Source organism: Phodopus roborovskii, unplaced genomic scaffold, assembly GCF_943737965.1.
Source record: "Phodopus roborovskii unplaced genomic scaffold, PHOROB, whole genome shotgun sequence".
Lineage (NCBI taxonomy): Eukaryota > Metazoa > Chordata > Mammalia > Rodentia > Cricetidae > Phodopus > Phodopus roborovskii.
Window position 1 is genome coordinate 5,108,858 of NW_026126618.1, and position 71,143 is coordinate 5,180,000.

Genomic DNA, 71,143 nt, shown 5'->3' on the forward strand with positions numbered 1-71,143 from the left:
TTAATTGACTCTTTGTATAAGGAAGGGATTTTGAAACATTGCTGTCAATGTCTACCAGAGTATTATAATTAATTTAACCTTATATTCTTTATCCCCAAATTTACTGGTATTTTAGTACAAACATAAAACAATATTTAAGATCTCATTTTAGAAATGCCATTCTCCAGGTGACTGCATTTAATAAAATTCATGGATTCATACTTTAAAATGAAAAGTTAAAGTAAAAGTTGATGACCACATACTTTACAGGTGAACGAATTTTCTGTATGATAACAGAACACCTTCCACAGTAGAAGGCTGGGGCTTCGGGCCCACAAAAATGGGGAGATCTGGATGAGGAAGAACTGAGAAAACCCTGGACAATGTAGTAAAACCCTGGACACAGTAGTAAAAGGACCCTGAAAGACTGGGAGGGTAGAGATGGGGTGGCGTGAAGAGGGGCTGAACAGGCTGGAGTCACAATTTTGCATCCATTCAGACCTAACCCAGTACTCAGTTGTAGTCGCTAGTAGGCATGTATTGGGAATTTGCCTCCAAAACCCAAGCTTCCGTCACAGACCACAAAACACACACAGAAAAAGTTCTTTAGCAGCAAAGAGCTTAGCATGGACAAGTTCCCAGATTCACTCAATCCCCTACATCAAAAATGAAGAATCACCTCTACCAAATGTCACACTCGCTCTTCCTTAGAATTAAAAAAGGACAATCCTACAGCCATTTTCTTTCCTTACACATTTGCCAGAAACCTGGGGTCCTTTGGGTCTCTTGTCATTTAAACTCAACTGTACCAAGCTGCTACACCTCAATCAAACGGGGTGTTTTGTTTTGTGGCAGGACTGGGGATTGAACCCTAGGCCAGCACCCTCTCACAGAGCCGCATGCCCAACCCCCACTGCAGTGTTTCTTAATCTGTTTCCTCTATTCAATCCTTTTATCTCCTCATAAGGTTGAAATGAAGGCTAAGGATAGTTTCCAATCCTGTCGTAATGCTTGGCACTCAGGTATTCAAAAGGTGGTCCGTGAATCTTAAAATTAGAGGATAGGAACGCCCCAAAAAGCTGAAAGTTCTTGTACATCCTAAAACTTAGAAAACACATTATTAATTCTTCTTTACTCTAATACAAATTATAAAGACAATTCTGATTTATGAAAGAGTGGATTTTTAAAAAAAAAAAATTCTTAAAACTAATGCAAAGCATAGAAAGCAAGCTCCGGAGGCTTGTGAAGTGTGCTTGTCCTGGATCCATTCCTACTCTGAGACAAGATGGTTTTGTATTGTACCTCAGGAGCGACTAATCATACTAATTAGGAGTCAGCGTCCTTAAAATGATTTCTTAAGAAATTGCTTACCTAGGGGAAAAGGGTAAATTGTCATTTCTTCCAAGTTTGGGTTGGTAGGAGCAAAGGAAACTCCACACACACCACTCAAAGCTCCATCGTACATCAGGCAGCTTCCCCTTTTGTTCTCATGAGGAATTTTAAGGGTCTTTTGGGCTGAAACTATATTCTGAGCTGCCAAGGGGTAAACAAACGGGGCAAAGCCTCCATCTTCACCCCTAAAGAGGTTGCAATGCAAATGGAGGGAACCAGTCTCAGAACTCAGAACAAAAGCAAGGGCTGCATAATAATGGGCTGCTGGGTTGGGGGATGGGAAGCCAGGGACCCCCTTTCCTAGGAAAGTGATTTCCAGGAGGTTAGAGTTTAGGCCAGCCTTGTGAGAGCTTTATTGTAATGGTGTAGAAGAGTTGAGACCGGAGGGAAGCATCTAAAACCTGGAGAACGTAAAAGGACTGACCTCTTAGTCTAAAAGCCAGTTTGGGAACTGAGTTTAAGGATATAATAGGTAAGTGTCGGGAATCAGCTTCGAAAGGTGGGAGGTGGTACCCTGGTATAATGAAAAGCTTAGGTTTGATGAGAGATTGGTTAGAAACAAAAGAGACATTAGAAGATAATTCTGATAACAATGCGATTACTTAGAGAGGTCCTGAGCTCAGAAAACAAGTGAAAGCCTGCCGCAGGCTATGATTGGTGGGGAGAGCAGGAACCGGTGATAGCTGAGGGAATTTGTAACAGTAAACAAAGTGTTACAAACACTCTCTGTAATTAACTCTAGCATCGAGTTCTGCTGTGTCTGCTGTCCAGTTGGCACCATCCAAACTTGCACTCAAGATGTTTGATTGAGAGCATCCTACTCTACCTAATTGTGCTTGCTGTTGCTTTGTTTCCTTCCTACTTCACACCCTTCTCCATTCATTCACATGGGTTTGGCTCTTAACAGGCTATGTGCCATTAAAAAAAATAAAAAAGACATTTTAATCTCAGGAAACACCCCGTTTCTGAACTCTTCTGTATGAGAGTCCTTTTGACCATGTGCTCTTGTTTTCTGACTGGAATTTTCTATTGCTGCTGATCCGAATCCTATTTCACTTTAAAGACAGTTTTTGCTGTGCTCTCCAGTTCTCCAAGCCACTTGAGATGGTTCTAGCCTGGCGAAGAGATGATTCGCGTAAGGACATTTTGCCACCATTCCTGGTGAGCGGAGCTCCATCCTGGTGCCCAAATATGTATGGAGGGGGCGTTTAAGTGAGGATGCTGTGAAACTGCCTAACGTTAACCAACCCTTACAAATTGTCCTCTGACCACGTGCATACCGGGGCATTCAGTGCCTACACACATACACACATAAAATAAACATTAAATTTGTGTGTGAAGGGAAATGCTGTCGGCAAAGAACTGAATTGGAATCTCTGTGTACTAAAAGGATGTTAAATTATGCACACTCGTTCCTTTCGACTTTGCATCACTATATTCCCTGTATTGGTAATTTTCATGCATATATTCAGTGTTTTCAATAGGAATCTTTTGCACTCTAATGCTTGTCATTTTGTTACCAACCTAAGAACTCCCAAGAGGTTACTATACTAGATGTTAATTTGCCATGTCCCTTTGGTTAGATATTTTATCCATTCAAATATTGTTGTGTTCATTTCGTTTTCGTCCCTCACTACTGAAAGAAAATCCCTAGTGTGTACTTGTTGGTTTAAAAATGCTAACAAAAGTAGTGCCAGGCGTAGCATTCCAGTGATACTAACTTCGCATGTTTGTCCAGCTCTCTTTGGAAAGCGTGCCTGTACTTTTAGTATCCCACGGGGTTGCTGAGGCAGAAGTGGCTTTCAGAGCTCTTTTTAAAAAAAAGAGCTTTGTTATTATTTTAAGTGTATGTATATTCTGCTTGAATGTATGTCTGCACCACGTGTGTGCCTGCTTCCGAGGGCGAGCAGAAGACGGCGTCAGATTCCCAGGACCTGGGATAACAGTTGTGAGCGGCCTTGTGGGTGTTGAGAATAAAACCGGGAACCTCTGGAAGAGCAGCCTGCGCTCTTAACCAGTCGCCTCTCCAGCTGATTGACAGATCTGTGTGTGCCTGTAGGCCTGGCTTTCTAATGCCGACCCCCCCGCCCCTCCCCCCGTTTGCATGGACTCGGGTCACTGCCTGACGACTGGAAATCGGGTTGAGCCGCGGGAAACCGGGGGGGGGGGGTTCTGTGAGCACGCACCTGTGGGGCTTTTTTTTTTCCCGCATCTCACACGCGTGCGGTTCCCAGCGGGTTCGCTCCTACCGGCCTCCTCGAAGGCTGCGGCAAGTGGGAAGCCCTCCCGGAGAGGAAGACCTGCTGTCCACGCAGCGCCACGCGCCTCGCGTGGGACGCGGGGGCGGCCAGCGCCCGCTCACTGCAGCCGGGCGGGGCTGGTGCGGGGATGCCGGGGGCGTGGCCTCCCGGGGGCGTGGCGAGTGGGCGTGGCCTCGCGCCTGGGCTGACGTAGCCGGGACCCTGGCTGCCACCCAGACGCCGCCGGGCTGGGGGCCCCGGGGCGCGCCGTGTGCGCTAAGATGGCTGCTCGGGCTCGAGCCGGTGAGTGGCCAGGGGCGCGCGCGGCGGCGGCGGCGGTTGGCTGAGCGAGGCTCCCCTGGAGGAGCGGACGCCCGACGGGAGCCCGGGGGCGGGAGGCACCTGAGACTTTCCCCGCCCACAGGCGGCCGGGGGACCCTGCGGGAGGAGAGGGCGCCGTGGACGGACGGACGGACGGGCGGGCGGACGGACGGACGGAGCGAGCCGAGGGGCGCGCGGTGGCGAGGGCGGAGAACTTGGAACCGGCGCCTCTGCCGAGTCCCGGTGCGTCTTGCGGTCGTGCAGCCGGAGCCCGCCGGCCACCTCCCGGGTACCGGAGATGCTGCTGCAGGTGGAGATGCCAGAGGGGGCGCGGGGCGGACGCGGGCCGGCGCTGCGATGCGATGCGATGCGATGCAAGCGCCCGGCGCATCTGACCACATCCAGTCGGCAGCTGTGATGGTCGGGAGGTGACAGTCACCTTCCCTGCGTGGGTCAGGTCTCAGTGCCGCCGCCAGCACCTGCTGCCACCCACCCGACGCTGACTTGTGTCTGAGTGTGGAATACTAGCTTTCCAAAACCATTTCCGCCGTCTTTGAGGAGAAGGAACCGTATATGTCACTGTGAGGCGGGGACACGGCTACTCAAAGTTAGAGGACAGGACTTGCCGCTCTGCCACCTTAAGAAAAATGTGGGAAGTAGTCATTGTTTCAAGTGGAACATTAAGCAGATGTAAATTCTACTCGTAGCTGGATAATTTCCTGTGAGATAACATTAGTGACTTGGAAGGGTCACTTCCTCAGGCCTCCCCCCACCCTTTTAAACATTAATTTGTAACACTTTGGAAATAGCTGAGCTGTGAAATTAGCATGGAGATAAGATCTTCAGTCCTTGCTCTTGATTTCCTTTTTACTTGTTGAGACCAGACAGGTCTCTGGGTGGGACCAGAATAGGGATGGATAACGCCTTGAGCCCACAATTTCAGTATGAGGTGTCTTCAAAGCTAGTATTTGGTGTGAACAACAGCAAAAAAGAATTGACTGTATTTGTAATCATATGCATAGCCAAACAGGAGTTAAGCGCATCTTTGAAGATTTCACAATCTCAATGAGATTCAATAGCTAAATGCCCTAAAGAGATGAAACAGTATTTGGGAGGGGGTATGTAATTATTTTGTCTTTAATTTAGTATCTGGGATAATTTGAAAGAGATTTTTAAACATTTGACCCACTCGGGTTCTCTCTTCGAGTTCCAGATTTCCTCAATTGTTTTGATTGTATGTTTGCTATTTTGAGACAGGGTCTCACTGGCTGGCCTGGAACTCACACAGATTAGTCGGCACTCCGAGCCTTATATAGCGTTTATTACTATCCCCAATTGTGATATTGAACAAATAGTTCAGTGGGTACAGTATAAAAAGCTTGAATGTTTGGCTGCTTTAATTGTGCAACAGTCCTGGTCTCTCTCTCTCTCTCTCTCTCTCTCTCTGTGTGTGTGTGTGTGTGTGTGTGTGTATGAGAGAGAGAGAGAGAGAAGAGAGACCTGCTTCTCTATGTAGCCCTGGCTCTCCTGGAACTCAGATCCACCAGCCTCTGCCTGGGATTAAAGGAGAGTGCCATCATTACCCAGCTCTTGACCACATTTTCAGATTTTTGGCAATCATGGGGAAGAAAAGCTTTTTTCTCCTAAGGATATATTTGTTAGATCATATCATGAACATACTAAAAAGTAGAGAGTATAGGTGTTTTATACAGAACGTATTTTAACTCAATTTATTAGCCCCATCGTTGAATGCAGTGGTTTCTTCCTTCCTTCCTTTCTGCTTTTTATGTTTTCACTATTGTTATTGAAGTTTGCCTCAGGAAGTTAATGTATAAATGTATTGGTGTGACACTGAAAATATTGACCCCAAATTAATTAATTATAAGTAGGAATAGGAGTAAGGAATTCAACTAGCCCAGAGGCACAATTTGCTTTGTGCTAGCTTTATAGCACAAAAACCCTCCAGCTAGGATATAAGGACCAGGGAAAGGCTAATTCTTTATTGCTTAATGAGGAGGATCGGGGTAATTATAGATTCTAGGTGTCTAAAGGAAGAAAGAATAACCACAGCCTTTTGGAGGGAAGGGAAAGAACTACATCACGATTGGCAAAGCACATAATAGGAATAATGGGGACAGGGGGAGTTAGAGAGCCTATTGTGTTCGTTTCACTCAATGATTTGTCCCTTCAACAATATTGAACCCCCTACCGCCCACCAAACACTATGCTTTGACCCTGGGCATTTTACGAACATCCCTTCAGTGGGACAGGCTTCTGCATGGCTGTGTGGAGGAGGTAGAAAACTGAATATTATTTGTTTTCACCGTCACGCAAATGCGTGTTAACTATTGCTGTGTATAATTCCAAAGCTTACCTCCCAGGGAAATGGTCTTTTCCTCCTAGTTTTCATGCTGGAAACTGCTAAGTCTTCCCACTTGTAACTGCCTTGAATGGATGTGTTTAAGCTGTTAGCAGTAAAAAGAAACTCCCACCTGCACCATGGCCCGGCAGACCTGGATCCGAGTTCAGTGTGGTTGCCCGGGGCCCAGTGGAGGGATGGATTGCTAAATGGGGAAGTGGGAGGGAAAATAGGCGGTTGGCCTTCACATGCTGTGCCAAGTGTTCCCCGAGCTACACCATCCATGCACGTGAACACACAACAATAATGTAACAACTGAAAAGACAACTTATTGCAAAAATTGCCTTTGTCAAAAGAGAGGTTCAATATGTTGCCCGCTTTAACATATGTCCCTGAAGGAAGTCTCCAGATTTTTCTTTTACCCCTGTTGACTGAGGGTCTCCTAGGCCAGCCTGCTCTCAGACATGAAGTCCTGCCTCGACCTTAAGTGCTGGGAAGACGTAGGCATGTGTCACAAAGCCTGACTTTCAGGATTGCTGTACCAGTTTAATTTTGTTTAATGGACAGTGGTACATGCAGGCTTTGTTGTGGTAACCTGATTTGAACACAGTGCCTCCTACACACTAGGCAGGTGCTTTATGTCTGTGGTATGTCCCTATCCCTGTGTTTGCTTAGTTGAAGTAAACAGTGTATGTTTATATAAAAGTTGTGTGCCTGCTTCCTGTAAAATACTAGTTCACATTCCAGTTATAAAGATCTTTAAAGAATGGAAGTCAACATGGCCGTTTAGATATAAAAACATTTTAACGAGAGATACATGGGAAATATCTAGATGTATAAGAGTAGAGAAGTGAACATAGTGTCGAAATTTAAACAGCATGCCATAAAGGTCTTTAAAGTTTAGATTGTGGTCTTTTAAGACTTTAATTTTTTAATAATTATTAAAAATTGTTTCTGTAACATGTAATTAATTATTTAAAATGTAAATACTATGTACTTATTTGACAATATGAGCTAAGGAGGAATTAATGCAGTGTAACTTATTGACATTTTAAATTTCAGTAGAGTAATTCTTTCTAGAAATATACTCTAGCTTTAATACGCTCTAGCTGTAATATACACTCTAGCTGTAATATACACTCTAGCTGTAATATACTCTAGCAATAATACACTCTAGCTGTAATATACACTCTAGCTATTACTGTCATTCCTCTGCTTTATTGACTTGTAATTTAGTTGCCTGTTTTGTGTTTCTGGATTTTCTTCATGGTGCTTGCCTGATTTTCATTTTAATATTTTTCAAAAGGAATCTGAAAACAGAGACAATCATTGCATTAATTAGGAGATTTAGATTGTATTATTCACAGCATTGCCCTTTGGTCCCCGACCCTGTAGAAACTCCCAGCGTCTGTAATCATATTCCACCTCCTGCTTTCTTTCCAAGTGTCACAGAACAAAAAAATAGAAAGGTCATTATGTTGATGATAACTGGAATTATTAAAACTGTCTTTAGAGCTATTTTATGTGTATGAGTGTATTGCCTGCATGTATGCATTTGTAACATGGGCATCCCTGGTGCCCATGGCAATCAGAATGGGTCTTATTCTCTGTAACTGGAGTAGTTACTGGTGGTGGTGAACCACCATGTGGGTGTAGAATAGAACCTGGGTCCTCTGAAAACAAGTAACCAGTGTGCTTAATCACAGAGCCATCTCTCCAGCTCCCAGAAAACTGGAGATGGCATTTTTATTTTATGTGTATATTGTGTGTACACATGCATGCGTGCAGGTTGTGTGTGTGTGTGTGTGTGTGTGTGTGTGTTTTGCCTGGTGCCTACAGAGACCAAAAGAGGGCACTGAATCCCCTGGCACTGGGGTTGAGGGTGGTTTTGAGCTGTGGGTGCTGGGAACCAAATGTGGGTCTTGTGCAAGATCAGTAAGTGCTCTTAAGTGCAGAGCCCTCCAGCCTCAGTGAAATGTTAGTTTTGTTGTTGTTCTGTGGGCAGTTGGTTTGGTTTGGCTTTTGTTGTTGTTTTTGTTTTCTTTGATACAGGGTTTCTCTATGTGGCGCTGGCTGTCCTGGAACTTGCTCTATAGACCTGGAACTAAGAGATTCATCTGCCTCTGCCTCCCAAGTGTTGGGATTAAAGGAGCATGCCCCCACTGCCTGGCAGAATATTAGGGTTTTTTAAAATATATTTTTAATTACATGTATGTGTGCGTGTGCATGTCAGTGCAAGTGCTCTTGGAAGCCAGACACATTGGATTCTCGGGAGCTGGCACTACAGACAGTTGTGAGCTGCCCGATGTGGATGCTGGGAATTAAATTAAAGCCCAGGTTCTCTGGAATAGCAGCCTACTTTTGCCTACTTTTGCCTCCAGCCTTCTCAGAGTCTTGGGTCTTTTTTTTCCCCCTACATTTCTGTACAAGCTGAGACAGAAGGGATCTATCTAGCTTCATCCTTGTATGCACAGATGTCCAGTTTTCCCAGCACATCTGTTAAAGAGCTGTCTTCAGGGAGTGTTTTTGACATCTTAGTCACTTTGTACTGGAACTGTAGGAAAGGCGCCTCCTGCCATCAAAGGCTTCAGCTTGTAAGGATGTACGTACGTTCATTTGAGATAGACTGAACTAAAAATACCCTCGTTAGCGTTCTCGCCTCACACCACAGCCTTGTAGGGAACCAACCACTAAGGTGCACAGAGCAAGTGTAGCTGCAGTAAAAGGCACGTGGCATGCAGTGTGTCCCATGTGGCAGCAGAGCTCGGCAGTACATCCGCATGGTATGGGCTTTGCAGACCTTTCTTGCCATGTCTTTTCTGCCATGATGAACCGAGTCAAGCTCCTCTTTCTCCAAAGTGCTCTTATGGGGCATTTGTCACAGCCATGAGTAACTGATACAAATATCCTTCTTATTCTTAGGTCAGTGACATTCTTGAGGACGTGGGTCGTTACTTAAAGGGTCACTGTATCATAGCGAGAAGTTTCAGTTCAGCTTCGTATGAAATCTGTTTTGGATGTCTGAAAGCATGTACCATGGTACTGGGCACAAATTGGGCTCAGGTTAATGAGACAAGTAGAGCTGGCCATGCTGATCCCGTCTGTAATCCCAGCACTTGGGGGCCACAGATTAAGATCACATTTAAGGCAGACAGGCATGGGTGTGGTTGCCACACTCGGAATCTCTGCACTGAGTGAGAAGCTCACCACAAACCACAGAGCAGCCTGAATGACAGTAAGTTCCAGAGTCAGATGAGACTGAGCAGGTTGGTATGGCCACAGATGTGACCCAAAACAAACAAGTCCAATGATCATATCAGGAAAAGATCAAGAAACAGATGAGAGTTGGCCGTGAGGAGAGTGGCTACTTTGCCCAGAAGCACTTGGTTTTTGAGAGTACAGGGGAACTAGATGTAATGGCTTCCTATTTGCAATCAAGGGACCTGGCATGGTGGCACACACTTTTAAGCCAGCACTCAGGAGGTAGGAACAAGAAGATCTTCTGTGAGTTCATGTCCTATGTAGTGAGTTCTAGGACAGCGTGAGTTCTAGGACAGCCAGAGCTATATAATGAGACCCTTTCTCAGAAACTAAACAGAAATGCAATCAAAGTTACCTGATTCCTCTGAGAATTTGCTAGACTAAAGCAATATTGCTAATTGCTCTTGGGGTTTTATTAAGCCCTTGGGTTTTAATTTTACATATGTGTGTGTGTTCTCGAAGGTATGTGTGAAAGTCAAAGGAGAACTTTCTCCTACCGTGGGTTCCAGAGACCAAACTCAGGTCATCTTGCTGGAACTTTAACAGCTGAGCCATCTCACCATTCCACGTTAGAGAATGTTTGAGGTCTGGCCCCTCCGATGGCTGCCAGAGGAAGAATGTGTGTACAGGTAAACCGAGATTCACACTGGCCCCTGGCACAGTGGTGCAGCCAGAGGGAAAGGGTCACTTTTGACTGGCGAGTCTTCCTGGAATGGTGATGAATTCTGGGAGTTCATTGGAAATGGCTCTTTTGGCTGGCATACACATGACAGAATGCAGCGAAACAAAGAGAATAGTTTGGATTCCAGAGGATTTTGAATATGACTGACATATATTACCTTTCTTCCTGTGTTCATGAAACTGCTTTATGAAAATAGTCACAACTGGCATTTCTAAATTACATTTTTTTATGTGTATGGGTATTTTGCCTGCATGTAATTAAATAGACTGTATGCATGTCTGGTGTCCTCAGAGGCCAGAAGAGGGCGTCAGAGAACTGGGGTTGCAGGTTGTGAGCTAGCATGTAGATGCCAGGAATTGAACCCTGGTCCTCTGGAAGAGCAGCCTAGCCTATCTAACCCGTTGAGCCATTTCTCCTGCCTCATGACTAGTGCTTTTAAAGAAACGAACTTGCACAGAAATTTTCAGGCTACACCATTCTCACAAGGTTTGGTTTATAAAATTTTGTTTCAAGTATATTTGTTGGGTGCAAACCCTGTGTATTGAGTCACAAGAAAATAAAGTTAAGGCAGCCAGCAAATTAAAAATTCATTGTCTTTAAACACTGAAAAGTAACCAAAAGCTCTTATAACATTTGTAAGTACATATGTGGTTTTAAGCAGCCATTTAATAGCCACTTATGTCATGTGTGGCATATTTTAAAATGCATAGGATGATAGCACAGATGATTTAAATCCCCACAAGCGTATTTCACTGAGAGCATCGTAAGTACTTAATGCTATTATATACACACAAGTAATATGCTATCAGAATCTGGGAGTGATGCCAGAGGTTTTGCTCTGCCATAGCTCTTTCCAATGCATATGCCCAAACCATATATTTGATGCTCTGGAGCCAAGCAGTTAATGCCTCCTCTCAGGGCAGCTGATTCTCAAATGAAAAGAAGGGGCTTTGAACCCTGGAGAGGAAGGTGAGACATGTGGAGAAAATGGTTCCGGCCGCCTCTCTTCAGGCTTTTAGATCTTTGTGTGATGCGGCCGGCCTTCAGGCTCCTGACCAGTGTCTCCCGACCAGCTGTGGCTCCAGGCGGGAGAGCAGGCTGGATCCTCCTTGGCCCCTGCTTCCCTCCCTGCCCTTCCCTTGCCTGCCCACCACTCACTCATTCACTTCTCTCATAGCTGACGGAGTAGGTCCCCTGCGCTACAGTTTTCGAGATCTGTAGTCCATCATCTATTTTACACATCTTTAGAGTTAAAAAAAAAAATGAGACCCCCTTCTTAAATGCATGTACCCCTGGGAGAGGTTAGATCTTACAGCTTTTTGCTTGCTTGCTTGTATGTAGCGCTGGCTGGCCTTGAACTCAAAATGTAAACCAGTCTGTCTTCAGATTCAGAGGTCTGCCTATTTCTGCTAGGATTAAGCATGTGCCACCATACCCAGCTGCATTATTGATCGCATCTTGACATCTGTTAAATCTTGACTTGGTTAAGAAGGAAACTCTGAAAAACGCAGCCAACTTTGAAGGGAATTGTAATTTATAGCATTTTATTATTTTTTCTTTGAATCCAGAGCTTCGAATCCAGGCAAGTACTCTGCTGCTGAGCTATAAGCCATTTTTTCCTTCTAATTCTTATTTTAAGCTTCTGTTAGCAGTTGAGATGTACTGACAGCTGTGTTATTAATTGCCAGGAAATATGGTCTGTAAGGTCATTGATAGTACTGCCGGGATTATTTTCCCATAAGACAAGTCAGGTGTGTAAATTTGCCAGGCAGGACGTGGTGGACACCCCAGGGAGAAGGGCAGGGAGGAAAGCAGGAGCCAAAGTGGTGGCTGCCCTCGGAGAGCAATCTGCTCTCCTGCCTGGAGCCATGGCGGACACAGAACTAGGTCTAGAGTCCCAAATGAGTCGTCTGGCCACGTAAGTTTAGACTCCAAAGAATGCTTTTGTTTGTTTGTTCATTTGAGGCAGAGTTTCTCTGTGTACCCTTGGCTGTCCTGGAATTTGTTCTGTAGTTCAGGCTGGCCTTGAACTCACAGAACTCCACCTGCCCCTACCTCCCAAATGCTGGGAGTAAAGGTGTTCACCACCACTGCCTTTAATTAAATGTAAAGTGAGCATTTGAGACTTGTGCATTGGGTCTCGTATCAGATTCTTTACAAAGAAAGTTGGAAGGCACCAGAAATCAAGTTTGCTTTTGTGGTTTCCCTGGGTCCCTAGAGGTGACAGCCGCAGGTACCATTGCAACGTGCAGTGTCTTCGTGCTGGATACTTAAGGCAGTCTTGTGTCCCGTAGCTAGGAACTCACCTCATCCTGAAGTCTGTGCTCAGCTCTGGTTAAGTCAGTGAAAGAGTGCTTTGAGGTCAACTATGTTTAAGATCGCCGTTCTGTTGTGTTTCCTCTGTATGTTAGGAGGTCAGACCAAAGGACTTCATACTAGGGAAGCATCCTCCTACTGAGCTGTGTCTGTAGCCGTGTGTGTTGCAAGCCTCTGAATCCTACCAGTTTTACTTAGATTTTGTTTAAACCCCTCATACTGCTAGCCCCTATATTTATTTATTTATTTATTTAAATGTGCTTTTGGAAACTGCCGTCATGGTGTTGGATAAAAACATTCTAATCCAGTGAAAAGTGGCCACTAATTTTTCACCACTAGATGGTGACAGAAAATCAAAGACGAAAGGTTTTTAAGTGGACCCATTGGCGAAAATAAAGTGAAATGTGTTGGAGAGGGAAGCGAGAGAGAGGAGACTCAACGCGATGGGTAAGGGAAGAGGCGGGCGGGTCAGGCAGCGCCGAAACAAGCCTGGAGGAAATTTACCGCTGTTGCTGGGAAAACATAAAAAAGGCTCTTTGCTCAGGTCTTGCCCGGTTCTGCTTAGTTTTCAGGTGCTGCAGGTGTTATGAGGAGAGACTTGTTTGGATGATGCGCCCCTCCCATAGACTGAAGAAATAGTAACAATGGATGAGTGCAGACACATCGAGCAGTTGCAGCTTGGCCCGGATCATTCCATCTTCAACCCTCAGAAATGGTACTGTACGGACTGCAACACGACGGAGTCGATTTGGGCGTGTCTCAGCTGTTCGCACGTGGCCTGCGGAAGGTATATCGCGGAGCACGCCCTGAAGCACTTTGAAGAAAGCAGCCATCCCGTTGCGTTCGAGGTGAATGACATGTATGTGTTTTGTTACCTTTGTAATGATTATGTTCTCAATGACACAGCAGCTGGACACCTGAAGTCACTACGAAGTACATTAAGTGCAATCAAAAGTAAAACTTACCCGCGTGCGGCTCCGAGCGGCAGGGTTTCACAGCCGGTGGACACGCGTGACACTTCTTCCTCCTTCCACGACGGCGCCCAGTCCCCGGCTGCGAAAGAAGATCAAACGTGCACTGCCCTTTGGCACAGGAGAAGGACGCTCATGGGTAAAATCTTTCGAACTTGGTTCGAACAGTCAGCCATTGGGAGAAAGAGGCAAGACCAAATTCCGGACAAAGCGGTAGCAAAGAGAGAGCTGAAGAAAAGACAGCAAGACGTAGGGCCGCAGGTGAGAGCCGACTTGGAAAGCACACCCCCACGAAAGAGTTTGCGCCTGCAAGGCCTCACGGAGGCTGCCACCACAGAAACGGTCCCGGTGCAGCCGCCACCGCCAACTCAGCCATTGCCAGCCAAAGATAAAGCGCTGTCACCGACCTCGGAAGATGAGAAGCCGAAAAAAGTAAGTGACTCCTTAATGAAACGAAGGCCGGTAGTGACCCCTGGTGTAACAGGACTGAGAAATTTAGGGAATACTTGCTATATGAATTCTGTTCTGCAGGTGTTGAGTCATTTACTTATTTTCCGACAGTGCTTTTTAAAGCTTGACCTGAACCAATGGCTGGCGGTGGCTGCTAGCGATAAGTCCCGACCCTGTAAACACTCACCTGTCACAGATGCGGCAGCTCATCAGATGAATGAAGGCCAAGAGAAAGAGAAGGAGAAGGAGAAAGAGAAGGAGAAGGGCTTCGTGTGCTCCAGACACCCAAGTTTATCGTCAGGCCTCAGCGGCGGGTCCTCCAAGAGCCGAAACATGGAGCTCATCCAGCCCAGGGAGCCGAGTTCACCGTACAGTTCTCTTTGCCACGAGCTACACACTTTGTTCCAAGTCATGTGGTCTGGAGAGTGGGCCCTGGTGTCGCCATTCGCTATGCTCCACTCGGTGTGGAGACTCATCCCTGCTTTCCGGGGCTATGCCCAGCAGGACGCTCAGGAGTTTCTTTGTGAGCTTCTGGATAAAATACAACGCGAACTCGAGACAACGGGAACCAGGTTCCCAGCTCTCATCCCCACTTCCCAAAGGAAACTGATCGAGCAAGTTCTGAATGTAGTAAATAACATTTTTCACGGACAACTTCTTAGTCAGGTAGGATTTCTTACCATATTCTATCACCATAGGAAATTCTTAAAGTGCAGCCTACAACCGGATATTCTGTATGTACCCAGAGTGTTAAAAGTGTTTTCGGGGGCCTGGAGAGATGGCTGAGGTTAAGAGCACTGGCTGCTCTTAACCTCACAGGTCACAGGTCCTGAGTTTTATTGCCAGCAACCACATGGTGGCTCACAGCTATCTATAATGGGTGCCCTCTGCTGGTGAGTAGGCGGACATGCAGACAGAAGACTACACCATAAGTAAATCTTAAGTTTTTTTTCAAGTCAAAATCGATTACTTTTATGAATGTGTGAAGACGTCACCCATTCACATACAGTTTTCTGTCAATCAGTGGAAGTAGATGTATTTGTGGAATTAAAAGACTTGAGCCTGGTGGTGGTGCACACCTTTATTCCCAGCACTTAGGAGGAAGAGAGAGAGAGCTGGGCGTTGGTGGCGCACACCTTTAATTGCAGCATTCCTGAGGCAGAGGCAGGCAGATCTCTTGAGTTTGAGGCCAGCCTGGTCTACAGAGCAAGTTTCAGGGCAGAAAGCCAGGGCTAACACAGAGAAACCTGTCTCGAAATAAAACAAAAGCAAACAAAAGAAAGTAAGCCTTTTTGAGGGGAGAGATGAAGAAATGCACCTTCTCGGTTATGGTGTAGCCGTCTCTGAGCAGTGAGGAGAGTGTGTGTTAGTCCTGGAGGACACAGTTGATATCCAGAGAATGGATGTGGTATATGAACAATTCCTTAAATCCCAAAGTTGGTAGCTCTGGCAACTCCTATTAGAAGCTTCAAGGGTCAACACCTGTCTGCCAGTAGGGAAATTTTAAGGCAGACGAACATGACTTTATTTAGATTAATAATCTAATAATCCTTTATATCCATTTCTTAGGTCAGTTTTCCTTGTGAAAAGATGAGTTGTGAAACCAGAGTCCATCTGCTCAGTGGTTCTCTGAGTGGTAAACTGTCCCCAGACATGAGCCCAGTTTTTCCCATAACATAGTTTTCCTTTTTGTTTGTTCCAGCTGAGATGCAAGGGGCTAGAGAGATGGTTCAGTGGTTACTGCTCTTGCAGAGGGCTGGTGGCTCACAACTGCCTGTAACTCCAGCCTCAGGACATCTGCTGACATCTTTGGTGTCCACAGGCATCTGCACTCATGTACACATACTCTATCTACCACACAACATACACATACTTAACAAATAAGTTCCTTCTTTTCATCTAGAAGATTTATGTATTTTAAGTGTATGGGTGTTTTGACTGCATGTACACACACTAGAAAAAGGCATCAGATCCCACAGGAGTACAGTTAGAGACAGTTGTGAGCCTCCTGGAAGAGCTTGTAACACTGAGCCTTCTCTTCGGCCTCTTAAAAAGTAAGTCTTAAAAAACATTTGATTGTTCTTTTCAAAACATTTTTGTATCTGCTTACTTAAACACAATAACTTATTTAGCCATCCCTCTGTTGTATATTTGGGACCTTTCCCAGTTTTTCATTATATTATGGTAAATTAGTATTTTTCCTGTTTTCCATGCAACATGGTCCTGGAATTGCTTTATCCAAAGGAAGTAGTTTAGGGGTTGCGCAGGTGCCTCAGTGGTTAAGAGCTAGTAACACTCTTGCAGAGGACCCAAGTTCACTTTCCAGCACCGACATCAAGCAACTCACAACTACCAGGAGGGTCCAGTGCCTTTGGCCTCAAAGTTAAGACCATGACTCATGTGCACACATCCACAACACAAAGACACAGAATTTTAAAGTGATGATACTTTCACTTTCAGTAAGTTATTTTCTCATTTAGATTTCCGATATAGTGTGAGAATAGCTATGTTCTTTTTTCTTTTAAAATAAGGGAATCTTGTACATAATTTGTCTTATAAACATTGTGCTTCTCTCTTGGGCCTCACACCCTACTGCCAAGCCTCTACACCTCATGTCTTCATCTCCTTTAACATGAAGGGAGCTTGCAAGAGCTTCTCAAAACCGGCATCCATACCGAGTTCCTAGACTTACCTCTTGTGGGGTTCTTTTTGTTGATTTGGTACATCGAAATTCTGTATTAGAGTTGTCTTATGTTGTTGTCTGTACACAGCACACCAGAAGACGGACTGGATCCCTTTGTAGATGGTTGTGAGGCACTAAGTGGGTGAATTTGGGACCTCTGGAAGAGCTGCCAGCTCTTCCAGCCCCTATTTTGTCGTCTGTGCCAGAAAATGTGGTTTATATGAGTTATTCTGCTGTCTTTCATGTCGTGTACATTCAGCTCATAATGTCTTCACATATTCATGTGCTGGGTTGGTAGCATTAAGTATCCCAATCACTAAATTGGCTCTAGTTGTTAAACTCTGGGGTGGGGCAGGGGAGTGGGGAGATTGAGCTATTTTTCCAACTGTTTCTTGCTTCCTATGTTTTGATTGGGTTTTGCTTTCTTGTGTGCTGGGGACCTAATCTAGGCCAGCCTAGGTTTGAAAGAGAGTTCCAGGCTAGACTGGCCTAGTGAGTCACTGTCCCTCTTACACAAACAAATCAATGAAAGATGAGGAAAGAAAAGGTGATAAACCTCATCTAGTAACATGTACATTAAATGCATGTAACTATATATTATATATACACACATAAACATGCACACACATAAAAATATATATAATGCTTATAAAATGGGTCTTTTATATTTTCCTTCTAAATCCTAGATTTGACTAATGTTGGAGATTTTTTTGTTTTTCAAGAGTTTCTCTGTAGTCTTGACTGTTCTGGAACTTGTTCTGTAGATCAGGCTGGACTTGAACTCAGATTCACCTGCCTCTGCCTTCTGAGTGCTAGGATCAAAGTTGTGCACCACCACTGCCAGGCTTTGGTTTTTTGATGCAGGGTGTCACCATGCAGCATTGGCCTGGATTTTACAATGTAGACCTGGGTGACCTCAGGCTTTGGAGAGCCACTATTGGGATTAAGGGTATGCATCCCACATCCTGCCATGATCACTGATGGGTCAGTAATTGAAGCCCATCTTTTGTAATGAGTTTAAGGATAGTCTATAATGACAACTCTGTGTGTGCGCGTCTGTGTGTGTGTGTCTGTGTGTGTGTGTGTGGTGTTTGGACATCAGAGGACAACTTAGAACTACTCTCCCTACTCTCCCCTCCACCCTTTGGGTCCTGAGAATCCAACTCAGCTCATCAGGCTTGGCAGCAAGCACTTCATTTCACCAGACCTAATAAATATCCTCTCGAAGAAAAAGAGTTGTAATGAGCTGTGCTGACAGATTGTAAATCTTGTCATTCATCGCACTGACGGTTCACTGGTAATGGCCTCTAGTGAAAGCTAACGCTTGGCAGAAAGACTATAAACCTGAGCAATGTGTTTCGTTGCAGGTTACGTGTCTTGCGTGTGACAACAAATCCAACACAATAGAACCATTCTGGGACTTGTCACTGGAATTTCCAGAGAGGTACCAATGCAGTGGGAAAGATGCCGCCTCCCAGCCATGTCTAGTTACTGATATGTTGGGCAAATTTACAGAAACAGAAGCATTAGAAGGGAAAATCTACGTGTGTGACCATTGTAACTGTGAGTACAGACAGTCTCTGTGCTTTTTAGGACTGGTGATGGAGACTGAGGAAGCTGGAAGTCCTTAAGCAGTAGCTATGAAAAGGAATTTTTTAGTTCCACAAAGGAAACCAGGCATTTCTACTTCACAATGATCCTTACTGATGACATTAACATTCTTCTTGCAGTGCTGGAGAGGCTGCTTAATGGTTAACTGACATTCTTAGAGGGCCAGGGTTCAATTCCCAGCACCCACATGGCAACTCAAAACCTAACTGCAGTCTCAAGGAACCTGACAACCTTTTGCCTCCTCTGTGGTGTTTGGACATGTAGGCATGTTTACCTTGTATGTCCCATACACATAGAATATCAATTATTTTATTTCCATTATTTACTTTTTATTTTGAGACAGGGTTTCCCTGTATAGCCCTGGCTATCCTGAAACTCATTCTGTAGGCCAGGCTGGACTCAAACTCAGAGATCTGCCTGCTTCTGCCTCCCAAGTGCTGGGATTAAAGGTGTGGTACCAGTGCCTGGCCCAGCAGGCTCAGCTCGAGAGCCTTCATGCTGGGGATCTGGGTATCAGGCAGGCACCTTAACACTGTCTTTCCAGGGCTGAAGGGCCATCAGCCCAATTATTTTCTAAAACCATCTAAAGTCAGTTTGTTCTGAGTGCTGTTGTACTGTGTACTCTGTGATTACATACATCACCTAAGATTTGTAAGATTTGACAGAGAAATAGGCCTAAGATTTGGTAAAGTGTCCCAGTTATCCTCATCACCAAATTTTGGGTTAGGCAGTATTATAAATGTAGAATATGGTCTTGTGTGTGTACTGAAGCTAACAGATGCAGGTCTGGAAGAGCTGCTGTAATAGATGAAGGTGAATATTTATAAACAGGTTGACAAGTGTAAGGCCGGGCACCCTGCAGCCACATTACAGTCCCAAAGTAGGGCCAGGACATTTAGCTGCAGCTAGATACTAGTGGAACCTGCCTGGGGCTGACATGAGAGGGACTGTTGCCCTTGCCACAGTCAGAGCTGTCGTACGAGCCCAAGGACAGCCGCTGGGCCAGCAAGCAGAAGCTCTGGGAGAGGGTGTCCAGCAGAGTCCAGGACACAGTCCCCGAGTGGACACTAGAGAAGCAGAAGAGACAAGAGTCCCGAGTCCTGTTTGTTAAGAGCATGGCACTGAGTGAGGAGCCCTTTGTACACGCCACCAGGATGAGGGGACGTGAAGAGGGTGAGGGAGTGCTCCGGGCAGTACACACCCACATGCCCGGGGACTTCGTACTTAAAATGAAATGAGTTTGGAAAACAAATACTACTGTATGCATAGGGGAAATTTTAGACTCTCTCCTCTTAGCTGGCATAGGTAAATCTACTTTTAAATATGTAGCAGTATACTGTTTTATTTTCATGTGCATGAGTGGTTTTGCCTGTATGTGTGTAAGTACACCACATGTGTGGAGCCCACCAAGGGGAGAAGCGGGTGGAGCATTCCGTTATTGTGGTTGCAGGCAGTTGTGAGCCTCCGTGTGGTCCTGGAACTCAATCTGGATTCTCTGCAAAAACAAACACTTGCTCTTAACTGCTGGGCCATCTCTAGTCCTTACAGGATTAGTATTAAGTCCTGGGTTTACCTGACTTGACTACTTATCAGTTTCTTTTTTAAATCATGCATTCTCTAGCACAGTGTGATGCTTGTAATATAGTAATTAGTTATAAAAGCATTTACTCAAGTTTATTTTGTAGTTTTGAAACTGAGGTTTACTTTTTTCTTTCTTTTTTTGCTATTGTAGCAAAGCGTAGAAAGTTTTCGTCAAAACCAGTTGTACTCACAGAAGCCCAGAAACAGCTTATGATATGTCACCTACCTCAGGTTCTCAGACTACACCTCAAACGATTCAGGTCAGTAATGTTAGTTCCAGTTGTCTACTAGTTATGAGTAATCTGGTCATCCCTTCTGTTTAGGATGCTTCAGAATTTAACATATACATATGACAGATTAAATTTAAATACTATGTACTTGGCTAGTAGATGACATCCTTCAAAAAACTGTAGTTACGATCTTTAGCTTGGAACAGTAGACCTCATATTTAATAACTGAGTTGTGTTTTTGAGGCAGGGTCTTTCTATGTAGCCCTGGCTGTCCTGGAATTCACAGAGATCCGCCTACCTCTACCTCCCAAGAGCTGGGATTAAAGGCACGCCATACTATTGTCCAGCTTTGTTACTGTTTTTCTGAGCCAGGGCCAGGGCAGCCTGGAATGCACCCTAGGCTGGCCTCAAATTGAGCATCCCTCTGCCTTAGCTTCCTGAACACCCAGATTATAGGAGTATATCACATATCCTAGCAGTGACTGTGATCTGCTATGTATTTTTAAATATATTTATTGTTTAATATTCAGGTGTACTTTTTAAAAATGTAAGCAACCCAGTTGCTTAGAATATATTGATCAAAGACACAGCAGTTTGGGGAGGCTAGTGAGAAGGGTCAAAACACCTGCCACCAAGTTTGATGACCTGCATTCAATCCGCTGGATCCCACCCATGGTGGAGAGAACTGAGTGCCATAAGTTGTCCTCTGACCTTATGTAGCATGAACATTTCCCAGAATGTACACCAAAATAAAAATAGTAAGTGTGATAGCATATACTTTTAATCTCAGCACTAGGGAGGCAGGAGGAACTCTGTGAAGTTCAAGGACAGCCTGAGTTCAAGGACAGCCTGGTCTACAGAGTGAGTTCCAGGACAGCTAGCCAGGGAGTATACAGTGAGACCCTGCCTCAAAAAATAAACAAAATCTCAAGAGTTCAATCAAAGTCCTTTTGTCACTTGTTTGTGTACATGCATATTCGTACACAATGCCAGAAAACACATGGAAAGGTCAGAGACAGCTTCTGAGAGTGGCTACCTCCTACTTAGGCCATGGGGATTGAACTCAGTTTGTCAGGATTGGTGGCAGCCACTCTTAACCATTAGGCCATCTTGCTTTGCTAGCTTCTATAAAGTTTACTTAACTTCCCCCCCCTCAAAACAGGGTCTTTCTGTATAGCCCAAGCTGTCCTGAACTCACTCTGCAAACCAGGCTGTCCTCGAACTCAAGAGGTCCACCTGCCTCTGCTCTCTCCAGTATTGAGATTAAAGGTGTATGCCACCATGCCTGACAAGAATACTTTCTTAGCCAGGCAATGGTGGTGCCCACCTTTAGTCCCAGCACTCAGGAGAAAGAAGCAGGTGCATCTGAGTTCGAGGTCGGCCTGGTCTACAGCACTCCCAGAGGATACAGGTTCAATTCCCAGCACTCACTTGACTGTTCAAACTCCAGTTCCAGGGTACCCGACACCCTCACACAGGCATACCTGGAAACAAAACACTAACGGCCATGAAATAAAGATAAATAAATAAAAAAGGATATATGTCTTTTTTATAAGGCAAGGTCTCAATGTGTAGCCCTAGCTGACCTGGCCTGGCACTTGCTGCATAGACCAGCCTAGCCTCAAGCTTAGAGATTACCCCTGTCTCAGCTCTTCATTAAAGGCATGTGCCACCATACTCGCTGTATTAGAAAACCCAGAAAATGTATTTGTTGGGGAAGTCATACACTTTATAAAAGACACTGTAAAAACGCCAGTCCCATACCTGTATTAAAAGGCAATGAAAATAAGCCAAATAGCAAGGTAACTTACATTACTTTGTATTGAAACTTCTTATAGCATCTTGTTTTTGGAGAGGGTGGGGCACAAGCTGCAGTGTGCACATGTGGAGATCCAAGGACAACTTGTGTGAGGTTGTTCTCTCACTATGTGGGGACTGAACCTGAGCCATCATATTTGGAACTAGGCACTTACACCTACACCAAGCCATCTTGTCAGCTCGTGAATTATTTTCTCCACAGGCAGTACAAGTACAAAGCTAATTAGGATGCACTGGAATGAATTATCAAGTAGCCACATATAGAGAGAAAGACACACTATTAGCAGGAAAAAGTATCCAACAACAACAAAATACATCAGTAAAAAAAATTTAGTTATTAGTTGGGTTCCCACAGCTCAAGCAAGGTAAGGAACCTTACCTAATCCCTCTGCTAGTGGATCTCATGCAAACATTTGAGTTTAGCCATTACCACAAAGGCATCCATAAGGTAAGGACGAGGGTGGAAGAGGCATCTGGGAAGGAGCAAGGGTGCATCTGTCTTAGTCAGGGTTAACACTGCTGTGACAAAACACTGACCAAAGGCAACATGGGGAGGAAAGGCCTTACATTTTCACACTGCTGCCCATCACTGAAGGAAATCAAGGCAGGAACTTTGAGCCAGAACCTGGAGGCAGGAGCTGGTGCAGAGGATGCTGCTGCTTACTGGCTTGCTCATGTCTTGCTCGGCCTGCCCAGGGGTGGCCCCACCCACAACAGGCTGGGCCTCCCACATTAATCACTAAGCCGCTCTACAGGCTTGCCTGTATCTTGATCTCATGGAGGTAACTTCTCCGTTGAGGTGCCCCACACTCAGCTGACTAGCTTGTCATTGAAGTACACTAGCCAGCACACATACCTTTCCCAGACATACCCACTCCAGGAATGTTTGTGTCTTGAGCTATGTGGAAGCTCCCCGGCCAGGCCTTTAGGGTAATTTTGCAGAAGCTTCCTTATATAGACATTATTTATACTTATGAGGCCAGCAGTAGTAATCAACACCTTTCAGCTCTCCTCCCTTTTCTTGGACTGAAAGTCTAAACATCCTCAGCAGTCTCTATGGTTACCAAAAAGCATACAAAAGACTCATCACCACTTCAGAGATCCCAAGGGAGATCTATATGAGGAAACTGGAGTGACACCACTATATTACACAGCACACACATAGGAATATGACTTTCTGGTCCAACAGACAGCATAATGTACATGGCTCACCTTTACTCTGCACAATTTTATACTACACTAAGTAATTACACATTTCTTTCTCTCTAAAACTAGACTATATTACCCTCACCTCTCTTCCTGCTGTCTGAAATTAATGTTTTAGTACATTCAATGCTGCATTTTATCTCTCAGTACCCGAAACTGGGTTAGTCTCTTTCTCTCAACAGCCCTGGCTGTCCTGGAACTTGCTCTATAGACCAGGCTGGCCTTGAACTCAGAGATCGCCTGCCTCTGCCTCCTGAGTGCTGGGATTAAAGATGGGTGCCGCCATTCATTGCCTGACATCAGATTAGTCTCTTAAAAAGAACTAATCCATATTGTGATTTTCCCTTTTGTACCAAGCGATAGTTTGTCAGTGATAAAATGTGGCATGCTGTGCTTAGATCCAGTAGTGGGACACTGAGAAAGCAGCATTACAGAATCTTATTTGTCACTTGACATCCCCTGACTTAGTGTAGAGAGTTCTTAGGAATGAAAAGGTATGTTTTTCTTATACCTACCCATCAAAGAAAGCTTAGACTGACTAACTATACCTCCCACTTGAGGTGTCTCTTTCATACCATGGACATAATTTAATGCTCAGGGCTATAATTTTTTGAATTTTATTTCTATATTAAGGACAATTACTTTAAGCCTGTAATCCCCCATAGGAGGTAGAGGAGTTCAAGGTTACCCCTGACTACGAGTCATATGGCAACAAAATTGATGGCAGGGCTGGGAATACAGCAGCGATAAAATGCTTGCCTAGCAAGTATTTCATGGTCTCCAGGACCCACTCGTAAAGCTGACTAGACCTAGCATGTGGCAAATGTTCTCCCTGTGATTTTCACTGTTGTTATTCCCAGATGGTCAGGACGTAATAACCGAGAGAAGATTGGTGTTCATGTTGTCTTTGAGGAAACCTTGAACATGGAGCCCTATTGCTGCAGGGAGACCCTGAAAGCTCTCAGACCAGAGTGCTTTATCTACAATTTATCTGCTGTAGTAATCCACCATGGGAAAGGATTTGGCTCAGGACACTACACTGCCTACTGTTACAATTCTGAAGGAGGTACAGCCAAGAAATAGAAGTGGGAACTTGTACTACGGTTCCTAGCAGTCTCTAAGCTGTCCACTGCGTCCCCTGACTACTTGCCTTCCTTCTAGACAAAGGGTTTCTGCAGTTGGCGCTGCAGGATTATTGGGGGCAGGGCACAGAAAACGGTCTACTCTCACTAACTCTGGCTATTCTGGAATTTGTTATGGATACCAAACTGGCCTTGAACTCGAGATGTGCCTGGGTCTGCATTCCCTGAGTAATGGGATTAAAGACACGTGCCATACACAAGGACTCTTTGTTTTGAGACAGGGTTTCTCATCTGTAGACCAGGCTGTCTTCAAACTCAAGAGGTAACCCTGCCTCTACCTGGCAGAGGTGACTGGAGCACTGAAAAGTGACCCCGTGTGCATACACACACTCTAGCAGTGCAGACAACAGAAGGCCTATCTGTTCTACAAGTGAATCTGTTCTATTAGCAGTATACTGTGCTTACAGTAAGTGGCTGAAGCATTAGTTACCTAGTATTTCCATCGGGAATGAAGGATGTCAAATACATTCGTCAGATTCTTTAACTCCAAACTAATAAAACAGGTTATTCCGTAAAAGAATTCTAGAGTAACACTTTCCCATTGCAAAGAAAATGAACTAGTCATCTTTCCTCATCTCCATTTCCAATTAAACAGGCTTTTTATTTTTGCAGTAGAAATTTCTGAAATCCTTTTATGAACATCCAATTTCTTTGCTTCACTCTAGGGTTCTGGGTACACTGCAATGATTCCAAGCTAAGCATGTGCACTATGGATGAAGTACGCAAGGCCCAAGCTTATATCTTATTTTATACTCAGCGAGTTACTGAGAATGGACATTCTAAACTCCTGCCTCCCGAGCTCTTGTCCAATAGCCAACATCCCAGTGAAGAAACGGATGCCTCTTCCAATGAAGTCCTTAGCTGATCCACAGTGGGCTCTCGTTATTTGTATATATACTTTTTAAATGGGCTGACTTACGATGTGAGCTTCATTGTTTTTATTTTTCAATTATGATCAGTGCATGCTACGTTTAGACATTTTGTATTTAACTACAAAGGTTTTGTTTTCTTTCTTTTCTTTTTTTTACAAACTATAAATATATATCAACTGTAGGCCAACTAAACATTTTTTTCAATTATTTGAGTTTTATACTTTTAGTGTTTACCTCAGGCTATTACCTCTTATATTTTGATGTCTTAGTTGCCTCAAATCATGAATTTGTGCAATCTACTAAAGAAATTCAGGTGGCATCATTTTTATATATATTGTTATTTATCTTTTGTAGCTATTTTCTACAGATTCTAAATACATGGGAAGGATTTGCTTTTCACAGACAGTCTTACTTCAGTAAGAAAGCCACTGGTATACAGACTCCAGTTGTGTCCCCTTGATGGTTAACATAGATGGGTACTGATGCTTATACTCCTGAGGGTACATGCAGAAGCACAAGGCTCAGAGAGATTTAATGCAGTTACTGGTCTTTCAATATACAATGAATTTGTGCAATCTACTAAAGAAATTCAGGTGGCATCATTTTTATATATATTGTTATTTATCTTTTGTAGCTATTTTCTACAGATTCTAAATACATGGGAAGGATTTGCTTTTCACAGACAGTCTTACTTCAGTAAGAAAGCCACTGGTATACAGACTCCAGTTGTGTCCCCTTGATGGTTAACATAGATGGGTACTGATGCTTATACTCCTGAGGGTACATGCAGAAGCACAAGGCTCAGAGAGATTTAATGCAGTTACTGGTCTTTCAATATACAATTTATGGCTTCTGTAATTGTTCTTTATTGAGCACAAACTCATAATGAAAAAGGCAGGTTTACAAACAGTGTATTTAAATGAACTTTGGAACTATGGACAATGAGAAAAGGCAGTCACAAAAATTTGAATTTAGCTAACTGATACACAAATGTAGTTTCTCTTGAGTTGATTTTAGGTTTAATTACACTAGATCTATTAAATACTTGAGGTTCTTAGTTTCAAAGGAATAAAAAGTCTTAAGGACAGGGAGAAACACATAGGGCAGAAGTTGTTCAAGACCAGCAACTAGGTTCTTTTTTTCTCCCTAAGTAACCTAAGCCTGAATCTTTTATTCTTGCTAGGATTATGTGACTTCTGGGATCCTTTTAGGTTACCTCTTTAAAAACACTATCTAAACTTGAATTTGATTGACAGAACGAGACTTCTTTTGCTGTGTTTTAAAGAAAGCCCTAGTGCTACTAGGGCTTCACTTATTCAGAATGGGGGAGGAGGGCTCCACCAAGCTACAGATGAGTATGTAAGATCGCAAGCTCCCTGTTAGCCACCGAGAGCCTGTCCCTTTCCTGCTAAAGTCGGTTTATTTACAGCTTACCAATAAAGAGGTATCTTTAGCAGATTTCGGAAAGCAGTATCACCTGGGGCAGCTGATAACAAACTGTAACAAAAATGTATAGACAGACAAATCATTTGTTTCAAAAATACAGCTGGAGCATTAAAAGGCTAGGTCTATAAATGTTCACTTACCAACACCTATGCAAACTGTCAACTAAACTGTTAAATATACCTCATTAAAGATGTATGTGGTAAAGGTACCAAGTCTAGCCTATAATTTTGAGGATTTTTTTTTTCTTCTCTCTTTTTTTGTTTGTTTTGTCTTTGAGACAGGGTTTCTCTGCGTAGCTTTAGAGCCTGTCCTGGAACTTGCTCTGTAGAGTAGGTTGGCCTGAACTTATAGAGATCCACCTGCCTCTGCCTGAATGCTGTCAACGCAACACACTGCAGCACATGACTTTTAGGGTTACAAAATACGAAGCTATGCTGTCTGTCATGGTCACCTACAAAGTAAAACACCAGAACAAAAGTGACGTAGGCTTTAGTATGTGTTAGGGGTGGCACAAGGCTGTAGTACTATCCCACTAGATTTTGTGGAGAATCGAAAATTGCTCTTCAAAAAACAAACAAACAAACAAACAAAAAAACGGAAAAAAGCATCTAAAAAATGATAAACAAAAGCTTAGGTTTCTTATTAATACCTCTTCTAACAAAAACCAACAGTTTGGGTTGAAAATAACTTTCTAAAGCACTACTGTTAACATCAAACTAAGACTTGTTGCCAGTAAGAGATAATACATCACTAAATGTAACCATGATTTTGAGGGATGAACAGCTTGGGAAGCAAGCTATAGGTATTTTCTGCTTGCTGGCTTCCCATTATAATAGCAGTTCTCAACCAAAACCAGACTATTTACATTACGAGTCATAACAGAACCAAGATTACAGTTATGAAGTAGCAACAAAAATAATGTTACGGTTGGGGTCACCACAACATGAGGAACCGTATTAAGGGTTGCAGCTGAGAACCAGCGCTCTATAATGTAAGGTGGTACTCCTTCCCACCATTTTGGAGAAGCTGATGCTTCCAACAGCTTTCTGAGGTAAGCTCGAACCATACAAAGGAGACTGATGAAAAAGGCCTCGGAAAACCCTAAAGCGTCAGTTTTGAAAATCCTGAGCTTAAGCTATCAAGCTGCCCAAATGATAGGAACATGAATCAAGTCCCACGGGAACCTATGGGGAACATCTTACACAGTATGTGTAGAAGACAGATAATGCATTCAATAGTAGCAATATAAACAACAGCACTGTAAACACACAACTCACAGTTAAAAACTAAACTGTTCACCCACAAAGAAAAGGGAAGATTCACTTACAGTTGGAATGTAGAAAGAGCAGCTATTCAGGGCAGAATACCATCCAGATCCACAACTCTAGTTTCTCTTCAGAGACCATGTCAAGCAAAATTAAAACTATATTGCATCCCAGAGGCAATACAGCATCACTGTACTAAGGCATACACAAATTAAGGCTTAATCTGGACAAGTAACAATTTTGAAACTCTGATGGAATGTTTCTAGCAGACCATATATAAGACTCTAAGCAGTTAAATAACTGCCCATTCCAAACAAGCTAAATATTGTATTCTTACATTCCAAATAACACCCTTGACTTAATAAAAAAGAAACTCATTTCAGGGGAGGGGAGCTTAAGACAGGGTTCATCTGTGTAGCTCTGGCTGTCCCGGAACTTGCTCTGTAGACCAGGCCTGTGCCTCCCTAGTGCTAGGATTAAAGGTGTGTGCCACCACTGCACAGCTAAAATAATTTGTGACATTAAGATCCTTAACTTGTTAATGGATATGAATGTTGAGTATCTGACCCAATTTCGAGTTAATTTTTCTAACTAGAACAAGATCCAAAATTTTTTTTTGCTTGTGGCTTTAATGTTTTTGTTTTCTAGTATGTGACTATGTATCCTATAAACATGGCCACTGGGTTAAGGGACTTTAATTACTTCAAGGTCTTTCAAGTTGGCACAATGTTTTCCCATGACAAGAAAAAGACTAATGTTAAATATGCTTCTACTAAAAAAGTAGAACATTCCTGAAGGGGTGTACTCACTTCTGCCCACTTCACCTCACCTGAAGAAAGTCTAGTCCAGGTAAGTCTAGAGTCCAAATAAAGAACACTATCTACGCTTTAGCTACTCTCTGTTTAGAATTACAACCACAGACATTAAGATGTAGCTCTCCAATCTGAAAATGTCTTTATTTAGAAAATGGACTCCAGGAAGGTTAAAAAGCAACACCAGAGGGCGAAGGTGCAGAACTGGATGTAGTCATTCAGAGCATTCAAGGAAGAACATGGCAATATAAATATCCAAAAGCATCTTTCTTAGGTCTTCAGAACAAAAAGTGTAAGGAATTCCTAACTAGTGAGCAGTGCGGCAGTTCCTAGGTAGGAGAGACAGCTAACATTAAAGTCCTGAAAGCCTTTCCCTTAGTTAATTACATGGAGACAGTTTGCCTTTGATCAAACTCCTTGAAACATGGATAAAGGTATTACATAGGTCCATTGTTAAAACAGACAACATGTTGCAAATTACTTGTGGTATAATGTATTCCAACAAAGCTTAGAAAATAAAGACGTGGAGTTGGCTTTGGACTAGTTTAATAGTCATCTCCTCTGCTGACGACTTCTTTACAAGTTGGACGCAACAGTATAGTATGTTCGAACTGTGCCGTGTACGATCCTTTAATGTCACACAGTGGTGGGTATGGATCTACTATGCCCAAGTCACACAGATTCTTCAGAGCCATTAAGTATTTACTTTCTCCCAAGCGATCCAGCCATCTGCGGCAGAAGGCAAGGGTGCCAAAGTTTTCATTGATGACATTTAGCAAATGTTTTGTTCTTGGAAGCCTAAGAGGAAAAAAGTTAAGATTAATAGCTGGCAAAGGGGTAACTAACAGATTTCCCCCATTACAAAAGTCAAATCTTAGCTGTGTCTGCACCTGGAACCTGAGTTCAAAAACATCATTTATTCTTTTACTCATAATAACTGAAATATGTAATGGACAGCTGAGTATGAACCTGCTAAAGATCACATGAAGTGTGCTAGATGAGTATTATGGATGGATATTCCTTTTATTCAGCAAGCACGACAGTCACCATGAATCCAACCAATAATGACTGTCACGCATTAACTGGAAGAATGCTCATAAGTTGTAAAATCAAGTCTCTCACCTTATTGGCACATGTCCCACATCGAAGTTTTTCATGTAGTGTGAACATTCCATGTCGTCATGAACGACACCCTTTCCTGTGCTGCCAAAGGTTTCAATGGCATACACCTCCCCTTCCTTCAAAAAAAAACACAAGGATCAAAGGGAGAAAACAGCTCAGAACTAATCAGCCTTTGACCACTGGGTAACCCTTATCACAATTTAGGGTCACAGCCGTATCCCAGTGTTCCCTAAAACTGCAGCACTTAGGACAGTCTGATAACATACTCCGTGAACATCGAGTAGGCAGTACAGCCCCAGTCTTCATGAGCACAGCAGCTGCTCCCAGGTCAGTATGAATAGTAAGCTTACGTTTGTTTGTTCAGTATTTAGACAGGAGTCTTTAGAAGCAAGTGCAATGGCTTTTCACAGAACTCTCAGTGTTGGGGGGGGGGGGGACCCGACAGGGACAGTGTGTCTTCCTAGCATATCCAATGTCCTTGTTACCTAGGGTGACTCACATACCTCCATTCTTGTAGCCTCCCCTCCTTTCACAATGGGCACTGTTTTTCCAGCATGGATTCTATAAGGCCCAATTGAATGTCCATTTAGATTACGGATGGGTTTCACTGTCATAATAAAGAAATAATTGTTGTTTAGGATCTCAAGGATAAACAGATTCCTAGCTTTTTGGCACAGAGTTTAAAGTTTAAGCATTTACACCAAAAAACATACTGAGCCAAAGTGGTGGCACACACTTGTAAATCCCAACACTTGGGAGGCAGATCTCTAAGTTCAAAGCCTACACCTAGTTGAGTTCTACACCAGCCAGGGCTACACAATGAGTCCCTGTTCTCAAAAAACAAACGATTGAACAAAAAAAAACATGCAAGGCTCTCACAAAGATAAAGTAAAAAATTGGGTTTTTAAAAATTATCAAAGAAAGAGCTCAAAATCAATCAGCTGTTAGAGTACATACTGCTCTTGAAGAGGACCAAAGTTAATTCCCAGGACCCATGTCAGGTGGCTCACAACCACCTCAAATTCCAGCTCCAGAAGATCCAATGCCTTCTAGCCTCCATGGGCACCTACACTCATCTGCACAAACCCAGTCACACATGCACATCATTGAGAAATTACCAAAGAGAATCCTGAGGGGAGAATGGAAGAAAAAATTATAGGTGATAAACACCATATTTAGAATAAGAATCTTAAGGAAATGTATGTGTGTGTGTATCTGTGTGTGTATGTCTATGTATGTGTATCTGTGTATGTATCTCTTTGTGTGAGTTTGGCTACAGTAAAAGATCATGTGAAGGTAAGGACACTGTCAAAATGAATCATAAAAATATGGAATGATTAAAGATTACAGTATACACTTCCATGTGTACACAGGCTCAAATCTAAAGTATAACCTCTACTTAGGCATGGACAATTAGTAAAGACATCAGGACCTACGACCGTGACTCACTACAAGACCACTGCTGCAACTGTAAAGGTGCAAAGGCTACTAGCTCTTGCCATGTCCTCTCAAGTTCCTATTTGAAACTTAACCCGAGTACAGTGGTGTCGAGAGGTGCAACATACTGGTAATTACAGGTGCTATTTCGGAGCACTAAGCACATGACAAGAGCATTGAGGCCTTCTCTCAATGGATGCGGTTACACTGTCTTCACCTGACAAGTTAATTTTCACACTTTGTCGTATCCACATTAATTATGTTCCACAATTTCAGGAAACTAGCTCCATGGTTTCTGAAGTATTGATAATGAGCTACCTTTCTTCAAGAGCAGAATGATGTAGTAGTGGTGAGGAGAAACTTTGTGTGCATTGTCATGAGGGTAAAGGAAGAAGTAGAGAGTAAAGTCAAGGCTGAAGAAAAATACTGCAGTGTGAAGGACCAGAAAAGAGAAACATTGACCCTGCCCAGATTGCTCGAACATCTGTCACCATTGAGAATTAGACGGTTGCCCTTTCTGCAACCAAAGCACTAGCTACATCTCTGTAGTGGAAAGTTTATGACAAGTTCTACCTACAACCCATGGAGGGACGTTCAGGAAACTCATTTCCAAACACCCCAGAAGTTACAGAAGAGGAGTGTCCAGGTTGCCCTGAGCAAGGTCAAGACCAAACACGGACCTGGGATAAATCCTATGATTATGATCAACTGATCTTCCCAAGGCCTGTGACTAGAATAACTTCCCACCCCAGGAATAACACCAGCCACAGGTAAGAGAAAAGCTGGAGAGCCAGTGGCAGCTCTGCACACTCAGAAGCCTGCAGGAACATCAAGTTGACAGAAAGGGGAATAAAATCCAAAGATCAAAGTGGTGTTGATGATCTGCACACCTCCCCAGAGTTCACCTCTGTCCAATGCCTGAGTGTGGAAGATGGTGCAGGGGCTCTTCAGCTGTGGCCATCTTTCTACAGACATGGGGTAACTACTGCAGGCATCTGGAGACAGACCCAGAAGTTAACAAGAGCCAGGAAGAGACTGGCTGAAGCCTTGGAGGCACACAGCCTTGCCAGGCAGGCAGAGCAGAGGGGGACGGAACAAAGCTGGGTACTCTGAAAGCTCAAAGAAAAAACTGGAAACCATGGCTATGGTGGATTCTACAGGTTCTCCACGAAGGAACTTTGTTTTACTTTTCTGTTTTAAGACAAGGGTTTCTCTATGTAGCCCTGGCTGTCATGGAACTCACTCTGTAGACCAGGTTGACCTCAAACTCAGAGAGATCCGCCTGCCTCTGCCTCCTGGGTGCTGGGACTAAAGGCGTGCACCATCACCATTGCGAGTTACTTGTATGTCTTTGAATAACAACCCTACACTGATGATGATGTTATACCCAAATCATTCATTTTTAAGCTCTTTTGAAAAGGCAAAAATATGACCCTTAACGTTTTAAATAATAGCTTCTTGTTTTGATAGGAATGTTCTCAAATGGGATTTTATGTGAAAATATCCTTTAAGTCAACTGTGAGCCACAGGAGGATTCTGGGAATAGGTCCAACAGCAACCCAAAGAGCAAAGGAAATCCCCTACTTTACAGCATTTAGATGAGAAGGGTCTCTGTACTGAGCAATTAGCTCAGCAGAGCCACTATGGAGTTTATAAAGGCAAGAATGGCCAGCTAGAAGCTAGTCCTCTGTCCGTCCCTACTATGGACTGCTACTTGCTAGGCTTTTAGCTTTTTAGTGAGGGTACCAGAGAGCATATAAGGGTGGATCACTGGTTGCCTTAGCCCTGGAAAGGGACAGAAGCTGCAGCTAGTGTAGCTAATCTCTGTAACAAGCTGACCCTGTAACAAGTACTTTCATAATACTAGGTTTAATTGGAGAAGAAAGAAGCTCTTTCCTTAAAACTTCAATTTCAGGTTACAGCTTTTTAAGATTTGGTGACTTCTGGCATAAAGGCATACATGCAGATAGAGCAGTCATACATAAATCTCTTTTTAAAAAAATAAGATTATATATTTATTTATTATGTATACAGTGTTCTGCCTGCATGTTTGCCTGGAGGCCACAAGATGGTATCAGATCTCATTATTGACAGTTGTGAGTCACCATGTGGGTGCTGGGAATTGAACTCAGGTCCTCTGGAAGAACAGCTGGTGCTCTTAACCTCTGAGCCATCTCTCCAGCCCCTAAAGGTTCACTATTTACTTGGAGAAGTAAATAAAGAACATAAAGATACTAAATCTCTCCATTTTATTGTTTTTATTTAATATCTTTATTTTCAGAATTTTACAGATGCCTATTTTTTTCTTTCAAATTTACTCTCCAGTCTTCCCCTTAATCCCTCTGAGACCCTTTCCCCACAATTTCATGCCTTTAGAACAGCATTAAAGAGAGAAAGGAGGGCTGTGGCTACATGGTCAAACAGACTGGGAACTGAGGACAGACCTGAGGGATGGATGTGGAGCACGAGAACACACAGGTTCTGGCTCTGCCACAACCCTAAAGTAGCGGCTGAAGGATTAACTAGAAAGAATTAACTAACTGGCCTCCAAGTTGTGACTGTGACTCAAAATAAACAAGTAGGAGAATCACCAATGAACAAACTGGACTCTGTTTCTCTCTCATCCTTAATGCCCCCAAAAGCCCAGGGCAAATTTGGATGCCATCGGGCCCACTTTCCTGCCATCGTGGCCACTCACTGCTCACAGTCCCCCGAGAGCTTCCACAGTGCTACTCGTACACACTCAACACCTGAGCCAGGACCCAGGTTCAGGGGCCATACCTTGGTAAGTCTTCCCATCTATTTCTACTTCATAGGATTCCATAACTTCTTGAATGGCTTCTCCAACATCACAAAGACGAACATCAATCCCAGCACACTAAAAATAACGTATATTTTATTTTTTAAGTGCAAACTTTGTAATGGTTTTATATTTTCCAATAAAGGACACTCAGAAAAACTAATTTGTATATTATAAATAATTGTATAAGACTTTGTGAAGGATGTTAAAATAATAACACACATGATTAGTCCCAATATTTTGCCTGTAAGATTAGCCATGTAGCATATTTGGAAAAATGTAAGAATATAATGAATTATAATGGGGTGGTGACAGCTGGAGAGATGAGTCATAAGTTAAGAGTACTTGTTCCTATTACAGAAGAAACCTTGTTTGGTAACCAGAACCCACACGATAGCACAACTATAACTCCACTTTCAGAGGATCTGACGCCCTCTCCTGTCCTCCCAGGGCACTGCACACGTGGTGCACTTAAATACTGCAGGCAGAATTCTCATGCACATAAAAATGTTGCAAACATTTATACTTGAGATCTCTGCTTAGACAAAACTGCACTAGCAGAATGTGATAATGTAGTAGCAGGAACCTTGGAATCATCTTAAAACCTCAAGGGAACTCATCAGGTGGTAAAGTTGCCCAATCAAACCTATCCTTGAGCACCGTGGAGGCCACAAGAGGGATACATGGTAGTAATGCCCTTAGTTCCATACTCAGAAGATGGAAGTTCTTAAGACAGACAGACTGAGCCCAAGTTAGAGGCAGCCAAGGCAGCATTGTCTGTCTCATGCATGCGCACGCATGTGCATGTGTGCTCGAGCACACACATTTTATTCCTGGAATGCAAGTGCACTGTAACAAATCAATATAAACACACATTATGAGGGAAAGACACACATCATTTCAACTGGATTTACATTTAGAATATACTTCTCAACATAAAGACTCAACAAAGTAAGAATAGAAAACCTACCCTCAAAATAACAAAAGCTATAGCAGAAACCTACAGAAAATATGGCTGCTGAATGCATTTTACTCTAAGATCAGAAACAAGGTAAAAGACTACCTTTGCTGGTTTAACATATGGCCAAATGAGTACATTTAACAATTAAACAAGAAAAAGAAACAGTTGCATCCAAAATGAAAAGAAAAAACAAAACAAACAAAAGCCCAACTATCTCAAGTCATCTCTAAAGATTACATAACAGCAGCTAGAAAGAGGCCCAGCAGTTAAGAGCACAAAGCTAAGGACAGCTAAGAGTCTTCCACAGCACTCAGGTTTGGCTCCTAGCACCCACATGGTGGCTTACAACCATCAGTTACTCCAGTTCCAGGGGTTCCAGCTGCTTCTGGCCTCTCTGAGGGCACTGTACACACATGGTTCATAGTCATACATGCAGGCAAAATACCCACACATCCACTTCTTCCAAAATCCCAAAACCTAATGTGAGACCCAAAACTGTAAACCTCTCACAGCTAACAATCAAAAGCTTCATGCTACTGGGTCCGACAGTGATTGTATATCAAAGACACAGGTAACAAAAGAAAAAAGCAAAGCTCTACTTCATATAACCAGAGCATTCCATGTAGCAAACATATAGTATCAACACAACAAAACAGCAACTTTAGATAGATAGGAAATATTGGTAAATCATGTGTTGGACACAGGACTAAGATTCAAAATACACAGAGAACTTCTGAAACAGCATTAAACACAGGGCTTCTGTATATATGTAAGCAAATATATACATAGGTACAAGAGAGAATAAAAACCCCTAAATACTAGAGGATAAGAAAAACTGAATACAAATATGAACACGTTACATCCCCTTGAAAGAGGACATAAAAAGCAATTGTTTTTCTAGTTCTAAACAGATTTTTCATTTTTGGTAGTGGAAAGTGTAGGAAAATATATAATAGCTTAAATATAAACTCCAATGGGAAGCTTCACAGCACTCTTTCTGAACAGCTACTCTAATGTTCAAGTCTGCTTAATTTCAGTGTGATGATTTTTTTATTTACAACTTAAAAAAAAGAAAAAGAAAATAAATAAAGAAAAATCAAGCTAGGCATTGGTGGTGCACTCCTTTAATCCCAATACTCGGAAGGCAGGGGCAGGTGGATCTCTGTGAGTTCGAGGCCAGCCAGGACTGTTACACAGAGAAACCCTGTCTCGAAAAACAAAACAAAAGAGACAGCTAGGCGGACATTATGTGAAGGTAAGCCGAGTGCTTCAGGGCCTACCTCGAAAGGATGGATGTGTGGAGCACGGAGGCTTTGGAGGGCAGAGGAAATAATGATACTACTGTACTGTATGGCAGACACTTGTCATTCTCTATTTGCCAAACACACAGAATGTAAAAACTGGGTGACCCTAAAGCCAGCTGTGGACTTGAGGAGATTACGAAGGGATGCTCATGAGGTAACTCAGTGAGTGGAGACCCTGGCAGTGGAAAAGTGATGTGTCCCATGTTTACATGGGAACTTCCTATCTTCTGCTCAGTTTTACTGTGAAAATAACTCTTCTAAAAGTAAAACACATTAACAAAAAAGAAACAAGAAAAAAAAAAAAAACATCCAATTTTAAAGGCAAAAATAAACTCAAATTGTTTAGTGACCATAACTATTTCAGGGTTCCTAGTACAGGCGCTAAGACCAATGAGTTACATAAATCACCTCAACTACTACACAGACCTTAAAGCAATCTATGAAGAATACTCAAAATTAGGTTGTTAAATAGCACTATTAGTCCACATACCTTTATTCCAGTATTAGTAGCATCTTTTACAGCTTTTAATAATATATCATATTTGGGATTAAAAGTGACAGTAAAAGCACAATCAATTATTCTACCTGAAAGAGAAAAAATTCATCTTTAAACTTACTGAACAGTTAACAGACATATGTGCTTTACAGCACTTACTCTGACCCTGTGAGTTATAAGGAGAAATGATGGCTCAGAAGAAAGCGGCATTTCAAGTCCCTAGAGATTATTTAGAATCAGAAAGGCAAAAAGCAGCAACTATTCAGTGACCAGAATAAAATCTGTAATTATGAGTTACCATACAGTGTTCAATTCAGTGCTCTCCCACACAAACCAATAAATAGAATAAAAACACCAAGGAAATATAACAGCAGAATAGACAGAGAACAATCTATAACCACCAAGCACTAAATAAACAGTGTCACTCATCCAATTTAGCAAAACCTTAAATTCTTAAGTAAATACTCAATCTAAACTCACTTCCTTGACTGTTAAGTGATGTGCTAAAGGTATGTCAGTATTATGAAGTTTTGGGAAATTTAGAAAAACTAACTCATACAATGACCAAACAAAGCTCTACAAATACCATTTTGCTCTCCTTTGAAATGAAACCCCATGTATTCCAGCCTGGCCTCAACTCACTATATAGCATAGGATATCCCTGAGCTTCTGGTGTATATATAGCATAGGATATCCCTGAGCTTCTGGTGTACTTCCTAAGTGCTGGAATTATAGGCATGCACGACCATGTCCATTTTTTTAAGACAGGGTTTCACTGTGTAGCTCTGGCTGTCCAGGAACTTGCTATGTAGATCAGACAGGTCTTGACCTTACATGGATTCACTTGCCTCACCCTGAGATTAAAGGTGTACAGCACCAAACCTGGCTTTTGAAAAAATTGGAGACAGGGTCTCAGTATATGGTCTTGGCCATCCTAGAACTCTATGTAGATCAGACAGGCTTTGAGCTCACAGATATCCACCAGCCTCTGCCTCCTAAGTGCTAGGATTAAAGGCACTATGCCACTGCCTAGCATGCAGATTTTTCTCTCTCCCTAAATGTGACAATGGGGACTAAATGTCACACTATTTAGCTATATACCCAGCCCTAGCAAAATATTTTATATTTGAGTAAAATAATGACCTCAATGGGAAAAAAATGTACAATATATGAAAGCAAAATAAACATCAATTATCCAACAGTTTTCAGTTTAACCTAAAGCAACATAAAACTCTGCCTATTCCCAGCACAGTTCTCCTCTACCACACCCTTATACTCATTCTGTCTTGCCACACACTCCACAGGGATGAAGTCAAGCCACCCTGGACTGAGGTCTTAGTCTACGATCCAAAATAAACCATTCTCTTTAAATTGGTAAAAACAAGCAAATAAATAAACAATAAAGATAAAATTCTGCCTCAACACAGCTTCCAGAACAAAATGTGGAGATTCAGTAGTGACAGGTCCGTCTAGCATGCACAAAGGCACCCTTGCTAGCCCAGGAGGCACAGCTGAGGGAAGATGCGTTATCTCGACTCACCATTTATGTGCGTTCCGAAGTCTATCTTGCAGATGTCATCATACTGTAAGACTGTTGTGTCACCAGCATTGGGAGTGTAATGTGCAGCACAGTTGTTGAGAGAACATCCAGTGGGAAACGCCAGGCCTGCACTTAACCCATTCTCTTTGATTAGCTTTCGAGAACAGTCTTCCAACTTCTCACTAAGAAAAAGGGAGCATGATTTTTAGACTAACACTTTACAGTCAGTCAACCCTGTCAATCCTCAAAGTTTACTAAAACCCCCGGTTCCTTTCTGAATGTATACAGCCCTCTCCAATGTGATACAATCAGCCCACTGGGAAAGACAAGGAAATCAACTCCATCACAAAGGCAAGAGGCCAGTCTACTCACAACTCCAGTTACCAGGAATCAAGGTCCCACCTACACCAAACTTAAGGGATGCATATCACAAGTACACACACATACACACACAATTTTAACTTTTAAATATATGGTTGCACATGCCTGATGTGCAAATGTGTACATGCTTTACAGATATACAAGAACTCAGGAGACATTTATACAATCTCTTCCTGAGATTAAAATTTAGTAGCAAAGGACTGATAATAGACAAACATTATTAACTAGGGAGCTAGTGAGTGCTAAAATAAGCTCCTTCCCTCGACACCTTTAAAAGACAGGGTCTCACAAAACAGCTACAGCTGACTTGGAATTCACCACACAGACCAGGCTGCCCTCAAAACTCAAGAAATCCACCTGCCTCAGCCTCCCATTTGTAGGATTAAAGGTGTGGCCCACCATGGCCAGTCCTCTTACCAGATCTCTATCATTGTCATCCCAGGCTTGATCCAGCTCATAACGTATTTTCTAACTTGTCGATGTGCTTCTGCAGCTTCTCGGAAGTCATTCCAAATCTCTTCACTAGCCTGATCTAATGCTTTCTTTTCTTCACTTGTAATTCTCCAAGCAGCTGTTCGCCTTTGAAACAGGCATATAGCACAATATGAGTCATTTGAAAAAAACCTTCACAAAAACACTAAAAGCTGAAGGAGGCAAAAGAAAAAATACAACAAGCAATATAAAGCGTTATCAGTTTCTATATATTTAACAAAATTTTTGAAACACTAAAAGCCACATGCTTGCAATTCAGCCAATTCATGTGAAAGCCCCTCTAAAAGAGTCTTACAGGGAAACAAAACCCTCAAGCTAAGATTTCATTCATACTCAGAGGGACTAATTTCCTACTACCAAAAAATGACAGGAAATTTTTTGGTGGTTTATCCTTGCACATACATAAACGAGCCTTCAAAGTACAACAACTAACAGGTAAGCAGAACTTTCCCCATCAGTACCCGGGGAAATGGTTCCAGAAACCCTTCTAATTCCTACCATTCTGTGGACACAAGATTGCTCCAGCCCCTGGTATCAAATGGTATTATACTCATGTATATTCCCTGCTATAAATCTTCTCCACACCGTTTAAAACTGCTAGCTCAAAGTAATGCTGTCTCAGTGAGAAATTATATTGTTTTAAGGTCTAACAGTCACAAAAAAAAAAAAAAAAAAAGTCTGCACAAGCTAGGTGTGGGGCTCACACCTATAATCCCAGCCCTCTGCAGGCTGAGGCAGGAAGATTACCACAAACCTGAGACCAGCCAGGGCTACGAGATGAGTTCCAGGCTAGCTGTTGGGATACACAATAAGATACCTATCACAAAACAAAACAAAAAACCCTAAACATACATACAAACCCAAGTCTGCATCTGCTAGATGAGATGCATCTTTGTGGGAGGGTTAATCTTGAAACTCCACCTTTGTGTAGGCTTTCATAGCCTTTGCTGCCTCCAATCAATGGTTCTCCCCTCTTCTGAGGAACTTTGTGACCATTTTCACGCATTCTTTTTGGTCATTGAAACTGGGTCTCTCAGCCATGTAGTCCTGGCTACTCTACAATATGCTATGCAGACCAGCCAGGTCCACACAGCAAGTGCCAAGACTACAAAAAGAAAACATGCCCCCCCTCCCATAAACACATAAATAAACAGTATTTTGCCTGCACGTATGTCTCTTTACCAGTGTGCCTGGAGGTCAAAAGATTCTCTGGAACTGGAGTTACAGACAGTTGTAAGCTGCCATATGGGTGCTGTGAATTAAACCCGAATCCCATGGAAGGGCAGCCAGGGAGTGAGTGCTCTTAAACATTGAGCCATCTCTCCTCTATAGTTTTAAGCAATTTTTGACTTAACCCGTATCTGTCTCTAAACCAGTGATTCAGCAGACGAGTCTGCAGATAAATCCATCTAGTGCCTGTTTTGTAAATAAAACTGTACTACAACACAGCTATACATATTTGTTCATATACAATCTATGGCTTCATTTGTCACTGAATGTGTGCATGTGTGAAACCAGAGGTCAACGTGAGGCATCTTCCTCTATGGTGTTCTACGTTTGGTGCTGAGACAGGGTCTCTCACTAGACCTGGAGATTATGAGCACATACCATGTTTAGCATTCACTGGCACTCAGGATCCACATTCCCATCCTCATGCCTGTATGGTTTTCCCCACAGGCCTTGCACACACTAAGGAAAGAGCTCTTATGAGCAGCACAGTCACTCCGCTACAGCATTCTTCATAGCACAACAGTTAACGCTCCAGGCTTAATGCACAATTGTTCTCAGATACAGGTTTCTGTATCAATGCCCCCAAATGCTTTGACTCTGTAACATGGTCAGGCTTATCACTTCCTACTGATGCTCGTACTGCTGTAAACCAACATCTAGCACCTCAAACTTCCTACAAACATCCAAAGAAAAGGCCTACATGACACAGGGATACTGCACTTGAGCACAACAGAAATTTCTTAATTTGTTTTCTGTTTGAAAGTGTATGCCATCTACCCCCTAGTATGACCAAATAAACAAAATAGTACATTAATTAAGTCATGTTTTGAAGTGGACAGAAGTACTTTAAAAACCTTACAGGAAATGATTATAGAGTATCTAACTTCATCATTGGTAATTCCTCAAATTCCAATATTCTTATCTCTTCCTCCCAGACAGACATTTAGCACCATGCCCGGGTCAACCCCAGGGATTTGTGCATTTGAAGCAGACAGTCGACCAACTCAGCTACATCCACTCTCAACCCCATTATTTAACGTTTTCCCATTTTAACAGTGGATAAGTAAAAAATCGAAAAACCAAAGGTGGAAACAAACAAACACAAAAAATCCAGGAGCAGTGGTGCACACTTTTAATCCCAGCACTTAGGAGGCAGAGGCAAGAGGATCCCTCTGAGTTTAAGACCAGCTAAACAGTGAATTCCAGGATGCCAGAACTATATAGTAAGACTCCAAGCCTCAAAACAAATAAATAACAAATAAAAGACCAAAGATGTCTAAATAATAATTTGAAGTAGTCATAGCATTTTGTTATTGTTTGAAACAAGAGGGTCTAATTATGTATCTCTGGCTGGCCTCAATTTACATCTACCTGCTTCTGCCTCCCTAGTGGTGGAATTAAAGGTGTGTACACAACCTCTGGCATTATTTGAGTCCAATACTCAAAAAAAAAAAAAAAAAAAAAAAAAAAAAAAAAACTAATTTAATTTGCATTTTAAAGCATATGTTATTTTATGTATGCATGCCTTTAACTTCAAAGTAATTGAAATATAAAAGCCAAGTAAAAAATCCCTTTCTCTGAAAATTGGTAAAGAATACATTTTAAATCTTCAACTAGGAATAAACCACTATTGATTCCTCCTTGGTAAGAGAACACTCATCTGAAAAAATATAATAAATGTAGAGGGGGGATGATGGATGATATAATTAAACTAAGTGTTTTATAGTTTCTAATGAAATAATTGATAGAACAAGAATAAGTAAAAAGTGGCTGAAGTAAAGGATAGCTATGCCAATAGTTCAAAGGGTCACAGATCACTTGGGAACTACAGAAACAAAAGATCACATTAAAAAAGAAAAGAATGATCTGCCTGGCATTATGTCACACATTTAGTCATGGCACTGGGCAGGTGAATTCTCAGTGAGTTCAAGGTCAGTCTGGTCTGTGTAGTGAATTTTGGGCCAGTCAGCTATACAGTGAGACCCTATCTCAACAAACAAACATTAAAACCCAAAGAGAGAGATGTGGGGAGGGGAGGGAAGGAGGGACAGAGGGAGGAAAAGGGTGAGGCTGATGTGATGGCTCAGTAAAGCGCTGACTATGGAAGCATCACCTCAAGTGTGTGTGGAGTATGTATCTGTTACCTCAAGTGTGAAGGATGCATCTGTTACCTCAAGTGTGAAGGATGCATCTGTTACCTCAAGTGGGGTAGAGTAATGAAAATAGTCTAAGGGGATGGCTGGCAAGCTACAGTCAGTGACAAACAGACCCCACCTCAAAAAGTAAGGCAGAGAGCCATAGGGGAAGGCAGCAAATACTGACCTTTGGTCTTTAACTCATGCACACCTGCTTACATTTGCACATTGCACATGCACATTCATGAGAGAGAGAGAGAGAGAAGAGAGAGAGAGAGAGGTTGAGTGTCATCACATCAAGTGCTCAAACACAGCAGACTAACAGGTCAGCCTGACAACACTTCTACTATGATAGAGAATAATGTGGCCTAAAAGATTATGATATAGCCCTGTCACAAATGTTTACTCCAAATATAAACTTCTCTATACCTAATTACAGTTTATGATATAACCAAAGTTTACTACCACAAGGAAAACAGGGAAATCTAAGAATGAGACTTTTCTACAGTGTCTAATTTGTTAAAGAAATAAAGGAATAAAATGAAGGAAAAACAAAAAGAGCAAGGATTCCAAACACATGGTGTATATTTGTCATGTGGTAATCACTGACGGACCCCCTAAAAGAGTATGAGGCACTGTGCATAAACATCAGGTCAAATATCTAAATAGTTCAGTGAAAGACACATGTGTGTGAACACCATCAAAAAATTGGAGATAAAGCACTCAGGAAAAAGTTACGGCCTGTTTAGTATCGGTTGTGAGTGACTTTATCACAACACCTCAGTGTTGTCATGCACTATAGTTCCCAGGTGTTTCTTTTCTGTCTATTACATTTATCTGTGAGCAGAGTATGTATGGGGTACACACACGCCATGACACACATGGAAGCTACAGGAGAATGTTCAGGAGTAATTCTCTCCTTCTACCATAAGGAGCCTAGGAACTGAATTCAGGTCATTAGGTTTAGCAACCTGTATTGTGGGCATGTACCTAAGGTATTTATAATATCCATTCATATCAAGAGGCTTTTGAAGAAGTAATACTGAATGCCTGGAGAGGTTTTTATTTGTTGGCAGAATCAAGGATATTATTTTCGTCATTTTATCAATATTTCCTAAGCAATATATATTGCTTATAAAAATAACAGCTGTCCCTCAAAAGTGCTCAAAAAATTTAGAAAGAGGGATAACAAACTTCAGAAATCAAAATCATAGAAATTCTTCTAAATTTTAACTCTAGTTCCATGCTGATAAAATACTCATACATATAATAAAACAAAACTTAAAAAAAATAGTTTAAAAAATAAGGACTTGTATATAGGTCAGTGGTAGATGTATGAAAGTTGGTGTAGCGGTTAAGAGCACTGAGTGTTCTTCCAGAGGTCCTGAGTTCAATTCCCAGCAACCATAAACATCTATAGTGAGATCTGGTGCCCACTTCTGGCCTGCAGGGACACATGCAGGCAGAACACTATACACATAAATAAATTGTAGCAACAACAACAACAACAAAAAAAAGTGTCTAATCCAAACATTGAAGATGCAGAGGCAGGAGGGTCAGGAGTTACAAGTGAGTTATGGTGTAAAAATTAGGACCAACAAGATGGACCAGTGAGTAAAGATGCTTGCTACCACACCTCATGACCTGAGTTCAATTGCCAGAGCTTTCATGGTAGAAGGACTAAATCAATTCCCGGAAATTATTCTCTGACTCCCACACCCAAGCCCTGTTACACAGGAGGCCTGCCTCTCCCCTGCGCTTACCAATGCAAAACAAAAAACAAAAAGCCAATAACTAAAAGATGTTCAAAATCACTAGCAGTGTAATTATTATGAACTAAAATATTTAATTCTATAATCACTCTTTGAAAATTTCATAATAATAAAATTATCCACACATAAAATACTCTACCTATTTACCCAAAACATTTATTATAAAAGATAATTGTGGCAAAATACATAGGAGACAAAGTAAATGCTCATCAATTAGAAACACAAGAGAAAAAAATGATATATTTATACCACAGAATACCAAAGCCATTCAAAAGAATAACAGAGTTATTCTTCTAACTTGGAGGGACTTCCAAGAGGTAATACTGAATGAGAAAAGGTGAAAAAAAATGATTATTATTCCATTTTTATAAAATAAATGAGCAAAAACTCCCCTCCTATAAACACACACAAAAGAACACATACATGAGCATAGAAAAATATGGAAGGCTACCTGCTAGGTGGTTAACATGGGTCTGGAAGGAAGGGAAAGAAGAGGGAACAAGCAAAATAAAAAAATAATTAAAAGATTATATTTGAAAATAAATGTGATCACATCATACGTACTATGAGAGTTTTATGTAATTAATGTAAATTCCATGAATTTATGACATTTTAAGGTCATAATAGACAAATTCAAAGAAAAGATAACTATGTCATAAAATTTCAGAATTTTACAGATTCTTCATACTGGGACTGAGGGAGGTGAAATTTTAGTAACATTGTTCACTTCCATGTTTATAGGCCAATGAAACAATGCTACAGTAGAAGCTTTCTTAACCAATTATTTCACGAACTGTCCTCAGCAACGCCCTTGGTCCCTTCTCAGGCACACATGGTACCCTGACAGCACACTACTGTATCTAGTGCTGCTTGTCCAGGTGTTCAGCACCTATCTAGCATTACTTCCGCGCAGTCCTGTTTAGGGTCCTCTTTATGAAGAGGAAGTAAAAACATAGGCCTAAGTTGTCTGCCTGTGTCATAAAGCCATTTTAAGTGTTACAAGTGAGATTCAAATGCCACAATGTGGTCTCAGTTTTCATCTCCAAGCAACCCATGTAAAAAATTCTACTATGGGCTTCACCTGAAACACCCTTACAGAACACTTCTACCTTATCAGCTGATCAGCCGAGTTTGCTCCCAAGCCTGCTGAGTCATCTATGTTATTGTAGTCATGTAACTTACTATGTCTGTAAAACGAAGTCTCTATGAACTACTCTGGAAAAAGAACTTTCTTTCTGGGGCTAGAGAGATGATTTAGCAAATAAGAGCACTTACTGCTGTTTGCAGAGGACTTAGGGTATTCCTAGCACCCACAGGGAGACTCACAACCATCTGTAATTCCAGTTTCAGGGGACCCAAAGCCCTCTTCTGACTTCCACATGCTCCAGCACACAAGCAAAACACTCACACACAAAATAAAATAAACACATCGTTGAAAGCTTTCTTTTTTTTGTCAAATAAAGATAACTGTTGGGAGCAAGCAGGATGGTAAAGCAGGTAAAATACTTATCACGGAAGCCTAACAATTTAAGTTCCATCTCAGGAACCCACATAAATATAAAAGGAGAGAGCTGACTCCACAGTTGTACACATATGTGCGCACATGCGCTTGCGCACACGCACGCACACACGTCACACACACACTTTTTAATTTAAAAAAGGAAGAAGCGGGGGAGCTAGGAAGATGGCTCAGTGGGTAAAATGCTAAGTAAGTCAAGTTTGAGGACCTGAGTTCAGATCCCCAACACACAAGGAAAAAAGCTCTGTGCGATAGATAGTGTGTGCCTTTAAACCCCGGTGCTGCAGGGGGCAAACAGGCAGACCCCAGAGGGTTACTGCTCAGCCACAATAGCCAAAACAGAAAGTTCTAGGTTCAGTGAGAAACAGACACAGACACAGACACACAGAGACACACACACACACACACACACACACACACACACACACACACCTTACCCATCCTCACATGAACTGTAAATGTTTTAGGGGAAAAAGGTCACACACAGCACACATCATTTTGCTCATCTTCCCAGAAACACAAAATGACTTCTTTATTGGGAAAGCATTATGAGCATTTTATGGAGAAGAAACTATAATCTAATGCAAATACATGCTGAAAGACAAGAAGGGAAAACAAGCAACTTACCCTTATCTGTGAAGACTTTGTTTTTAACACCTACCCTAATATGTTTTTTGATTAACCATCCTGTTACTGGGTCCCAATTATTTTGGATAAGAAGGCTTCTACTGTATTTTCTTTGTAACAAGTCACAAACTTTTAATACAATTGTGGAGTAAATTTCTGAGCAAAGCTAAATTGGCTTTACTGGTAAGCTACAGTAATCGGAGGCAAATGGGAAGCTAATTATGATTCTTACCCATCTTGTGTGGGTGGGTATTCACACTCTTGTCCTTTGGGAAATACACCATTAGGATACAGGTCACATATTGGAACTGAGGGAGGGTCTGTTTGAACCTTTGCTGTGAGATACAAATATTCAGTTATACTATCCACAAAAACAGCATAGCAGAAACATATCCGAAACAGTAAAATATGGAAGTTGTTAATAAAAACCTCACCATGTTCACATTTTAAATTAGAGAACTTCTCATTAACCATTTATCCAAAATCTAGTCATAAACCTAGGAGACACAAACACTGTTCTCCTGCTGCTGGGCCCAGAGCGGTACTACTTCTACCATCCTCGGCGAATTACTTAATTCTACCAAGTATGCACTTTTAAAATTATATAAATTTAAGAACTCATCCATAACTTGCAATTAAAGGCAAATATATACTAACATTCCTGAGGATAATGACTTTTAAAAATGCCAAAAAGACTATTAAATCACAATTGTCAGTTTCACTAAACCCAAACCCTTGTCGATTTTGCGGACATGCACTATGATCTAAGTAAGCAAGGTCTAGCTCTGCCCCAAGGCTGTAGTTAACAGTCACCACCAATCTAACAAGACTGAGACACTAACGTCCTCTCTTCTTCTTCTTCTTTTTCTTCTTCTTCCCAGCTGCCCCGTCACCGTCACCATCTCCATCTGAGAAAAAATTCAAACATTCATTTAGGCTGAAGGAGCACAAAAGCACGTGTGTGCACAAACACAGACAGCTCCTCTTGTAACACTGATGCCACCCAGCACTCTTACACGCTCTTCCCATGTTTCTAGAATTAGGCATCAGATGTGACATTAAGCACTAGCACCATTACTTTGAATTACTCTAATAACTGTCGAATAAAAATATGTATTTTCTAATTAATTGTATCTTGTATGCATGCATGCACGCATGCATGCCACATCCAGGCTCAGTACTCATGCAGGTCAGCTCCCCTGGATCCAGAGATATAAGCAATTGTGAAGTTAAAATGACCAGTTTTCTTTCTGATGCATATCCCTTTACATCCCAGAATCATAACAGAATCATTAAAAAAAAATTATTCCCACTCTACAATTTTCTAATTAATCACACAAAAACTCATCATCATTGGCTTATGAGTCCTTATCTGTGTGTGGGCTAGTTAAATGGTGGTGTTAACTAGGACAATAACAAGAATGTGGTAATTACAGTCTACTAAAAAATGCTTTTCGTTTATCTTTTTCTTTTACTTAAAAGGAAGAAACAGTTTAAAAGGGAAGTTTATAATTTGTTATGTTCAATTACATACATACACTGAGTATGGTAACACACTAATATTGGTTGAAATGCCCAACATGAAAATATCTTAGAATACATAATTTTTGATGTTCCTCAAGGCATCATATGTAACATCCATCATTCTATTAACAGTGTATTTGTTAGGTGCCAAGCAATAGGCACAGGAGAAGTAGACAACATAGTTTTTGTTTTTATATACACTGGTGTTTTTGCCTTCATGGGGATCCCACAGAGACATACATGAAGGCAGTGGCAGTCCTTCAAAATAACACATGCACAGGACAGCATGCTCCTATGCGTCACTGTGGAGATGCAAACGACAGTGACTAACAATGCATACTTATTACAGAGGCTGTAATTTAAAAGCCAACACTTAGCCATTTCTTACAAGAACACTAACATGGAGTACTCGTACTGGCATGAATGACACACTTAGGAAAACTGTTTGTCCCTCCCTCCCTCCCTCTTTCCTTTCTTTCTCCCCTTCCTTCCTCTCCCTCCTCTCTCCAGGGTCTCACTCATTATGTTGTTCTGACTGTCCTGGAACTCACTGTAGACCAGACCTTGAACTCCCAAAGATCTGACTGCCTAAAAGCATATGTCACAACACAGGGTTTGACAGTTTCTTATGAAGCATGTACTATGTGTTATGAGGTAGCTTCCAAAGGGAAATAGAGCAAAGGGCCTTTCTAGTACCCCACATTATATATACATATGCATGTGACCAGGAATCCTACTCCCAGGTATTTACCCAGAGAAATGAAGCCACATCTACATAAAGACATGTATACAAATGACTAGATAAACATTCACAATAGACAAAAAACAGCAGCCTTTGAGTAAATGGACAAGCAAATTCTGGAATACCACTCAACAATAAAAATGCATTAATACTTCTAAAAAGGTATATTAACAACTTGATGACTGTCAAAATTATTATGTAGGGGCTAGGGATATGTCCCATTAGGTAAGAAAACTTGCTGCACAAAGGTAAGGACCTGAGTTCAAATTCCCATCACCCATTTAAAAGTTGGGTGTAGCTGCATGTGCCCATAACGCCAGCATTGTGGGATTCACAGGCAGATCATGGGTGCTCCAGCAAGCGTAGGTAGGGAAGTGGGCTTCAGGTTCAGTGAGAGACCCTAACTCAAGGGAATGAGGCAGAGAGAGAAAGACAGAGGCATGCATTGTCCTCCTCTGGCCTCCACACCCACGTCCATACCACACATACATACACACGATCGATCGTAAGACAAATGACAAACTGCTGACTATGAATAACTGCATTCATGACACTCCAGGGAAAGACAACACTGTGTGGGGAAACAGATTAGAGGTGCCAAGGGGAAGGATTTGGAGCAAAAGAACCAGATACCAACAGACACCAGTAAATGTTCTGTGGGGATGAGAACAGTAATAAAAACAGACCACAGGCCAGTGAGATGACTACGTGGATAGAGGTGCCTGCCGCCAGACAGACGACTTGAATTCAATCCTCCAGACCCACAGGGTAGAAAAGAGAATCGATCCTGCAAACTGTCCTCTGACCCACACTCACACACAGTATTTTAAGTGTACGTAGCCTATATATTGTATATTTTGTTGTTGACAACAGTCACATGATTACAGTTTCTACACTCACCAATCTATATTCATAGAGAAATAAATATTATTTTGGACAACTTGTTGGCTTCTAAGTCCAAGCTGATGTTTATTGGATGTTTTCTGGCAGTGATGCCCTCCGCATGAAAGCATGCCTCTCAAAAAGGATCTCCTTTCCTGACGGAGAAAAGGAGAAACAGGAGAAAGCGCCTGGTGCACAGCACCTGCTCCCACCCCACGGGTGTGAGATGCCCAAGGTGCTCTACAGTCCCACCATGCTCTTCAGCCAGGCACAAATGTGTGCTGACTGCCCTGCTGCCCAGTCAGCTTACAGGAGGAAGAAGCGAAGGAACCTGCCTCACGAGTGGAAGGGAACCCTCCCCACAAACATACTCTGGATAAAAAGTAGGCACTGACTGAAGCCAAGGCAGGACATCGCACACCTGTTATACCAGCACTCCTGAAGCTGAGGTAGGGAGATTTTGAGGTCAAAGCCAGCCTTGGTCCACACAACAAAATCTGTCTCAAGGAGAAGGAAAAAAATGATTTAATAAATTACCTCTGGCACAATACCAGATGGCCATATGATCAGCTTCACACACTGGTACTCAACAATTTCAAGTTCTATACACCTTTCTTGCCTGCCATCACCCTTCCTCGATCTCTAAGAAACTCTATCCCTAACTTCATTGTCCTGCCACCCAACTCAAACCCCTGGAATGTACTGACGCCTAATCTCCCTGTCCCTCAGACTGAAGGTCTCTATGACTGCTCCACTGAACTCTTCCTCCCATCCCTATCTACAATAGCAAGTTTAAATATTCGTCACCACATACACAGCCAATAGAAAGCGGTCTCAAAAATGATCTCTTTCCTATGTTTTGCCCCATCTCCCTTAAAGAATTTTCTCATTTGCACTGTTCACCATGCATCAAAATTCTTTCAAAGTAATCACTACTCAAATGAATGGTCTTTCCCATTTGGACTGTTTGGTTGCTCTTTCATCTTCTATTTGAGACAGGGCTACTATGTAGCCCTGACCTAGAACTTGCTGTGGTAGACCAGGCTAGCCTCAAAAGAGATCTGCTTGGTTCTGCCTTCCAAGAGCCACCAACACCAAGCTCCATTTGGATTCAATCGAGTCCCAAATGCTTCCAACAAGAGTTCCTTCATTCAGCAACTCCAAAACACACCTCCACTTTCCAAACCTAATTTGGTGCCCTTTCACCTCTAGGTTATGTCTTTTCACTACACCAACCAGTTTTTCCTGTTATTTTCCAACCCCTCCAAAGCTTATTCCTAACAACAGAGAAACCAGCCATGGTATCTGAACCTGTATCACCAACTCTTGGGTAGTAGAAGCAGGTGGAAAGGAGTCTCCTTATTCTTAGTGTGCACTTGCTGTCAAGACTGATAACCTGAGTTGGAACCCAGGGACTCACATGGTAGACAAGGACAACTCCCTCAGGTTGTACTTGAACCTCCATACATGCATCATGGATATGCATGCATACACAAAATAATTAAAGGTAATTTAAAAAATACAAATAAAGTTGATTCGAGTAATCAATGAATTAGAAAAGTAACTCAAATTGGAAGAAAACTACCAATCTAACAAAAGTCTCCTTTCAACGTCAAAGAGACTCAAGCAACTTCATAGGAGAAATGAAAGAAGGCACACACCCCCAAGAATGCACTGAGGTTCGACACCGCAGCCCAATGTATTACCTACAGTTTACAAATTCTCTTCTTGTTCAAAGCTCAAAATCTATCTATAATCTGAAGCAAGATAGAACAGAGGTCCACCAAGGAAGAGGAAAAGCTATGGCTTCTTGAAGGCAGTGAACCTATTTTTCTAAAGGAAAACCACCATACAAACTACCTTATCCAGCTAGGAGCAGAAGCACAACCATAGGGTGACAGTCCCTAAGGTAGAGCAGCTGATGGCAGCCCCATTTACTTCTGTGCCAAAATAGGATGAAAAGCAGTAATGGGTTTTCCTAATCTCCTCTCCTCCACGGTTTTACTGACACTACCAAGTACTAGAATTCTGGGAACTTCTGTCTTAAATGAAATTTACAGTAGCCACTTAACTTTACAAACACTCCAGTATGCACATTTGAGAATGATGGAAACCAATTTTGGTATGGACAAGAGAAGGGACAGACGTTGGATTTAAAACTTTGGTACTATTTTACATACATCAGCCATGCTTTAACCCCCACCCCACCCCACCCCCACACATGAATGACAGCATTTACTTCAGCTGTTTTTGTGAGATTAAGAAGAGATAGCACACAGTAGCAGTCCAGTAAATATTAAAATCAACAGTCTCTCATTTTATCATACTCACCCAGTACTTGGCCTTCTGCCAAGTACACATCTAAAAGTTGAAATCTTGCTATCTAAGCAGCAGGTACTCAACACAGCCAAGGAACTCTAATAAACACTCTTTCCTTTTTTATCTGTGACGTTTTTAATTAAAATTATTTTAACAAGTCAAAGGTTAAACAATTAATAGACGCTCAAATGAGCATATTTTCCTTAATTAAGGTCCCATTTTTCAGGGCTGGAGAGATGACTCAGCAGTTGAGAGCACTTGATGTTCTTATAGAAGACCGAGGTTTGGCTCTTAGCACACTATTGTGGCCTCTTAAGGTACTAGCTTGAATGTGGTGCACTTACAAGCAAGCACTCAACAGACACATGAAATGAAAATGACCTCTGAAAACTGAGTGTTATATTTTCTGTCTTTTCTAACCAAAGGTAATAGTAACTGTTTACCTTCTTCATCATCATCTCTGTCTTTCTCATCCAATGCTTGTCTTTCCAGCTGTCTTGCTATCTCATCCACTGAGGCTCCTGATTCTTTATCAGGTTCTTGTTGCACTGCTGTTCAAACAAAACAGGACAAATCAAATGTAATAAAGGACTTCCCCACACCTGAATACATTCTAATGATTCTGCACACCTCACAAATCCTTCCATAACAAGCAGAGCAGGAAACAAAACAGAAACATCATTATTAATATAATTTGTTAAACCATGGGGGGAAAGAAAATTCCGTATCTAAGTAGTACTATCCACTCAATTCATTCTAGAAACATCTCTATCATCTGTGGGTGATAGCACCCAAGGAATAAATGGAAATGGAAGTTGGTCCCTATTCTTACTCAGTTTAACCTTAAAGGATGTTTAAGAATTAAATGACAATGAATATTGTAATTACTAAATAGGCAATACATGCTGAAGGCCTTAGGAAGAGGCTTTGTTACACACCAGCTGGGCAAAAATCAAAATAAAAGAGAAAAAGATAGTCCATTATTAAAATACAAGTTCCTAAACATCTAGCACACCTAAAGTAATTACAATCCAGCTGTAGCAGCAACATCTGTGCATAAATAACCACATTCCAGCAGGATGGTTACTGAAGGAAGGTTCCCACTGAGGAGAAGGCAGGCAGATATCTGTGAACCAGGGGCCCTACCTGCTAGTGGAGGGGTGGAGTTCCAGAACAGCCAGTTTTTTGAAGCCCTGCCTCAAAATATTAAAAACGGCCTGTAAGTGGTGACCCACGTCTTTAATCCCAGCACTCGGGAGGCGGAAGCAGGCTGTTAATCGTGAACTCCAGGTCAGTCTGGTCTACAGAGCGAGTCCCACGACAGCCAAGGCTACACACACAGAGAAAACCCTGTCTCAAAGGACAACACCCCCCCCAAAAAAAAAACAAGAGACAACTCTTCCGCTTTCAGTCCCATCTAAGCACCAAATTTCTGAAACGTGGCTAAGTCCTCCCCAACCTCTTTTAGTTCAAACCCCATTTTTCTCTCACTCCTTATCTGATGACTCTTCGGCAGGAAGAGGCGAAAACTTTGTGCTGAAAAGAAGGCGCTTGTGGGAGCAAAAACTTCCCAAGGGGGGGGGGGGGAACCGAGTTCCGAAAGTCCGACTGTAAACATGCAGCCGTGTAAGTCGCCCTGCCCGGGGACTTAAGTATCGCCAGTTGTTGAGAAAAGCCACGCACTGCCACAGAATTAACCTGTCCGCACCGCACGCCAGCTGCAGCAAAATGCCTGCAAGCCCGAAAGCTTGACTACGGCGTAAGCTTTATTTAAGCACGCGAAAGTTGGCACCACCCCGCTCCACGTCTGCGGTGCACCAGCTGAAAGACCCTGGTGTGATCGGGGACCCGGCGTGGGGAGGCCGTGCAGGCCCGGCGACACACGCAGCGGCCGGGCCCGAAGAGGCGGCGCCCAGGGCGCGTGGGAGACGGTGGCGCCCAGGCCCGTGCACGGTTCGGGCCGGTGACACGGCCTGCGTCGGGAAGCGGGGGCCGCCTCCTCCGCCGCCCACAGCCGGCCTCCATCCCCGCCGCGCCGGCCCGCCAGGCCTGGGGGTTAACGGAGGCCAGGGCTCCCGGCGCCCCGGCCACCCGTGCGGGGCCCGAGCCGACTCGTTCGGCCATGCCCGGCGGGGACTGCGACAACCATGACGGCTTTACCTGGGCCGGCCCCTTTGCCCTTCTTCTTCTTCCGTCTCTTCTTCTTGGCAGCTTCCTCGGCCGTGCTGGAAGCCCCCTCCTCCCTGTCGTCCGGGTCGACGTCGCCGTTCAGGTGGCTCCCGAAGGACGCTGCCTCCTCCACGCCCGCCATGTTGCCCGAGAGAGAGAGAGAGCGAGCGAGCGACGGGGAGAGAAGGAGGGAGAGCGAGAGGCGAGGACCCGCTCCTCCTTCACCCACCTCCTCCGGCGGCGCCGGAAGTCGCGCTCGCTCGCGGGTCCGGACGCAGGGGATGCTGGGACGGCGGAGGACCCTGCCGCGCGCCGCCCGAGCGCCTGCGCCCGAGCGCTCGCCCGCCGCCGCGGTCCTGAGCCTGGGACGCCTGCCGTGCGCATCTTCCGGGCTCGGGGAGGCGGAGCGCGCCCCAGCTGCCTCCAGCACGTGGAGTTTAATGTTCCCGGTTAAAAAAACAAACAAAGAAAACCTACAGGGAGCGACGAGGTGTGTGTGTGGGGATGTGTTAAAAACGAGTGCGATATACACGTTCCTGATGCCTCAGAGAGTGCGTTAAATTCACTGTCCCAGCTTATGGCTGTCGGCAGGCTGGGGATGATTTTGGTAGGCGGGATTTCTTGGACTTACACGGAAGATTCAAGATAGGATCGCCTTCTGGGGGCGATCATCCCTTTAGTGCCAGCGCTCCAGAGGCAGAAGCAGGAGCTCCTGTGATCTCCAGGGCGATCTGGTCTACATAGCGAGCTCTAGGATTTCATAACAGACATGGTTTCCAAACCAAAGGATGAGGCTTTCTCACGCTTCTCTCATTTTCTAACCAGTGACAAGTACACGTTCTGACCAATCGGAACACGGCCTTCTCCAACGATGCCAAAAACATGCGCTCCGACTTCCTAGTTTTCGTTCAGTTTTTTAATTCAAGATGCTTCAACAGAGTACACTTGAATTTTACCCATTATCTTCACCTCTAGTCTTTTATTAAAGAACCCCATGTTCAGATTGCAATTTTTTTATTTAGACCATTGCCAAAGGAGATGGCGAGTGGCTATTTCGACGAACCATGGGTTCTGACTGAATATGGGTCTCTGTCCACCTAGAGTTCTGGTGATTTCATTAGTTTTAAATTAATTATCAAGCTTCATTGTTGTCAAAATAGTACTAAGATTCTCCTTGCTAGTGGTTTTACTTTATAGAGACCTGACCACAGCTACAAAATAATATTAATAAATTAAAATAGGGTCTGGGAGTGTTCTCAGTGGTAGAGTTACATGTTAGGACGCTAAAAGTCCTGCATTAATCCCCAGCATAAAAAACAGGAGAGTAGCTGAGCAGGTGGTGGTATATGCCTTTAATACCAGTACTTGGGAGGCATAGGCAGATGGATATCTGAGTTCAAGTCTAGCCTGGTCTCCAAAGTGAGTTCGGCATAGCCAGGGCTACAAAGAGAAGCCCTGTCTCAAGGAAAACAAAAAAACCAGAAGTTTATTATTTATCTGAAAGGTTCGTGCAGTTCTTACCCAATCCTTCTGAAAACCATTCTTAATCTTTTACATATCTTCTTTATTTCTTTTCCCCCCAAATAAATCTCCAGACTTCAAATTTCTTTCTCTGGTTAAGAGCTAGAAAATAAAAAAGAAGTGGGCATCACTTATCCAAAATTCTTATAATTTACCACCATGATCGAAACCTTATCTATTTTTCTAGTCTCTTCATTTTGTTTGTTTTGTTTTTGTTGTGTTTTGGGTTTTTGTTTGTTTATTTGTTGTTTTTGATTTTTGAGACAGGATTTCTCCTAGCCCTGATATCCTGGAACTTTTTTTTTTTTTTTCTCTTCAAGATAAGGTTTTTCAGTGTAGCTTTGGAACCTGTCCTGGAACTCGCTCTGTAGACCAGGCTGGCCTCGAACTCACAGACATCTGCTTGCCTCTGTCTCCTGAGCACTGGCATTAAAGGTATGCTCCACCACCACCCCAGCTAAAAAGAAAAAAAAAATTAGCTACCAGCTAATAGAGGAGAATCAGATCTTTGACAAATAAAAGATCACATAGCAAGTGACTCTATATCAATAGTGTTCAGTATGGTGATTACTAACCATATGAGAGGCTACTAAGAACTGAAAATACTGCTAGTCCAACTAGAGATGGGCCATAAAGTCAAATCTACACCAAATTACAAAAGCTTAATATTAAAAAGCGCACCTCAGGTATGGTGGTACATGCCCTTAATCTCAAACTCAAGAGACAGAGACAGATGGATGTGTCTCTGTGACTTTAAGGTCAGCCAGAGCTATATAGTGAAAACTTCCTACCAAATAAATAAATAAGCACATAAGTATGGTCAATGTTTCCACAGATTGCCTATTGGAGTTTTTTTTTTTTTGTTTTTTGTTTTGTTTTGTTTTGTTTTTCAGAGACAGGGTTTCTCTGTGGCTTTGGAGCCTGTCCTGGAACTAGCTCTTGCAGATCAGGCTGGTTTCTAACTCACATAGATCCTCATGAATCTGCCTCCCAAGTGCTGGGATTAAAGGCATGTGCCACCACCGCCTAGCTATTGGAATAATTTTTAAATATTGAGTTCAGTAAAAGAAACTATGTTATTGTTGCCTGCTCTTTTTTTTTTTTTTTACTTTTAAATGCTGATTAATAGAAATCTAAAAATTTCATGAATGGATCTTACAGTATTTGTGTAAGTTTAGAGGAAGAACAAACGTTTTAGATCTAAGTCTTGGGGAACATTTGATGGATAGGTTAAAGGACACTAAATAGAGAGGAGGTTGGGAGAAGACAACCCAGAGTCACTGGAGGGCATGACCGAGCACTGTTGAGGTCAAGTCACAGGACTGACAAGGCTCAGATGAATCTAGTAGTGTAGAAGCTATCAGTCACCCTAGCAAGAGCTGTATAGGTAGAAAAATGGGTGTCGGGGCTGTATCTCAGTGGTGGAGTGCTTGCCTTGCATATATGAGGTCCTGCCCCAGTATTTGGGGTGGACCATGGATTAAAGAAGGTCGGGAGATGAACAGGACCTATGAGCCCCCTTCAAGTGTCAGCTGAAATGTGACTTCCCCAGATAGCCACAGATCGATATTCAGAACTCCAGTTACAACTGAACTCCAGTTTTATATTGTTGGAGATTAAACCAGGGTCTTACATGCTAGGCAAACACTCCACCTCTTAGCTCCATCTCTTGAATGACTTTGTAAGCCCTTTCTTCAGGGCTCTCATCACTGCTCTTAATTTGTTTATTAGATTTAGGTTTCATCTCTCTCTCCAACTGAACTCCATAAAAAAAAGTGGTTTTTTGTTTTGTTTTTTGTTTTGTTTTTTGTTTTGTTTTGTTTTGTTTTTCTGTCTCCAGTACCTGTCTGAGACCTGAAATGTCATAGGAGGTCAGTAAATGTTCACTGATTCAATAGCCCTTAAGTACAAAGGTCATCTTTTCAAGACAGGTTTTCCCTGTAGCTTTGGAGCCTTTCCTAGAACTCGCTGTAGACCAGGCTGGCCTCAAACTCACAGAGAACCATCTATGTATGCATCCAGAGTGTGCTGGAATCAAAGGTGAGGTAATAAGGACTTTGAGTCTGGTGGTCTCTACCCCAAAGAGAACAGAAATGGTAGGCGCTAGGGGTAGCAGAGAAGTAATAACTGCTGGTAACAATACTAATGAAATTTGAAGCAAAGGCTATAACTGAGATAAGAGACTGGATGACAGAAATATTTCTGAAGTATTATTAAGACAATGTAACAGCCCTTGACCTTGGAATGGGGAGAAGAATGACACCCAGGTTTCTGGCCAGGGTTCCTGAGTGGAGAGTGGTAACACTCACTGAGATAAGGGATAAAGCGTGCTGAGAAAGCAAGGTGGTGTGAAAGATAAGCTACTTGTATCCTAAGTCTGAGATGTTTGCAGGGCAAGCAAAGATACCCAGTAGTCAGTGAGAAATATGGATCTAGAGATAGGGATACTGGCAACGTTGGGTCTAAGCTCGGCACAAGACTTGAGAGTTCAATGACCAAAACGCTAACAAGAACCAGGAGGGAGGACACTGGTGTTTTCAAGTTGTGTGTGTGGAGGCGGGGGGATGGGGGAGAGGTACAGGAGACTTCAGACAAGAAGATGCTGGAGAAAGTGATTAATGCAAGTGAAGAGATACAATGTTTCATGAAATAAAGTTGAGTCAGGCATATCAACTGTTACAAGAGAGTAAATGGCGCAGTTTCAAAAGACCATGGGGTTCAGATCTAAGGAAGCCACTGACAATTAAATGCAGACAATTTTGTTAGGAGATAAGAACAAAGGATATGAAGGAGGGGTTATATTCACTGTCCTGCCTAAGGATCAAGGATCTCAAACCCGTTTCACCAGTGACTTGTAACTATTTCCTTAATGTTCTGGAGCAGACTTCTCTTGAAATGAAACTTTTCTCCCCTGCACTCTAAGTATTTTTCCTACCCCCCCCCCAAGACAGGGTTTCTCTGTAGTTTTAGAGCCTGCCCGAAACTCCCTCTATAGGCTGGTGTTAAACTCAGAGATCCTCCTGCTTCTGCCTCCTGAGGGCCGGGATCAAAGGCATGCACCACCACAACAGGCATATTTTCCCTATGTTAATAGCATCCAATGGCATCTTAAATTACCTTTACCTTGCAATGTATTATTAGCTTCTTTTTTCAAATGCAAGACAATTAGATGCTTAGTAGTAGAAGTCTTCATTTCCCCCCATAATTTCTATGAAGATAACGTCTCCACTACTAACTTGAGAGGAAAGCTCAACTGAAAATGTATCCAGCAGATTTGACTGCAGGACATTTCCTTGATTAAGTGACTGATTGAAATGGCCCAGGCCACTGCAGGCAACGCCATCCTTAACCAGTCCTGGGTGGTGTAAGAAAGCAAGCTGAAAAGCTGGCCAGTGGTGGTGTACGCCTTTGATTCCAGCACTGGGGAGGCAGAGGCAGGCGGGTCTCTGTGAGTTTGAGGCCAGCCTGGTCTACAAAGAGAGTTCCAGGACAGCCAGGGCTACAATCATAAAACTCTGTCTTGAAACACCACCTCTACCACAGAGAGAGGAGAGAGAGAGAGAGAGAGAGAGAGAGAGAGAGAGAGAGAGAGAGAGAGACTTTTTCACTTGCTTTGAAGCAGGATCTTTCTTTGCAGCCCAGATTAGCCTAGACAGCTAGTCCCAGAATTACAGACATGTACTATCAGGCTTGGCTCTTTTTTTAATTTCTTAGTCTGCAGAACACAGAACAGAAAGACGCTATGATGCCGAGCCTGTGACTCAGCATCTGTAACAACAGCAAAATTACAGCTATGAAGCAGCAATGAAATCGTCTTACGATTGGAGTCACCACAGCATGAGAAAATCGGTTAAAACATTCGGAGCATCAGGAAGATTGAGAGCCACTGTAGTAAACAGTCACAGCTTCAGGAAGGTTGGGACTCACTGCTCTATTGGGACTTGGTGCTCAGGTGCTAACTTTCTTTTATCTTTAGTGAAGCTTCCCGATCATTTGATGAGCCTTTTTTAAAGAAGAATTTATTCTTTTTCTTTGAGAAATCTGTGTGTTTTTGTTTGTTTGTTTGGTTGGTTGGTTTTTGCTTGCCTCACCCACCCCCCCCCCCCAGCAGATGGTGAAACACCTAGGTCAGACATCTTACTTACAAGGTTCTTCATATAGACTTTCAGTCAGTCCTCCTGTTTTAGACCCGGTACCTCACTCTCTGGCAGCCTTGGTGTCTGGAGCTCCTGTGTCCCCCTGGTAGATCTTACAGGGCAAATCGGAGCCCTCTTCAACGGCAGTGTATTCTGCCCAGTGCTGAACTATGTGACCGACCCATCCATTCTATGTCACGACCACCCCTTGCCCACACAAACCCCCGCTGCATGCTTGTCTGACCTTTGCAGATGGAAAAACGCCTTAAAATAGCGCACATCCCCTGAAGCCTTGTTCCAATTGTGTGTGTTGTAGACTACCATTTTTAATTTTACACTGCTATTATTTTAACAAGGTTCCAGGATGTTAGGGTCTCCAGCCTTAGATACGAGTGACTAAGGAGGTCCAAGATAAAGGTCATGCATGGAACCATGGGCTGAGAGTTCTAAACGGAACTCTGGTATGCATATGTTCCATGTCAGAATCAGTGAATCTCCCAAAACTTGAAGCAGATGAGGCAGAAGGTAGATCTCTCTCTTTCTCTCTCTCTCTCTCTCTCTCTCTCTCTCTCTCTCTCTCTCTCGTGTGTGTGTGTGTGTGTGTGTGTGTGTGTGTGTGTGTGTGATGTTAAGAATTGAACACAAGCCTTCCTTGTAGTTCCAAACAAGTGCCCTGTCATTGAGCCACATTGAGCCCAGTGTGTACTTCCTTTTTAAAAAGACTTATTTTTAATTATGTATAGGCAGGGGTGGGGGGGGGTGGTTGTGCACATGTGTGCGGGTGCCTTCAGACACCAGAAGAGGACATCACATTGCATGGAACCGGAGTTACAGAGAGTTGTGAGCCTCATGATACAGGTGCTTAGAACCAATCCCATGAAAGAGCGGTATGTACCCTGACTGTTGAACCATCTCTCTAGCTCCCGCGTAGGCATTCTCAAGGTGCACAGATATTGTGGAAGACTCACTGTTAGCTGTTGTAATCTCTAGGTTCACACAGGTGGATGACAAAACTGGCTACATTCCTTGAGGAAGACAATTCACGTATGATTTTCAATAAAATGTTTTATTATATATATTTAGGTGTGTGCATGTGTGCATGTATGTGTGCATGTATGTGCACGTGCGTGCGTGCATGTGTATGTGTGTGTGCACATATGTATGTGCATGTGTGTGCATGCGCACGTGTGTATGTGTGCACGTGTGTATATGTGTGCATGTGTGTGTGTGTGTGTGTGTGTGTGTGTATGTATGTGCGTGCGCTACAGCACATGTGGAGATCAGGACCACCTTCAGGGGTCAGTTCTCTCCTTCCACCATGTGGCTCCCAGGGATGGAACTCGGGTCATCAGGCCTGATGACAAGCTTCTGACATATATTGCTACCTTCAATTCAGTGTCTCAACACCAGAAAGTCTGTGTTTCTACTCCAACCTGTCTTTGGTTTTTGTTGTTCACTCATTCATGTTTGGTTTTTGAGACAGGGTCCTGAGATATCACTCTGGTAGCATAGTGCTTGCTATGTGACCACGGCTGCCTTTGAATCACAACAGCCCTCCTACAGTAGCATCCTGAGTGCTAGGATGACTGAAGAGCAATCACAAATTGCTTTCTGATGCCTTTAAAAAACTATCCTTGGTAGCAACAATTGCCTGCCTGGGATATCTACATTCATCCTGATACATGAATTAACATTTGCCTCTAATGTTTATGTTCAGTTTATCAGCTAGCACAGGTTTCTGTTTTCTTTTATTTTCCTCTCCCTCTGTGTCTCTGTCTCTCTCTGTCTCTGTCTCTGTCTCTGTCTCTCTCTCTCTCTCTCTCTCTCTGAGGCAGGGTCTCACTGTGTAGCCCTGGCTATCCTAGAACTAATATATAGATCAAGAAGCCCTCAAACTCATACAGATCTACTTGCCTCTGCTTCTTGAGTGCTGGGATTAAAACATGGGCCATCATACCCTGCTCTAAACATTTCTTTCTCTTTTTAAAATTTTTATCTCCATAAGTGTTTGCATGCATGTCTGTATACACACCACATGCTTGTTGGTGCCCTCAGAGGCCAGAAGAGGGCATCAGATCCCATGGAACTAGGCTTACAGACGGTTGTGAGCTACTGTGGGGGTGTTGGGAATCGAACCCCAGTCTTTTGCATGATTGACAAGTGCTCTTAACCACTGAACCATTTCTTCAGCCCCAGTGAGGGGCTGGTCTTGAGTGAGGTTGGAAAACTCTGCTAATTTTGTTTGTTTGCCTGTCTTTTGTTTTTAGAGACAGGGTTCCTCTGTGTTATAGCTCTGACTGCCCTGGAACTCACCCTATTGACCAGGTTGTCCTCAGACTCACAGAGATCCACTTATCTCTGGTTCCCAAGAGCTGGGATTAAAGGTGTGTGCCACCACCACCTGACTGGAAAGCTCTCTTCATATTTATTGGTGATAAAAATAGCTAATTTGCCACAGCCCAGTGTCCAGTCCTTACATGCTGTTGCTCAGTCCTCCAGAGCATCTGCTAGAGGTAGACCCATGAGGTCTTTTATCTTGGACTGTGTCAGTCCCTGACTTCCCTTTCAATCATAGACATTTTCATCCTCTCCTAAACAAAATCTGTCTGCTTGACCAGTGCTTCACAAACATGAACATTTACCAGAACTCCCTGGAAGGCTAGCCAACCTGATTCCTGGCTATCTCCAGAGACTCTGTTACCCACACCTGCGTATTCTAGGGTTTGCCCCATTGATGTTGCTATTGCTCATCCAGGGACCACATCTTGACTGGCGGGTGTTCTTGTCATCATCAGCACCACCCATCCTCACAGGCACCAGTTCCCAATACTGGGATTATAGGTGAACATTAGCATGCTCAGCCTGAATCAGACTTTTTGTTTCCATCACACTGTTCTGATCAAAGGTGGTTTTGATCCCCAAAGGACAACTGTCGATATCAGGGGACACTTTGTTCTGTAACAGTGTGTGTATTCACACCTGGTAGGTTGATAGGTAGAGGTCAAGCTTGCATCTGTGAGACATTATTATTGTTGTTGTTGTTATTAATCACTACTACTACTACTATGACTACTACTACTAACACTACCAATACTACTAATGTTGCTCTGTAGCTCTGGCTGGTCTGAAACTCATTCTATGGATCAAAGTGGTCTTGAACTCTCAGAGTTGTGTCTGCCTCCGGCTCCCAGGTGCTGCTGAGATCAAAGGTATGAGCCACCATCGCCTGGCCTCCTGTAATGCACAAGGCGACTCCTTAGTGCCAAGAATTACTTGGTCCAAAGTTTCAGCGGTGTGAAAACTGCGAATGTCTGCAACGACATTCGAGTATTGCTCAGTTTCCCTGCAGCACTCACTCTGTCACATCATTGTCACATCTGGGTCCCCACCATGCAATGAAGGCGGAGACAAAAGAACCGTGGTGTCCATCTCAGAACTGTGTATTCTTCCGTGAACACCCGAACTTTAAAACCATTGGGCACTTTGAATTAACTATGCTTATAGCTGTGGTAATCCATTTTCAGATGTCAAATTTCCCCTTCTTAGGTCTCATGGCAGAATGGAGGGATTTATTGACACCACATCATTTTACTCTGGGCCCCTATATTTCTTTGATCAGGTAATACTCTGTTGCTCATTTCAACAAAGTATAAGTTTGAAAAGAATTATTCATTTTTTAAAAAGTGTATGTGCGTTGGTGTTTTGCCTGCATGTATGTCTGTGTGAGAGCGTTGGATCCCCTGGAACTGGAGTTGCAGACAGTTGTAAGCTGACCTTAATTGATGAGCCATCTCTCCAGCTCCAACAAAGTATAATTTGCATGTGTGTGTGCGTGTGTGCATGCACACACAAGTGTAAATGCTGCACATACGCTGCTCTGAATGCATGTGTGTACATGTGTGTGGTAGCCAGAAGTACCTATCCTCAAACACTGTCCACATCTTCATTTTGATTCATTTAATATGTAAGGTAGTTTTGTCTGCATATATGTCTGTGGACTACATGTGCTCCTGGCACTCAGAAAGGATGGAGTTATATAGATGGCTGTGAACCTGGGTGCTAGAAACCAAACCCTGGTCCTTTAGAAGAGCAGCCAGTGCTCTTGATCGCCCAGCCATCGCTCTAGCCCCATCTTGTTTTTTGAGACAAGGTCTCTCACTGACCTGGCGCTCATCAAATAGGCTAAGCTGTCTGGATACTGAGCCCCAAGGACCCTCCTGTCTTAACCTCCCTAACACCGGGATTACAGGAGCATGCCACTCTACACATGAGGCTTGAACTCAAGTCTCATGCTTGCCTGGCAAGCACTTTCCCAACTCAGGGATGTCCCCAGCCCGTATAATGAACTTGAAAAAAATAAAATAAAATAAGAAACAAATTCACCTTTGGCCAGCATTTTCGTCCACATCGTAATCACACTTTTCTTGTTTTAGTTAAAACCTAAAGTAAGAAAATGGCAAAAGGAAACACTGGAAGACCAATTCTTGGATCCAAAGGCGAAGGATGAGTAAAGCATTTGGAATTCCTCTTCAACTTCTGTCCTTACTTTTATGTGTGCAATTCCGCAATGCTGCACACCGGGGTTCCCCTTCCTCAGTTTCCCAGAAACTACACCAAGGAATCAGCACTACAGACCCCACCGTGATTTTGTCACATTTGTCACATTCGCCAGTCACTGGTTTCTTCATGATTTTACACCAAACCCTATTCCTGCCTTAAGGAGTCTATGCTAGATGTCACCTCTGCTTTCTGCATGGCTTCCTCCCTCCCTGTCCCTTAGACTCTCCTTAAATGATGAGACTCACTGCGCTTTAGATTGCTATTCTCTCCCTACCTTAGCACTCAGTATCTGACTTCCGACCTTAATTTTGCCATTGCATTCTGGTATTGTAAATGACATCTGTAGACCAGGCTGGCCTCAAACCCACAGAGATCTGCCTGCCTCTGCCCTCCAAGTTCTAGGATTAGAGACATGCACCACCATACACCATTACTGGTTATCTTCTTTCTCTCAAGAAAGTATAAGGCCTTTAAGGATGGTTTTGGTTTTGTTTGTTTTATTTTTGTTTTTTATGTTTGATTGTTTTTCTATCCCTAGTCACTCAAATTGCACTTGGAGTAAGGAATGTGCCTAATAAAGAGTTGTGACACACAACCATGGAATGTGTCAGGCTCAGGAAAATGAATGAAATAATGGAACTAGACATTTCACCTTTTAACCCTCTAGACCCTGTAATTTCTTTATCTGTGAAACAGAAATAAAATCACTCTTATCTGTATTTTTCCAGTGTTGAAGAGCTTGTCCAGAACCTTGAACATCTCAGGTGAGTGTTTATCCTAAAAACCACCCTCAACCCTTCCAACTGCTCTGTATTGATCAGTCCAGAACCACTAACTTTATCAAGCAAAGGCTTATTTATTAGTAGTATTAGTATTGTTGTTGTTTTGAGACAGTCTAGGCTGTCCTGGAACTCACTTTGTAGACCAGGTTGGCCTTGAACTCACTTACATCTGCTCGCCTCTGCCTTCTGAGTGCTGGGACTAAAGGTGTGATTTTAAGTGTTTTGTTAAAAAGGGTCCATCAAATAAATTGAGTTTGTAAATTGGAAAGAAAAAGAAAAGCAGATGAAGGGAATCATAAGCTGTAATACTAGACACACACAGGGGATCAGTGTTGGGGCAACATCACAGGAAGAAACACTCCGGGACAGGAGGGCATCCAGCAGAGAAGAGACTGGGCCGACAGTCCAGAAAGTGTATACATAAATGGACAGTGTGGCTCTGTGGTCAGTGATGATGGGATGAGAGTCTGTTACTTCCAGGAATGGGAAGCAGTCTTCTGTTGGTTCAATCTATAGCCCTGACCTTAACTGGTTAACTTTCCACTGTCTGTCCTTGGGGAAAACATTTTAAATTAGTACTTTTGTAAAGAACTAGAAATGGTGCACACACATATTTGAATTAAATTAAGTATAATTAAATTTGTAATTAAATGATCTCATAAGATTTCTTTTATTATATTCTTATACTTACATATAAGTGCATCATATCTGTGTGAATGTTTGGAAGGATATGTGTGTATATCTACATTTATGGACTGAGTCAAGGAAGAAAGGAATTTTAATCCACTAAACAGATCTTCCTCCATTTAATCCTGGTATATTTTGCATTAACTAAATTTTGATGGCAATAACATATTTTATAACCTCATTTTTGGTCAGTTTTGCTTTTCTACTTTTCATTATGGAAATTGTCTTGTAACATATCTTTCATCTACCTAATTTTCTCTTTATGTATATGGAATAGCTTTCAAACCCACCCATAAAGTTATGAACTTTAGATATTAGTTATTAGTTATTGTATTTTTCATCTTTATGGTTCCTGTTTGGTTCTTTTTGTGTGTGCAGTTTCTAGTTCTGGACAAAAATACTCATTCTTAAAATTTCCTTGAACTAATAATCATAGTTTTATTATTATTAATTACTGTTTATTCTGGCTCTTGCTCATAGTCTCTTGATGTTTTTTGTTGTTGTTTTTAAAGGTTGGTTATGTATACAGTGTTCTGCCTGCATGTATGTATGCTTGCAGACCAGAAGAGGGCACCAGATCGCATTATAGATGGTTGTGAGCTCCATGTGGTTGCTGGGAATTGAACTCAGGAACTGTGAAAGAGCAGCCAGTGCCCTTACCTCGGAGCCATCACTCCAGCCCTAGGTGTTGTGCATTTTAAGATGATGTCTAGACTTCAAATGAACAGGTTAAGACATGTAGGATCTCTTTAATACTTGTATATGTTATCTGCAGTCACAAAACCAAACAATCAACAAAACCAGGGAGTGCCCATAAGAACACGGTAGCATCATCTGCGGGAAAAGGGAAATCCCGCAAACACATTATCTCAGAGTCTCCTAGGACGTTCAAGTGCCCTTCGGATTCTAAATTCTCCAAATCGTACTTGCACAAGACCCTCCTCAAAGAGTACAAACTTATCGCTTCTGAAATACTCTACGAACTTGAGATGACACTGAAGAGGTATGTTCACGATGGCATGGATTTCCCGGTAGGGCTCATCAATCTCATGACTTACAGCTGGCAAGAGCTGACTGAAGACTCAGATAAGAAAGTACCCCCACAGAAAATGTTGGGACCAGACAGGAACTTGGGAAGGGATTCCAGATCCGTGACCGTCATCAACATCATGGAATGCAAAATCAACCCAAATGCGAAGCGACACCGTCCACAGCGAAATCACCTGGTTAAAGTGAGGAAGGGTTCTGAGGCGGTACTGAAAAAAGCATGTAAGCTGAAGTTACTGGCTGGGTTTAGGAATATTCTGTGATAAGTGAACACAGCAGTACGTAGATGAGATATCGACATAGCATTGCATTTGTGCCATTTAGTTTGTGATAATCATTTTTGTGACTCATGATTTCCAGAAGGAAACAAGAAACACAGTATTAGAAACACTTGGTGCCTGGCGATGGTGGCGCAGGACTTTAATCCCAGCACTGGGGAGGCAGAGGCAGGTGGATCTCTGTGAGTTCGAGGGCAGCCTGGTCTACAGAGCGAGTTCCTGGACAGGCTCCAAAGCAATACAGAGAAACCCTGTCTGTAAAAAAACAAACAAACAGAAAATAATAATAAATAAATAAAAGTAATTAATAAAAGCGGCACTTGGTAGGCTTCTCCCTTGGGATTCTTCTTACAACAATCTATACAGTCTTTAATTAGAATCAGACATTCATTTGTGAGACCAAATTTAGGGATAATATATGTTACCATCAAAGTTATAGAGGAGGCAGGCAGGATGTGTTCCTATGATGCCAGCACTCCTGGGAATGAGGCAGGATTACTGTTGTGAGTTCAAGTCCAACCTGAGATACAATGTGAGATCCTATCGCAATTTTTTTTCTTTTACTTTGCAAGGGATTCCATTCTCCCACTCCCAACTTCTAGGACCAAACTGTACAGAATAGTAAATATTAGCCATGTGTGATTACCTAAATTTGAACTCATAAAAATTAGGTAACATTGAAATCTCAGTTTTTCTTTCTCGATAGTCACATTTCAAATCCTCAGGAATGTCGTCATGTTGGCTAGTGGCTGCCTTTCCAACAGCAAATGTCTGAAACATTTTCACTAACAGAGTTCTGTAGAGTGGTGTTCTAGGAGGCTGTGTGTGTGTGTGTGTGTGTGTGTGTTTAGCTTATTTATAAAACAGTAAAGTCAGCCATCAAATAACTAGGAATGAGAGGAATTATGCTTATGTCTCACATGCTCTGGCTATCCTAAAAAAAAAAAAGATGTAGATTCTTGGGAAATATTGGAGCTGGGCATGATGGCTCACAATTGTCATCCCAGGCTGTAACCCCTAAACCTCTGCCTCCAGAGTGCTGGAAGGGCTCAGTGGACCCCCTTCTGGAACCTGCTGTGAGCCAAAACTTTTCCTGAGGAGACACAACACAGGTGTGCCAGTCACCCCAAATAGGGAGCCCACAACAGACCAAAGTACGGGTACCACCGAAGCCCAACTTGGTGACTCATGAGTTTTATTGGGGTTACTTACAGGAATGTGAGTGAGGAGGGTTACCTTTAGGAGCAGAAATGACTCAAGGACAGCTGTGTCGACAAGGTCCACCACAGCAGGGGTGACAGCTCACAAAGCTAGGAGGCTGGAGCACAGCCTGCAGGCAACTCAACAGGTTGGAGAGTCCTTTCCAGGTGCCTTGACTGATCTAAACCTCTGCCAGGCAACTCTGGTTTCTGCTTCTTCCAGCCTCCTGGTCTGGTCTTAGAGTCTTGATTGCAGCTCTCTTTGCCTGAGAGGGAGTCTCAGCTTTCACTGCTTACTCTGGCAGGAAGGGGCCTAGTGATTCTGGTCAGTTTCAGTGATTTCCTGAAACTCTTTTGAGTTCTTTACCTTCCTGCTAATGGAGCTTCTCTGTAGGATGTTCGATCTATAGGAAACTTGCACAACAGCACCCTATGAATGAGGACAAATGGATGGACTCAGAGACATATTAGTGGCGGGGACCAGTAAACTTAACAGGTACTTTTTTTGTTGGTGTTTTGGCTTTTGTTGCTTGGTTGGCTGGTTGCTTTTTGTTTTTGTTTTGGGGTTTTCTTTTTTGGTTTGATTTACTGAGACAGGGTTTGAAGAGACTCTGGCCAGCTCGAGCATGGTGGGCAGAGTCTCCCTGATTCCCTCTGCCTTGATTTAAAAAAAAAAAACCATTATATTACATTCTTAAAGCTAGCCACCAAGGTCCGTTCCCTTATTTGGCCACTTCCTCTTCCTGAGGCTGTCAAGGTCCAGCTATCAAAGTATTGAAGTCTGGAAATCAAAAGCCCCCTTTGGCTGCCCTAATTAACATGCCCAATCAAAATTAAACACCTCACCCTAACAACCTAAAAGGTTTTCCCCTCTTACCTTTATAAACTGACATTTGCCTATGGGCCACCATGTCCGTCTCCTCTCTATTAAGAGGTAGTCCTTTGTCATCATCCCCGAACCCCAGAACAAATACGCCTTCCCCTCTCCCTTGTTCCTTCTCCCTCTCCCTTATTTCCTGTCTTTGTTTCTCATTCCCTCATGTCCTTTGTCCCTCTGGGGAAAATAAATCTGCTTTGTGCTGAGAACTTGGGCTTAGGGGTCCTGGGCAAATACCAATACCGTTACAGGGTTTCTCTTTGTAGCCCTGGCTGTCCTGGAACTTTGTAGACCAGGCTGGCCTCCAACTCACAGATACTTGCTTGGCTCTGCCTCCCAAGGGCTAGGATTAAAGGCGTGCACCACCAAGCCTGGCTTTTTTTTTTTTTTTTTTTTTTTTTTTTTTTAATTCTTAGGCAGAATTTTCCACTTACCCCCCATCCCTTTTTTTGTTAGCATTTGTGTCTGGTTCATTTAACATTCATTTTCCATTGAAAAGCATGTAGGAAACTCAAGAACGCTTTAGGACTGCCTTAAAGAAGGAGGTTGCCATGGAGATTCCCCTTTTCACTCTTCTGCTGCAGGAGATATTTGATGACCCCGAAGGTTCAGACGGTCCTCATTGCATGTTCCTGGGGGATATGGGCACTTGTGATCAGCTCTCTCTAAGACTTGCACTGTAGCTCACTATGTAGACCAGGCTGACCTTGAACTCATAGAGATCTGCCTGCCTCAGACTCCCAAGGGCTGGGGGTAAGGTTCATCTCACCACACCAGGCTATCATTGGTGCTTGTTATCCTTGTTAGCGTCTGGGTAGGAGTGCTATTTACAGATCGTTTGACTTTCTGTTGATGATGCTCTAGGGCGGTGTTCTTTATCTTTTCCTCCCCCTCACCTCCTCCTAATATCTCTCCATTTCCCCCACTCCCAGCTTTAGTCAGCAATGCCCAGGAGTCCCAGACCACCCATGACAGCAGTATACCTGGAGTCATTCACTTCTCACTAACGTCCAAGATCTGCTTTGAGAATGGTAAGACCCCTTGCTCATCAGGGTCAACTCTTATGTGCAACCAGAGCAAGGTCACTCCTGTCTCATTTTTCCAGGCTGTCCTTTTATTGTATCCTCCATCAGAGTGGGACCTGAAGCTCACAGGTTCCAAGGCAAACCTTTCAAAGGCATCCCCTTTGATTTCGCCATCTCTGACGTTTCTACCCTATACCCTAGGAGCTTTCCCCTCATAGCTCTGAGAAGGGTTGGTGACAATAATGTTCATATTCTTGGAGGAGAAGCCCAGGACCCTTCTGTCATAGTATGAAGTCACTCTGAGCCAGGAACAAAGGTTTGTGTGTCCAAAGGCAAACTTTTGTTCTTAAACTCTGTACATGTTCCCAAGGAGACTCCCCAAGGAATAGTATGGTTGCCGGATCTGAAAGGGTGCTATGAAATCTTGGATGAGCTTACAAAGTGGTTGAAATGTGAACATCGGGATGATATATGAATATCAGGAAAAGGGAACCTTGGTGCTTTGGCATGACATAGTCGGTTTACCTGAACATGATTGTTCAGGTAAAGAGTGCACAAGAAGTAAGATGACTTCTCTAGGCCTCACGGGCTTTGCTTTCTATGACCCTTAGTCTAAAAGATGACTTCTCTAGGCCTCACGGGCTTTGCTTTCTATGACCCTTAGTCTAAAAGATGACTTCTCTAGGCCTCACGGGCTTTGCTTTCTATGACCCTTAGTCTAACAACCTTAGAAATGTTGGATTCTTGACTCGAAGTACTTCCCATCTGCCTGCATTGTATGTGTTCAGGGATGAGAACTTAGGACTCACACTGCTCTCAGGGGTGGGTCAGGTGTTGAGGAAATGCCAGCACAGTATGTAGGACAAACCTCAAGCAGGAAAGATACACAAGAACCCCAGCACTCCAACATGTAAACATACAGAAATTCAGGAAGTGCCCCAG

General features: G+C 42.8%; 2 protein-coding genes across 3 annotated transcripts; one reads left to right on the top strand and one right to left on the bottom strand.

Moving 5' to 3' along the window:
• The first annotated feature begins 13,150 nt into the window (after nt 1-13,150).
• Usp44 (ubiquitin specific peptidase 44) lies at nt 13,151-25,145 on the top strand. The gene is made up of 5 exons (XM_051206335.1): nt 13,151-14,637; nt 18,022-18,217; nt 19,998-20,106; nt 23,961-24,166; nt 24,908-25,145. Exons 1-5 carry the CDS (start codon nt 13,195-13,197, stop codon nt 25,105-25,107), a joined length of 2,154 nt encoding a protein of 717 aa, XP_051062292.1. The 5' UTR covers nt 13,151-13,194; the 3' UTR covers nt 25,108-25,145.
• A 3,617-nt stretch (nt 25,146-28,762) lies between these two features.
• Metap2 (methionyl aminopeptidase 2) lies at nt 28,763-54,271 on the bottom strand. Of its 2 annotated transcripts, none has more exons than XM_051206271.1 (11): nt 54,081-54,271; nt 52,364-52,468; nt 47,296-47,361; nt 46,686-46,788; nt 39,096-39,257; nt 38,298-38,479; nt 36,752-36,846; nt 33,978-34,074; nt 30,263-30,366; nt 29,760-29,875; nt 28,763-29,435 (listed from the first exon to the last, which is right to left on the bottom strand). In XM_051206271.1, the coding sequence occupies exons 1-11, from the start codon at nt 54,229-54,231 to the stop codon at nt 29,183-29,185; spliced, it is 1,434 nt and encodes a 477-aa protein (XP_051062228.1). In that variant the 5' UTR covers nt 54,232-54,271; the 3' UTR covers nt 28,763-29,182. The 2 variants fall into 2 exon arrangements, with proteins under 2 accessions (XP_051062228.1, XP_051062227.1); XM_051206270.1 differs by having other exon boundaries at nt 52,364-52,471; nt 54,081-54,270.
• Between the last annotated feature and the right edge of the window lie 16,872 nt (nt 54,272-71,143).

Coding starts and splice junctions, on each gene's coding strand:
- Usp44 (XM_051206335.1), top strand. CDS start 13,195: ATGGATGAGTGCAGACACATCGAGCAGTTGCAGCTTGGCCCGGATCAT. Junction 20,107..23,960: donor CTACACCTCAAACGATTCAG/GTCAGTAATGTT, acceptor TGTTATTCCCAG/ATGGTCAGGACGTAATAACC. Junction 24,167..24,907: donor CTGTTACAATTCTGAAGGAG/GTACAGCCAAGA, acceptor GCTTCACTCTAG/GGTTCTGGGTACACTGCAAT.
- Metap2 (XM_051206270.1), bottom strand. CDS start 54,231: ATGGCGGGCGTGGAGGAGGCAGCGTCCTTCGGGAGCCACCTGAACGGC. Junction 46,789..47,295: donor GAAGAAGAAGAAGAGAGGAC/GTTAGTGTCTCA, acceptor TGTATCTCACAG/CAAAGGTTCAAACAGACCCT. Junction 34,075..36,751: donor CTACTAATACTGGAATAAAG/GTATGTGGACTA, acceptor CGTTATTTTTAG/TGTGCTGGGATTGATGTTCG.